Consider the following 60948-nt stretch of genomic DNA (forward strand, 5'->3'; position numbering starts at 1 on the left):
AATTGTAGAGCTTAAAACTAATATTGAAAAGTCCATAAACTTAAAAGGAACAGTCTTTAAGATCAATCCAAGTGCTGGATAACCACGTGCAGATGGAAACTATAATAAGCAGTCCTTCCTCCCTTCAAAGGCCACGTGACACAGACCACCACCAAGATAGGTATTATAAATACCCTTACCAGATATCACCATGTATTGAGCAATATAATGATATAGACCTCAAAGACATAGGATGTCCAGGGCACACTCAATCACAAACACCGGAGTCCTCTCGTACTCCGATGGCAAAGGAACTGGATCCTCCTTGCTCACTCCTGCAAGTCTGCTTCGCTTTCTGTCAGTCTCCCTCCTAGACTCGGCTTCCTCCTCCGACCGCTGTTCCAGCAGGAGCTCCGCCTCTTCATACACACTCAGGGAGGAGAGAAAGGGGAAGGATATACAGTATATACACACACAGCACAAGGCCGTGTTCACTGTGGGTGTAAACCTAAAAGAGAAGTTAAGTAGCTCCCTTGTGATTGGCTACAAAGACCTGAGGTGACTGGGTGGAGCCTGAACTCTAGGAAAAGGCTACGCTGGGTCACATCCAACTGCTCTGAGGAGATTCTTATCATTTACAATTGCACTTACAAACTATTTTCTTGGATAGTAGCATGAAATCTAGTGGTGGCACAGCCGTCTGCAGTGCAGTATGTGCGTACTGATGTCATGGCTGACTCCGCCCAATGCGTTTCCCCTCAGAAGGCGTCAACTGGGATTGGAGCTCAGCACACGGCCATAACTTTTATAGCCGAAAGGCCGGAACTCTTGATGGCTTGCAAAGGAGCCCCAGGGACCGGAAACAAAGGACTTTCTTTTTCCCCGCCAGTCACCAAGTTACATATACCTCTATGTGCAGGTAGCTCAGGGAAATTAAACAAACTCCTGAACTCTCCTCCTAGAAGAGAATTCTCCATTACTGGGAACAAACTGTTCAAGAAAAAATCCCAAATCCAAGGTATATATAATATAAACATTAATAAAATCTATTTGAAAGGTAAAAAATTATTAACATTGACCGTTTGTGTCAATTGCAAAAATTAAGATTTATTTATGCATGTTCCCAGGCAGGTAGTATAGGAAAATAACACAAAAAATGTTTCAGAACTATGTAAAAATTAAATAAAAAAATAAATAGAAAGAATTAATATGTATAATGCATGTATGGGTTGGAGAATAATATATAACACTAATTGGTACGGGCTAATACTCCACAAATATGGTTCTTTGCACAGCCACATAAAAGTTCTTACATACAGATATACACCATTCAAGACATTTACGTAACTAAAAAGCAAAATATATATACAGCCCCTGCTATCATCTATCATATATATTAAATAAATGAAGAAGAAGTTTACCCCCAAAACAGAATTTCCAATTTTTGCTTGAATGGTAATGTGGTATTAAGTGAGAACTTAGGAGGAAAGGAACAAGGGTAAAATACAGAAAAGTGTCGTCCAAAAAAACCCCAGAAATTCCCCACTCAGCTATTAATAATATAGGAGTTGATTTCCGACTGGACGTTAAGTCCACGTGGGTGGTAGCTCTGTAAATCTCTTCTCTATATACTTCTTTTCATATTGCTACCTCGGAAATGAGGGGTGTACTTTTCAATAGCAATTACTTCCAATGTGGAGGGGTCCTTATGGTGACAACTGGAAAAGAGCTTAGAAAAAGATAAAGGGGAAGGGAATTTTTAACCTCAGTGGTGTATTACTTACAGATTCAGAAAAAAGATTCAGCCATTGGTGATGTGCACTCCCGCCTAGTTTAAAGACACTATTTAGTGTATCAATGAGTTGTCACAGATAACAGAGGAGGGGTATATATTACCTGTGAGAGCAGATGTATCTTCCTTGTACACTCTTGTACACTGGTATTCCACATTTCAGAGGATATGAGGCCGTATAATTTTTTCCAGGCCTTAATGAAAAGGTTTCCCCCAAAACAGAAAAGGTTCATTCTAGAGCTTCTGCAGTTTGGAATGGAGCATAACTTTTTTTATTATGGTGGGGATTTCTACTTACAAAAGATTGGCTTTGCGATGGGGGCGAAATTTGCCCCCAACCCCGCCAATCTATTTATGGTAGTATGGGAGGTCATTACCATCTTTGCCCATATGGTTCCCAAACTCTATTTTTGGAGGCGATACATAGATGATGCCTTGTTTCTGTGGAGAGGTGATGAGTTCTCCCTACAGGAGTTTATGGATGGTCTCAACTTTAATTCTTGGGGCATTAAATTTACGTATAACTGGGGTTACAAATCTAATAATGATCTTGATTTGGTCATCTCAAGGGAGGGTAATGACTTTTCAACCAAAACATATTTTAAAACCACGGATAGGAATGGTTTTATCTGTTAAGATAGTTACCATCATCCTACCTGGTTAAGAGCCATCCCCAAGGGGCCATTTAGGAGAATATGCCAAAACTGTTCCCAACTAGAGGACTACAATGAACAATTAGTACACTGAGAGACAGATTTCTCTAGAAGGGATACGATCCAGCCGATTCGGAACGAGATTTGCAATCTGTTGCAAGGTTGGACCATTAAGATCCAATGATTACAGGGAAAAAACAAAAGAGAATAATTCTAAGTTTTGGACAGCGTTTATAACTATTTTTTCAAACCAATACAGATGGGTCAATAAAATCATTATTAAACATTGGAAGGTTTTGAAAACCTATTATCATTTTTATGAAGGCGCGTTCTTTAAGGGATTTGGTTGCTCCCAATTTAGTAGACAAGCCTGCACAACCTGTGATGTTTGGTAACCTTAGGGGATTTTATTCATGCCCAAAGTGCACAGTTTGTGTCAACTTCAGAACCTTACAAACCTCCACTTTTAAGTCTAGCGTCACATCTAAAGAGGACAAAATTAAAAATGTATTTACCTGTCATCCATGGGGAGTGGTTTATCTCCTTCGCTGTAGGTGTGGCCTACAGTATGTGGGGAGGACCCCAGGCAATTTAGCCATTATGGTTGGTGAACAACTGTCTAATTTCAGAAAAGGCTTTGTGGGTCATAGTTTATCTAAGCACTTTTCCAGATGTCACCATAAGGACCCCTCCACATTGGAAGTAGTTGCTATCGAAAAGTACACCCCTCACTAGCGAGGTAGCAATACGAAAAGAAGTATATCGAGAAGAGAAACACAGTGGATTTTTGATTTACAGAGCTACCTCCCATGTGGACCTAGCGTAGAGTAGGATATCAGTTCCTATATTAACCATAGCTGAGTGGGGATTATCTGGGGTTTTTGGATGACCCTACATTTTATTTTATCCTAGTTCCTTTCCTCCTATGTTCTCACTTAATACCAATTTAACATTCAAGCAAATTCCTGTTTTTGGGGGGGTATACTTCTTCTGATCATTTATTTAATGTATATGATACATGATAGCAGGAGCTGTACATATATTTTGTTTTTTGGTTATGTAAATGTCTTGAATGGTGTATATCTGTATGTAAGAACTTTTATGTGGCTGTGCAGGGAACCATATTTGTGGAGTATTAGCCTGCACCAATTGGTGTTATATATTATTCTCCAACCCGTACATACATTATACATAATACTTCTTTTTATTTTTTTATTTATATATTATATCGTTCTTAAACATTTTTTGTGCTATTTTCCTATACTACCTGCCCTGAGAAAATGCATAAATAAATCTTTTTCGCAAGTGACACGAACGATCAATGTTAATAATTTTTTACTTTTCAATTAGATTTTATTACTGTTTATACTATACAGTATATACCTTGGATATGGGATTTTTATCCTAAACGGGTTGTTCCCGTAATGGAGAATCCCCTTCTAGGAGGAGAGTTCAGGAGTTTGTTTAATTTCCCTGAACTACCAGCGCGGCCTGAAGAAGGAGCGCATGCTCCGATAACGCGTCGCTGTAGCATCCCGCATCACCGCCAGGAGTGACGTCAGGATCCCAGGACCCACAAGTGCCAGCGTTCCACCAGTTGACGGGGAGCCCGGGGACACCACCGAGGCCGTCCCTGTACACACGGAGGAACCCCCCCTGCCGCTCTCACTGGGATCCACTGCCTCCACCACCAGGACCCGCTCCAGTGATGCTCCTGATGATCAACATTACTTGACTAACTGCATCTTATTCACCGACTAAATGTGAGTGTAATACTGCTGCACATACTTCAATAAATGTATTGCTGCACTTAGAAGGCGCTACACTGTCTTCCCTCTTATGTAACTTGGTGACTGGTGGGGAAAAAGGAAGTATTTTGTTTCCTGGCCCTGGGGCTCTTCTGAAAGCCAAAGAAAGTTCCAGTCTTTCCACTATAAAAGTTATGGACATGACGCCGCGTACTGAGCTCCAATGCCATTGACGCTTTCTGAAGGGAAACGCATCGGGCAGAGGCAGCCATGATGTCAGCGCTCATGGACCACACTGCAGGCGGCCGTGCCACCATGAGATTCTGTGCTATTATCCAATCAAATTATTGTAAGTGCAATTTTTTTAAATACATATATGATTTTAAATGATAATGCACCATCAGATAGTCCTCCTTTTATTTCCACATCCACCTGTGAGCCTGGAGCCTTTGACCATTTGGAGTTCCATACAGGTGGCAACACAGATCGATGTCTCTCAGCTGAGAGCCGCATATATGCCTATTGACCCTTGGGGTCTGATAAGTGGCCATTTTATTACTTGAGCATGGTAGTGATGCATGCAGCACTTTAAATGTTATGGAATAGCAACATTTCAGCACAGATTCAACACTATTTGGGACTGTTTGATTGTTTCAATCAATTACCAACAGAGTTCTTTTTGGGACATTTCTACTCTGATTTTACTTTTCTAATTTCTAGATGTTTTTTATTTCTTATTTATATAAATGTGAATCATTTGCATATGTTACATATGCCTTTGTAACACCCTTTTGTTTATATTGTGATAGTTTTTGATTAGGGTACAAATGTACCACTTTTTGAAATGTATCATTGATAGTAGTTCACATTTTTTTCAAGTGCACAATATTTTGTAGTGTTAGCCTTGCTTGTCTCATCAATATTATTGGGACAGTGCACTTTATTTTTCTTTCAACAGAAAAGGAGTTGAAGAAACAGTCTGGAGGAGCCTGGCATTGCACCACTGATAGATCGTGCAATGCTTTGTGGGCTGATTTGCAAAAAGAAAAAAAAATGCCCCCTTTTTTTTATTTTTTGTTTGCTGTAAATTTATATGCATTTATGATTATTAATATTTTATGTAATAGGCAGGCCTAGCTTTTAAAATAAAAAATACTGCATTTGGCCACTAGATAGAAATATGTATGATAGGAATTGCCTTTATACTTAGTGCCATCTAGTGGCCAAATTAAGTATTTTCTGTTTTAAAGTCTATTTAACTGCTGGTGCTTGCTTACTAATGATTTATGGCTCGGTACCCACTGATTGGCTGAGCAAATGACAGAAGAGGGCCCTGTGTTAGTAAACAACACAGGACTCTCTACAGACAGCAGCGATGTGCCGTTTTTTTCCCCGTGAAAAGCAGGAAGTAAAAAACCAGCACATTGTTTAGTAAAAACAGAACACAGTACATGAACTAAACATTGTTAGGTACACGTTTAACCCCTTGATCACCCTAGATGTTAACCCCTTCCCAGCCAGTGTCATTGGAACAGTAACAGTGTATATTATTAGCACTGATCACTGTATTAGTGTCACTGGTGATGTTAGTGGCAGTTATTCAATTCCCCCCGCATCAGTTAATGTCAGATATATCGCAGTCCCACTATAAGTCACCGTTCACCATCATTAGTAGTATAAAAAAATATCCAAATTCCAGTATCTATACTATAGTTTGCAGATGCCGTATTTTTACACAAATCAATCAATATACACTTATTGGGATTTTTTTTCTTATCAAACCTATGTAGCAGAATACATTTTGGACACATTTTTCCATTGGATATGTTTTATAGCAGAAACAATTGTTTTTCTTTTCTTCAAAATATTGGGTATTTTTTTGTTTTTATTGCAAAAATGAAAAAACCCAGAGGTGATCACATACCACCAAAATAAATCTTTATTTGTGTGAAATAAAACTATGTACATTTTGTTTGAGTAAGGTGTTAAATGACCGTGCAATTGCCAGTTAAAGTAGTGCAGTGCCGAATAACAAAACATGACCTGGTCATGAAGGGGGTAAAATGTTCCATAGCACAAGTGGGTGAAGCCAGAGACAATTGCCTGAGCTCCAACAATCCAATGACCTTGAGATTCTCCCCAACTTCTTCTGGGTGCCAATTTTGGCCAGCGTGGAATGACATAACTCCGATGTGTGCAAAGAAGTTAATTCCTACTGGCACACAGGCACAGTGCCGTATTGTATAGTGAGCTGCGCATCCACAGCTCAGTGTACATTCTAACAAAGACCGCAAGCAGACATGTACATTTTTTATGTTGAAGGAGACAGGTTTAATGTCTCTTCTGCAACTAAACATAAGTGAAAAAAGTAAAAAAAAAGAAAAGACTTTAATTCTGCTTTAAAGCATCCAACCAGCACAGGGAATAGCCGAACAACTTTCTTTTTTTGTTTTTTGCCCCGTTCTCACAGAACAAATGTACATGAACTTTGATTGGATGAAAATCGATGCATTTATTTTTTATATACACACCCCCTAATGTGGAAAAGGTCAACCACCTAAGGACTGCCCCACGTACATATACTGCAGCAGGACAGGCCTTTAGTGCAGAATCATGTACCTGTACGTGATTTTTTTCTGCTGGGTCTGGGTCGCCAACGAGGGTCGCCGGCGACCCACTCCCGCTGTGATTGGACACATCGGGTGCCGATCAGCAGGTCCGGTGGACCCGATATCCACCGGGACCCACCGATCATTCCCAAGGCAGACAGAACACCGGTTTGCCTATGTGAACAAGGCAGATCGCCATTCCGTTACATTAGAAGACAGAGATCTTGTGTTTCTGCTAAGCAGGAACACAGATCTCTGACTTCTTACAGTACAAGCACCTCCCACACAATTAGAAAGCACCCCCTACGGACACATTTAACCCTTTGATTACCCCTGATGTTAACCCCTTCCCTGCCAGTGTCATTGGTACATTGACAGTGCATATTTTATATTTTTTGGTGTCACTAGTCCCCAAAAAAGTGTCAAAAGTGTCACTGAGTGTCCAGTTTGTCCACCACAATGTCGCAGTCCCTCTATAAATCACTGATCACCGCAATTACTAATACAAAAAAAAATCAATAAAAATTCCATAAAAATATCCCCTGTAGACGCTATAACCTTTGCGCAAACCAATCAATATACGCTTGGTGGTATTTTTTTTTTTTTTTACCAATATCATGTAGCAGAATACATATTGGCCTAAATTGATGAAGAAATTTATTTTTTTTTACATTTTTTTTATTGGATATGTTTTATAGCAGAAAGTAAAAAATATTTTTTTTTTTTTTCAAAATTGTCAGTCTTTTTTTGTTCATAGCACAAAAAATAAAAACCGCAGAGGTGACCAAATACCACCAAAAGAAAGCTCTATTTGTCGGAAAACAAAGACATACATTAAATTTGGGCACAGCGTCACACAACTGTGCAACTGTCAGTTAAAGCAATGCAGTGCCGTATCACAAAAAATGGCCTGGTCATAAGGGGGGGGTAAACCTCCCGGAGCTGACCTCTAGTCCAATACATGCTCTTGGCTTTTCAGCTATGTGCCACACTTGCTCCAGGCTACCATGAGATTTTCCCACCAGGTTTTCGAGGCAGAAAGTCCCTTATCCAAAAATATTAAAACAGAGAAGCCCATTTTTACATTTTGATTACAAAATACGTTTATACACATTCACAAATCAGTCTTTTTCAGCATCTGTATGACATGCAGTATTATGCGGGAAATGCTGACATATCTGAGAAATCAGCCTTCAGTGGACCATGCATTATTGAAATATGCCAAGCAGTAAGAACTATAAAGTGCTATTTTCAGATATTTGTGTTATAGCGATAGTAATGAATTTTACCGTACACTGCAAGGCTGAAATATCACGCTGTAAACACCTGCAAGCTGTTTTTTCTTTTTAATTTAAGAAAGGTTTATTGAGAAGGTACAAAAAGGCACAAAGTTTCGCCTATGATGGGAGTCGACTATGGCAGACTATGGAAGCACATGTGTTTTTAGTGCTGGGAACACAGTGCTGGTAGTCTTCAAATTGTACACCTTGCGTTGCGTTGCCATTCATTTATATATATATATATATATATATATATACACAGTATATATATATATATATATATTAATTTTATAGAGAGAGAGAGGGAGGAAGGCAGCTTTGATCCTTTTGATTGTTTTGAAGATCAAAAGCCAGTTAAAAGCAGTTGAAATTGCCATGACATTACATAAGGGTTATATAAAAATGTACTATTCATTTCTTCTGTGTGTCCCCAAAAACAAGGAAATTTGCTTTGCAAGGTAAAACAGCGTTTTCTAGTTGTTCCTGAATGTTCTGCGCATCATCACATAATGTTATCTTATTAAGGAAGCAATTATGCAAATTATTAGCGGAAAAAAAAAAAACAATATCAACAGCTCAATAATTTTTGCAAAATTTGTGCATTTAAGTCTCTAAACTGCCTGCATATAAATTTCTTCATTGAATGTATAAAGATAGATTCTAGACGCCACCTAGTGGTTAAAGTAGTGAAATACAATTTCTAATGCCAACTGCAATATTTTGTAAAAGAATAACTAAGCGGTATGACAGTCTAAACCACGGGTCGGAATCTTGTTGGCTGAGAGAGCCATGAACACCACATATTTTCAAGTGTAATTCCGTGAGAGCCATACACTATATTTCAGGGGCCGGAAACCTTTATTTAATATTCATATTCATGGGCCGTAGCTATACAGTGAGTAGATGGAGCCATGTGAAAGTGCCTGGAGTCCAGTCGGGAAGAGAGCAGAGCAGGCAGGTATGCAATGAGGCCGGAGTGGTGAAGTGCCTGCAGGCCTGCGAGTGATGGAGGTGAGTATAGGCCCTGAGAAAATGGCCGCCGGCCGCTGAAGGCCTCAGAAGTGGATGTGAGAGGCAGCTCCCACGGGTCCCTGGGTGTCAGAGGGGAAGGAGATTGTGTCTGTCAGGGCACAGGGAGCGCATGGCAGGTCTCTTTACCCGGCGGTGATTGCCAAGGCCCTCAGATGTACAGCACACGAGCCGGCGGCGGAACCGCGAGTAGACTGCGGGGTCCGTAGCGCGGCAATCCGGTCACCCAGAGACTAACTGAGGGTAGCGGTGGGTAGCCCACAAAGTGTACCATCGATGGGTGCAGAAATCTCTTTGGCACCGGGCACAGCTACGCGGATGGCACTGGATTGAGTGGTAGACGCGGCAGAGCTCTGAGACTACACATCCAGCGCGGCTCACGTCCGGACACACCCCCCTTTTATTAAAGATTTGTCTGCGAGCCAGATGCAGCTATCAAAAGAGCCACGTCTGGCTCGTGAGCCATAGGTTCCCTACCCCTGGTCTCCAGAAAAAAATGCATCTTACTCATCCCTCATTTCCTCTCTTCATTCCTATTTATCTCCTCATGCTGTGCAGACCACCTATTGCCGACATCCACCCCACCCACAGGTACACTTCCACCATCTCTCCCTCCCGCAGCGGCTTCACCCGGCGCACACAGGGGGGACGTGCCTCGCGTGCGTCCCCCTTCCTTCGGCCCCTCCCACTGGCGCCGCCCGGCTCTCCAGCCCCGCCTGCACGATGGGGCCACGTAGTGCGTCGGTGCCGTTGGAACGCATGCCGCACTTCCGGGGGCAGGGCGTGCGTTCCACTGGCAGGGGATCCCATTGGCAGCATCGCCCGCACCTCAGCGAGCCTCGGCCCGCAACTGGGCATGCGCCAACGTCCTCACTACCCCATTTAAACAGCAGCAGATCCAGATTGCAGATCTGCTGCTGCTCCTCCGGACTGGACCATTCAGAATAACCTCAAGGTGCGATAAGACCCATTTTAATCCTCTCATCTGGCTTTTCCTACCTGATATAAATTACTTGATTTCATGGGGGCTCTGCCTTTACAGGAACATATCCAGGAGCTGCATACTGTCTACAGCCTTGGCTATTTATGTTCAACCACTCCAGGTACTTTTTCCCTCTTCCACAAACTCCATGTATCCACCAACCTACCCCAGACTCTGATGTAACACAGCATACACACTATGCTTTTTTCTAGATGCCTGATCCAACAACCTGAATTAGTAATTAGACACGATTGAACCCTGCTACTCAGGTATGCTTGCATCCAAAATACCTTCATACAAAGACTATACATGATGACATACACTCTTGTGTAATATTATATGCTCCCATCTTTCAGTATCCATCTTGGGACGATCTCACTCCCACTTGTCCTGAGGTGACACCGGACCTTCTGGCCACCCTTTTCTGGAGGAAGTCTCATTATATATGTTACTTACCTACTGCTATACCAAGTTACTGTTTAACACAGATCCCTTAATATACAGCTGTTCCACCTACAAACCAGCACTTACTCAGGGTATATGCATTGCCGGAATTTAACCCCAAGCTGGAAACACACTTCCCTGTGCTTGGACTTTTTTCAATCAACAACCTTCTCCCTAGATGCATTGATATTCTGTACAAGGTACATTATCCCTTACTCTACTACCCACAAAAACTATTTTATCAACAGACTGCATTCCATTCCAAACAATACAACACACTCTGTATATTTCCCTACATGTGTCATCTCAGATGCCTCCACGACCTCTCACTTGGCATCCTCGTTGAAACCACATGCGGGAGGGACAATACCTGCAGTGACCCTTTGGTACACAGTCGGCATCCCACACAGCAGACTTCTCCCCTCTTTTGCTTTTACCAGCAGTGACTCTCTTGTCAAACCCTGACTACTCCATAGGTATGCATTTCTGAATATCCGTGATGATATCCACATATGTAATGACCAATCATCTTGTTATAACCCTGTAGGAATAATAATGTAACATACTATAACCTGTATAACCAATACAAACATTATCTACTATGTTATCTAGGAAATCATATCTCTCTACATCCAGACCCCTGAAGAAAGGCCTGTGCGCCTGAAACGCATCGGGTGGGAGGATTTCCTTCATATTTAACATATACTACCAAGTATATGTACCATTACCTTTTCTAATTTTTTGGTTTTACACCCATACACTACTCTTGTACATACAGTATTGTATTATCTATTATTGTTTGTATATCTCAGATCTTTTACAGATCTATTTTATATTTTCGCTTTAATAAAATGATTTAATTTTACTCTTCTGTGGAAGTGTATTTGCCGTTAAAATCCCACACCCAAGGGGGACCCCTTGTCCATTTTTGTTCCATTAACAGGGATGTTGGCAACTCACTTCCAGCTTTTCATCTTACTGGCGCATACAATTGTATCTTTAAAAACCTTTAGGTCATATTTGCAGCCACAAAAGACTTACTAGCTGTGCACAAATAGTCCCACCACATGGAAAATGTTCTAACAGAAGTATTGCAATTGGAAAAGTTGCCCTAAATTTTTTTTTTTTTTTTTTACAGCAAAAAAATTGTTTTTTTTTTCCTAAATCAGCCAGAACCGACATCAGCCAGTAAATACATATCAAACACATATAGGGTCCATTCACACATTTGTAAAATGGGTCCGCATCCATTCCACAATTTGGCGGAACATTTACAGACCCATTGATTTTCAATTCCAGTCTGAAAAATTAGGCATTCACAGGATAAAGAAGTAAGTGTCGGCCCCAAAAATTAGCCCACATGGGTTTAACTGACAGCTAAGAACATTGTATTCCGTGGCTAAAGGTACATTAGGCATTCACAGGATAAATAAGTAAGTGTCATCCATGAAAGGCCCCAAAAATTAGCCCACATGCGTTTACCTGACAGCTAAGATCGCTGTATTCTGTGGCTGAAGGTACATTAGCCATTCACAGGATAAATAAGTAAGTGTCGGCCATGAAAGGCCCCAAAAATAGCCCACATGGGTTTACCTGACAGCTAAGAACATTGTATTCTGTGGCTGAAGGTACATTAGGCATTCACAGGATACAGAAGTAAGAGTCGGCCAGTATAGGCCCCAAAAATAGCCCACATGGGTTTACCTGACAGCTAAGAACGTTGTATTCTGTGGCTGAAGGTACATTAGGCATTGACAGGATACAGAAGTAAGTGTCGGCCAGTATAGGCCCCAAAAATTAGCCCACATGGGTTTACCTGACAGCTAAGAACGTTGTATTCTGTGGCTGGAGGTACATTAGGCATTGACAGAAAAAATAATTGTTGGCCATGAAAGGCCCCAAAAATGTATATTATAAATGTGAGGTAGTCAACACTGTCACGAGCTAGGCGAGTGCGCTTATCGGTCAGGATCCCCCCTGCTGCGCTGAACGTCCTTTCAGACAGGACACTGGACGGGGGGGCAACTCAACAGTTCCATTGCAAATTGTGCAAGCTCTGTCCAGAGGTCAAGCCTGCCCACCCAGTAGTCCAGGGGTTCATCACTCCTCAGAGTGTCTACATCGGCCGTTAACCCGATGTAGTCGGACACCTGTCGGTCTAGGTGTTCCCTGATGTTGGATCCGGAGTACAGCTGTTGATGGGTCGGCTGAAAGAAGGATCTCATATCTGAAGTGACCAATTCATCTTCAAACCGCCCTCTTCTTGCAGGCGCTGTTGGATTGCTACCCGCAACTGTTTCTATGTGAGTGGAAATTCCTCTGCCAGCACACGCAAAAGCAGAATGCAGCATTTCTCGCAGCAAGGCCTGGAAGTGCTGCATTCTGACCGCCCTCTGTGATGGTGGTAACATTTCTGCCATTTATTGTTTGTACCGGGGGTCTAAGTACATTGCCACCCAGTACTGGTCCTTGCCCTTATGCTTTTTATACGGGGATTCCCCTTAAAACACTGGAGCATGAACGCCCCCATTCACACTAAACTGGACGTGGTGTAGTGGCCTTGCTCCAGCTCATCATCCAGGATAATCTCGTCCTCGTTCTCCTCCCCCCATCCACGGACAACACCAGGGATTCCAGACAGGTTTAAAGCATGCTCTTCTTGCTCCTCCTCATCCGCCCCGCCACCATCCTCCTCTGATTCCTCTTCAGACTCCTGTTGTTGACTTGTCTCAAATGGAGTAGCACCCCCTGGGAATTCATCCAACATTGCGACTTCCTCATCTTCCTGCTCTTCGACGGCTTGATCAATGACATGATGTAATGCACGCTCCAGAATGAAGGCGAAAGTTACAATGTCACTGATGGTGCCCTGGCCGTGACTGACCAGTTTTGTGATCTCATCAAATGGCCGCAGAAGTCTGCATGCATCGCGCATGAGCAGCCACTGGCGAGGTGAAAAAACCCAAGCTCCCCAGAACCTGTCCTGCCGCAGAGTTCGTACAGGTAGTCGTTAACCGCACGTTTCTGCTGGAGCAGCCTATCAAGCATATGCAACGTTGAGTTCCATTGCGTCGGCCAGTCACAAATAAGACGCCTGATGGGCAGGTTGTGTCACCATTAAATGTCAGCAAGGCAAGCCATGGCTGTGTAAGATCTTCTGAAATGGCGCGAAATGTTCCTGGCCTGCCGCAAGATGTCCTTGACCCCAGGGATTTGGCAACGAATCGCTGCACGACCAAGTTCAGGACGTGTGCCATGCATGGCACCTGTGTAATTTTGCCCTGTTTCAGCACACTCAGCAGATTGGCACCGTTGTCGCACACCACGTTACCAAATGTCAAATTGTGCGGTGTCAGCCACTGATCTGCCTGTGCTCGCAAAGCTGAAAGGAGTGCGGGACCAGTGTGACTCTTGGCTTTCAGGCACAACAGACGCAGCACAGCATGGCAACGTCTCACCTGGCATGTGGAATAGGTTCTGGGGATCTTGGGCGGCGCAGCGGAAGAGACGGTACCAGCGGAAAAGGAAGAGTCAGCCGAGGAGGAGAGGGAGGATGGAGTAGGAGTAGGAGAAGAAGAGGCAGGCCTGCATGCAATCTGTGGCAGTAAAATCAAATCTACGTGGGTGCCATGGTTTACATGCTTGACGGCCGTCAGAAGTTTCACCCAGTGGGCAGTAAAAGTGATCTACCTTCCCTGTTTGCTAGACCATGTGTCTGTGGTCAGATGTATCTTGGCGCGGACACGCTGTGCCAGAGATACATTCACTTGCCACTGAACATGGCCATACAGCTCTAGAATGCCCTTGTGTGAGAAATATTTCCTTCCTGGGACCTTCCATTGTGGTGTTCCAATGGCCACAAATTTTCCGAAAGGCCTCCGAGTCCACCAGTTGATATATTACATAGTTACATAGTTACATAGTAGGTGAGGTTGAATAAAGACAATAGTCCATCCAGTTCAACCTGTGTAGGTGTGTGTGGCTGTAATCATCTCACATACCCCTGAATGTTCTGATCCTTGAGATGTAAGTCTAAGAGTCTTTTGAAAGCCACCATACTACCCGCAGAAACCACCTCTTGTGGTAGAGAATTCCACAATCTTGTAGCCCTAACAGTAAAGAACCCCCCACGTTGCCTGAGGTTAAAACGCTTCTCCTCTAATCACATTGTATGCCCTCGAGTCCTCATGCAATCCCTTCGAATGAACAGCTTTTTTTCTAAGCTGGGATCCCCATTAAGATATTTATAAATTGCTATCATGTCCCCCCTCAGACGTCTCTTCTCCAGGGAGAATAAATCGAGCGATTGTAGACGCTCTTCATAGTCAAGGTCCTCCAATCCCCTAATTAGTTTAGTTGCCCTTCTCTGGACTCTCTCCAGCTCCAACACATCCCTCCTGAGGACTGGCGACCAGAACTGGACAGAATACTCCAGATGCGGTCGGACCAGAGTTTTATAAAGTGGAAGGATTATAGTCTTATCTCTGGAATACATCCCTTTCTTTATGCATGCCAATATTCTGCTGGCTTTGGCAGCTGCCGCTTGACATTGCATGCTGTTGCCTAATCTATCATCAACCAAGACTCCCAGATCCTTCTCCATTTTTGATTCCCCCAAGGGTTCCCCTCCTAACGTGTATTGTGCTTTTATGTTTTTAGTCCCCAAGTGCAAAACCTTACACTTCTCCACGTTAAACCTCATTTGCCATGTCCGTGCCCACTCTGTAATTTTGTCCAGGTCATTCTGTAGGATATCTGCTTCATGCTGTGCAGTTATTGCTCTGGCCAATTTTGTGTCATCTGCAAAAACTGATATCGAACTACTGATCCCGACCTCAATGTTGTTTATGAATAAATTGAACAAGGTTGGTCCCAGGACTGAGCCCTGGGGCACCCCGCTTACTACCTCAGACCAGTCTGAGTATGCGCTGTTTATTACCACTCTTTGGACACGCCCTTTAAGCCAATTCGGTATCCAAGAGCAAACCCTGCTGTCGATACCTGCAGATCTTATTTTATAAATTAAGCGCTTGTGGGGAACTGTATCAAACGCCTTAGCGAAATCCAAGTACACCACATCCACTGGTCTCCCCCTATCTAGCTCACAGCTCACCTCCTCGTAAAATGTTAATAGATTGGTTTGACAAGAACGCCCATTTGTAAACCCGTGCTGATTACTGCTGATGATGTTGTTGTCTTTAGCAAACTCTACGATATAGTCCCTTATCATCCCCTCCAGAAGTTTACATACTATTGATGTCAAACTGACAGGCCTATAATTTCCCGGGATATGCCTCTGGCCCTTTTTGAATATCGGAATCACGTTAGCTTTCTTCCAATCCCCTGGTACATCTCCTGTCCTAATACTGTCAGCAAAGATCAGGAACAGTGGTCTGGATATAACCTTACTGAGTTCCTTGAGTACTCTCGGATGTACGCCATCCGGGCCTGGTGATTTGTTTGTGTTGAGTTTATTCAGCCTTTCCCTGATTTCACCCTCTGTTAGCCATAGTGGCAAGTCCTGTGCATTACTACTAACCAAATAGTCATGGTCAGTGTACCCCTCCGTTTCCTGTGTAAAGACTGATATGGCAGTAGTTGGCGGGCTATCAGTTCCGACAAGCCAGCAGTCAAACGTTGGGCAAGAGGGTTATCCGGCGTCATCATTTTTTTACGCTCCAACATTTGGGACACGGAAGTCTGCCTTTTTCCAGAACAATGTGAGGACGGCATGATGGAAGGTGGAGTGGAGGACAGTTGTGAGGAGAGAGGAGAAGGAGAAGAGGCTTAACGGTGAGAGCCTGGAGTGTGGCTTTGTGGGTTCTGATGGTGTTGCTCCCACTGGGCTCGGTGATGGGAGTTCAGGTGCCTTCTTAAGGCGGTCATCCCTAGGTGAGTGTTGGGCTTACCGCGACTTATGCGTTGACTGCAAAGACTGCAGATGGCAACAGTGTTGTCAGCAGCGGACACATTAAAAAAAGCCCACACTGCGGAGCCATGTGCCAGCGTCCTGGGAGCGCCAGATGTGACTGTACATGGTTGATGGCTCGCTCCTGATACATTTGCAGTCTGCTTTGCCCCTCCTGTGCAATTCAAGTTCCGCCTGCTTCTCCTCCCTATCTGCTGGTCCGTCTCTCCCTCTGAACTCTCCTCCTCTTCCTCTCTTGTGGCCACCCATGTGACGTCCATAGACACGTCATCATCCACGTCACCTTCCCCACCACTAACATTCGAGATCTCCGAGTAGGCAGCAACAGCGGGGACCAACCTCCTTGGGCTGATCTGGGTACTGTCGTCAGACTGCTGAGTGGCGGCTGTTGCTACCTCCTCTTTCTGATCCGACATAGGCGGCTCTCTAATTAGGCAAATTAGGCGGTCGCCTAAGGCCTCGCACGTACAGGGGCCTCGCGGCCAGTGGCGGAGCGACAACATTTAGAAGAGCACAGTCAGGGAAATCTCCCAAGTAAAAGATTGTTTTAAATCCTCAGATATAAAAGCTGCAGCACTGTGCTGCAGTCCCTTCTGTCATGGTCTTACCTTCTTGCTGTTCTCCTTCGTTTGACATGTGCTGGCGGCCATCTTGGTTTCTGGGTTTCTTGTAGCCTCCCACCCTGTGGCTCCTCCTTCCCACTGGGAGGAGCTGGATGCCTAGCTCATATATATAGGAGGTCTATGGCTTCAGTTCCCTGCTTGGTCCTCCTGTGTTCACATGCTTCTAAGACTGCTGCTGCTTTTGGTTCCTGATCCTGGCTTCGTCTGACTACCCTGCTGGTTCCTGATCCTGGCTTCGTCTGACTACCCTGCTGGTTCCTGATCCCTGGCTTCGCAAAGACTCTGCATCGGTTTCGCCATCCGTTTGGACTTTTGCTTTATAGCTTGTTTTTCAATAAAGCTTTCTTATTTCACTTATCTGTTGTTGTACGTCTGGTTCATGGTTCCGTGACATTAGGACCAAGCCATGAATTCTGACGGTACAGGGCCATCCTCGCTACCCACGCTGGTTGCCAGACTTGATCAGCAGGATCACCTGTTGGGTCGGTTCGCCGTGGCGTTGCAAACCCTGCTTGAACGCACGGCACCACAGGCCATGAATTCTGATGGTACAGGGCCATCCTCACTACCCACGCTGGTTGCCAGACTTGATCAGCAGGATCACCTGTTGGGTCAGTTCGCCGTGGCGTTGCAAACCCTGCTTGAACGCACGGCTCATTTCGCTCCCGTTGCCGATGGGTCGGTTGTCGCTCCTGGGCCCGCTCCTACTGCCGCTCCGGTTGTTGCGCCAGAGTCTACCCCGACACCTGTTGTTGCGCCTGCGGTGTTTCGGGGTATGTCCGGTTCTGCCCCCCTTCCACAGCGCTTTGGGGGAGAGCCAACTCAGTGCCGAGGTTTCTTTAACCAGGTGGGCATTTATTTCGAGTTGCTGCCACATGCCTTTCCTACTGAGAGATCAAAGGTGGGCTTCTTAATCTCGCTGCTCTCGGACAAGGCTTGGCCTGGGCCAGCCCTTTATGGGAGAACAACAATCCGGTGGTTCCCGAGTTTTCCGGTTTTGTTGCTTCTCTTCGGAAGGTATTCGATGTGCCGGCTCGTGCTGCCTCTGCTGCGAAGCTCCTTATGTCCATCAGACAGGGTTCACGATCCGTAGCTGAATACGCCATTGAGTTTCGTACCCTGGCAGCAGAGGTGGGCTGGAATAATGAGGCTCTGGTCGCTGCTTTCTCTCATGGTCTCTCGGATGCCTTGAAGGATGAGGTTGCAGCTAAGGACCTACCAGTGGAGCTCGAGTCTCTTATTTCTTTCCTGATTTTGATTGACACCAGACTCAGGGAGAGACCTTCCTTTAAGGAGAGTCTGCGGAGGCCTCCTAACAGATTGGCGCCTACCTTTGCTGTCCCACCCGTGCCTCCCTCTCCTCCCACGCCTCCTGGGGATGACTTGTCTGGGGGTGAACCCATGCAGCTGGGGTTTGCTCGCCTGTCCGAGGGGGAGAGGGTACTCCGGAGACGCGAGGGCCGATGCATGTACTGTGGTCTCGGTGGGCATTTTCGGTTGGCATGTCCGAACCGTCCGGGAAACGCTCGCACCTGAGATCCTGTCGGGGGCAGATCTTGGGTGGAGTCTCCTCGTCCCCGGTTTCCCGTGTTGACAAACCACTGATCACTGTTGTCCTCTCCTGGGTCGGGGGCTCGGTGACGACCCAGGCGTTGGTGGACTCTGGTGCTGGTGGTTTGTTCATTGATAGTGTGTTCGCTGCCGCCAATTCCATTCCTCTGCAGGCTCGAGGTTCTCCTCTGGCTCTTGAGGCGATAGACGGCAGACCCCTTCTGCCGCCACACGTGACTCATGAGACCCTTCCAGTGGGGATAGCCATTGGTGCCGTTCACAGAGAGTCGGTCTGCTTCCAGGTTATTTCGTCTCCACACTACTCGGTGGTCTTGGGGTACCCCTGGCTCCAGAAGCATAATCCGATTTTCGATTGGAGATCAGCCGAGATCCTCTCGTGGTCACCGCAGTGTGGGGCTAGTTGCATCCATGGGCCTGTCAAGTTGCTGTGTACTTCCTCAGACTCTCTGTTGCCCCCTGAATACGAGGAGTACCGGGATGTATTCGATAAGGTGCGCGCGGTTGCCCTACCTCCGCACCGCCCATACGATTGTGCCATCGAGTTACAATCTGGTGCCGTTCCTCCTCGTGGCAAAGTCTATCCACTGTCGGTAGCGGAGAATGAGGCCATGGAGGAGTACGTGAGGGAGGCGCTTTCACGCGGACACATTCGCAAATCCTCGTCCCCGGCAGGGGCTGGATTTTTCTTTGTGAAAAAGAAGGGCGGTGAGTTGAGGCCTTGCATCGATTACAGGGGTCTCAATCGCATCACGATCAAGAACGCTTACCCGATACCCTTGATTTCCGAGCTGTTCGATCGCCTTAAAGGGGCCACGGTCTTTACCAAACTCGACCTGAGGGCGGCATATAACCTCATAAGGATCAAGGCGGGCGATGAGTGGAAGACCGCGTTTAACACCAGGACCGGTCATTATGAATCCTTGGTTATGCCCTTTGGGCTGTGCAATGCGCCCGCAGTCTTTCAGGAATTCATCAACTATGTTTTCCGTGACCTGTTGCAGCAGTGTGTGGTGGTCTATTTGGATGACATCTTGGTATATTCTGAGTCCATGGAGACCCACATTCTGGATGTCAAACGAGTGTTGCAACGGTTACGAGAGAACAAGCTGTTCGGTAAGCTTGAGAAATGCGAATTTCACCGATCCCAGGTAACCTTCTTAGGTTACATCATTTCCGCTGAGGGGTTCTCCATGGATCCTGAGAAGGTTTCGGCTGTCTTACAGTGGCCCCAGCCCAGTGGTCTTCGCTCCCTGCAGCGCTTTTTGGGCTTCGCCAATTATTATCGGAAGTTCATCAGGGACTTTTCCATGCTAGCCAAGCCTCTCACGGATCTGACCAGGAAGGGCAGTAATTCCCAGGTCTGGCCGCCCGAGGCCATCCGAGCTTTTGAGGCTCTAAAGTCCGCCTTTGTGTCGGCTCCGATTCTGTCGCATCCCAACCCTGGGTTGCCCTTTGTCCTCGAGGTGGACGCGTCTGAGACGGGATTAGGCGCCCTTCTGTCTCAGCGTAGAACACCAGAGGGTCCTCTGCTTCATTGTGGGTTTTACTCCCGGAAACTGTCTTCCGCGGAGTGCAACTACCAGATTGGTGACAGGGAGTTATTGGCCATCGTGCAGGCTCTTAAAGAATGGAGGCACTTGCTCGAGGGTTCGGTGGTTCCGGTCCTCATCCTGACGGACCGCAAGAATCTGACCTACCTCTCTGAGGCCAAGAGATTGACACCACGTCAGGCCAGATGGGCTCTGTTCTTGTCAGGTTTTAATTACGTGGTCTCCTACCTACCCGGTTCCAAGAACATCAGGGCGGATGCCTTATCACGGCAGTACTCCGACCTGTCCAGGGAGGAGTCGATTCCGACTTCGGTCATACCTCCGAATCAGATCCTGGCCGCCATTCGCACCAGCCTGACCTCTCCCCTGGGTGAGCAGATTTTGGCGGCTCAATCTGGTGCTCCCTCTGGGAGACCCAACGGCAGATGTTTTGTGCCTGAGGAGTTGCGCACTCGGTTGTTGCGAACCTACCATAACTCCAAGACCGCGGGGCATCCTGGAAAGAATCAGCTGTCCTGGGCTGTTTCACGTCTGTTCTGGTGGCCTTCCCTACGTTCCGACATCGCCGCATATGTAGCGGCATGCTCCGTTTGTGCCCAGAGTAAGTCCCCTCGGCACCTTCCGTTGGGCCTTCTGCAACCCTTAGCCACCGGGGAGCGCCCATGGTCACACCTGGGGATGGATTTCATTGTGGACCTCCCTGCATCCCGAGGCCATACGGTCATTCTCATGATTGTGGATCGGTTTTCCAAAATGTGCCACTGTGTTCCTCTCAAGAAGTTACCCTCTGCACAGGAGTTGGCCACGATTTTTGCCAGGGAGGTCTTCCGGTTGCACGGTTTGCCCAAGGAGATTGTGTCGGATCGGGGGAGTCAGTTTGTGTCCAGGTTCTGGCGTGCCTTTTGCTCCCAGTTGGGGATTCATCTCTCCTTCTCCTCGGCCTACCACCCTCAGTCCAATGGGGCCGCAGAACGATCCAATCAGGCCTTGGAGCAATTCCTTCGTTGCCATGTCTCCGATCACCAAGACAATTGGGTTGACCTCCTGCCTTGGGCTGAGTTTGCCAGGAACACGGCGGTGAACTCTTCCTCTGGGACGTCTCCCTTCATGGCCAACTATGGGTTCCAACCTGCCGTGTTACCGGAGGTATTCTCTCCCCAGGATATTCCGGCTGTGGAGGATCACCTTTCCGTCCTACGTGCTTCTTGGGTACAGATCCAGAAGTCCCTTGAGGTCTCTGCGCAGCGCCAGAGACTCCAGGCTGATCGCAGACGAGCGCCTGCTCCTTCCTACCAGGCCGGAGACCGTGTATGGTTGTCCACCCGCAACCTCAACCTTCGAGTGCCCACTCCCAAGCTGGCGCCTCGCTTTGTTGGTCCCTTCCGAGTGCTTCGCAGGGTAAACCCGGTAGCCTATGCCCTTGTGCTTCCTCCTGGCATGCGGATCTCCAACGTGTTTCATGTCTCCCTGTTGAAGCCACTGGTGTGTAATCGTTTCACTTCCTCGGTTCCTCGGCCTCGTCCGGTCCGAGTGGGCAATCGTGAGGAGTATGAGGTGAGCAATATCCTGGACTCACGCCTGGTCCGCGGTCGGGTGCAGTTTTTGGTTCATTGGCGTGGTTATAGTCCAGAGGAGCGTTCCTGGGTTCCCTCCGCAGATGTCCATGCTCCTGCCTTGCTCCGAGCCTTCCACGCACGCTTCCCTCAGAAACCGTTCTTTACTCCGCGGAGGAGGGGCCCTTGAGGGGGAGGTACTGTCATGGTCTTACCTTCTTGCTGTTCTCCTTCGCTTGACATGTGCTGGCGGCCATCTTGGTTTCTGGGTTTCTTGTAGCCTCCCACCCTGCGGCTCCTCCTTCCCACTGGGAGGAGCTGGATGCCTAGCTCATATATATAGGAGGTCTATGGCTTCAGTTCCCTGCTTGGTCCTCCTGTGTTCACATGCTTCTAAGACTGCTGCTGCTTTTGGTTCCTGATCCTGGCTTCGTCTGACTACCCTGCTGGTTCCTGATCCTGGCTTCGTCTGACTACCCTGCTGGTTCCTGATCCCTGGCTTCGCAAAGACTCTGCATCGGTTTCGCCATCCATTTGGACTTTTGCTTTATAGCTTGTTTTTCAATAAAGCTTTCTTATTTCACTTATCTGTTGTTGTACGTCTGGTTCATGGTTCCGTGACACCTTCACTGCGGCTGACAGGTGTCTGTTGTCCGCTGACACTTACCCCGCCTTCTCTGCCTGGAGATTGGCCGTCTGATCATGTAATCCTAAGATGTGGAGGAATCGGTGGGTGTGTACCTGCATCAGTAGGAAATGACTGCCCGGTCAGCTCACTCTGCTATCATCGGTTGTTGCTCTGGGAGGAGAGCTCTGCCCTAGCCCAGGAACATACAGGTAACCAGGCCCCAACTTGTCACTCTGCAGGCTGGTCATAGATTTGTGGTGTTTACTACACAAAGGGGGTGAGTAGCCCCAGGGAAGTTGGAAGAGTCTTTAAAATGGTTGGTGGAGGAGGAGGAGAAGAAGAAGGCCCTGGGTGGCTGGGGGAGGAGAGGTTGGCTGGAAGAGAAGGAGAGGGTCCGTGGGTGGCTAGGGGAAAAGGAGAGGGTCCGTGGGTGGCTAGGGGAAAAGGAGAGGGTCCCTGGGTGGCTAGGGGCAAAGGAGAGGGTCCCTGGGTGGCTAGGGGAAAAGGAGAGGGTCCCTGGGTGGCTAGGGGAAAATAAGAGGGCCCCTGGGTGGCTAGGGGAAAAGGAGAGGGCCCCTGGGTGGCTAGGGCAAAAGGAGAGGGCCCCTGGGTGGCTGAAGGAGAGGGCATATGAGTGGCTAAGGAGGAGAGGGCCCCTGGGTGGCTGAGGGAGGAGGAGAGGACCCCTGGGTGGCTGGGGGAGAAGGAGATGGCCCCTGGGTGGCTGGGGGAGAAGAAGAGGGCCCCTGGGAGGCTGGGGAAGAAGGAGAGGGCCCCTGGGTGGCTGGGGTAGAAAGAGAGGGCCCTGGGTGGCTGGAGGAGAAGAAGAGGGCCCCTGGGTGGCTGGAGGAGAGGGACCCTGGGTGGCTAGCGGAAAAGGATAGGGCCCCTGGGTGGCTAGGGGAAAAGGAGAGGGTATCTGGGTGGCTGAGGGAGAAAGAGAGGGCCCCTGGGTGGCTGGGGGAGAAGGAGAGGGCCCCTTGGTGGCTAGGGGAAAATGAGAGGGGCCCTAGGTAGCTGGGGGAGAAGGAGAGGGCCCCTGGGTGGCTGGGGGAGAAGGAGAGGACCCCTTGGTGGCTAGGGGAAAATGAGAGGGCCCCTAGGTGGCTGGGGGAGAAGGAGAGGGCCCCTGGGTGGCTGAGGGAGAAGGAGAGGGCTCCTGAGTGGCTGGGGGAGAAGGAGAGGGCTCCTGAGTGGCTGGGGGAGAAGGAGAGGGCCCCTGGGTAGCTAGGGGAAAAGGAGAGGGCCCCTGGGTGGCTGGGGGAGGAGAGGGCCCCTGGGTGGCTGGGGTAGAAGGAGAGGGCCCCTGGGTGGCTGGGGTAGAACGAGAGGGCCCCTGGGTGGCTGGGGTAGAACGAGAGGGCCCCTGGGTGGCTGGGGTAGAACGAGAGGGCCCCTGTTTGGCTGGAGGAGATGAAGGAAAGGGCCCCTGGGTGGCTGTAGAAGGAGAGAGCCCCTGGGTGGCTGGGGGAGAGGGCCCCTGGGTGGCTGGGGGAGAAGGATAGGGCCCCTGGGTGGCTGGGGGAGAAGGAGAGGGCCTCTGGGTGGCTGGGGGAGAAGGAGAGAGCCCCTGGGTGGCTGGGGGAAAAGTAGAGGGCCCCTGGGTGGCTGGGGGAGGAGGAGAGGTCCCCCGTGACGCCAGAGTCAGTTGCCAGGGAAGAGAGTGGAGCTGAGCCAGTCCTGCATATCTGACATCAAAGCCAAACATGGTGGAGCTGGGGCCTTTGCCCTACACAATGACAGCACCCGAGGTGGGAGGTGAGGGGTAGTGGGGCTTTGACATTATATAGCATATGGACTCTGTACATTATTGGTAGTTTTGGTTGGAGTTGTCCTTTAGATGTTTAACTATGTTGTTTTTCCCCCCAGCTGTGAGGGACTGAGGAATGACAGCCCACTATGCTGGGACTTATAGTACCCTAGAATGTGGAGGACTGAGGAATCCTCAGTCCCTCACAGAGGGCACTACAAGTTCCAGAATAGCAGGCTGCCATGCCTTAGTCCCCACAGAGGGCACTACAAGTCTTAGCATAGCAGGCAGTAGTTCCTCAGTCCCCAACAGAGAGCAGTACAAGTCCAAGCATAGCAGGCTTCCATTCCTCAGGGAGGAATGGCAGTGCACTATACTGGAATTTACAGTGCCCTCTGTGGGGACTCAGGTATGGCAGCCTTCTGCACTGGGACTTGTCGTGCCCTAGACTGTGGCGGACTGAGGAAGGGAGGTGTAAGGGGGTCTCTGGAAACTCTGATGCAAGGGGGAGCTTTGATGACCACAGAGTTCCCTTTTACACCAGAGTCCCCAGCTTTCCCCCTCAAATCAGGGCTCCCAGAACTCTCCTTACATCAGAGTCTCCAGCATTCACCCTTAAATCTGGGTTCCCAGAACTCCCCTTACTTCTGAGTCCCCAAAATTCGCCCTAAATCAGGGTTCCCAGAACTCCTCTTACATCAGAGTCTTCAGAGTTCCCTCTTACAGTGTAAGGGGGAAACTCTGGAGATTCTGATGTAAAGGGGGCTCTGTGAAATTTGATAATGTAAAGAGGAATTCTGTGGACTCTGATGTAAGGAGGGACTCAGGGAATCATGACCTATAGGGAAATGCTGGGGACTGTGATGTAAGAGCAGACATATATATATATATATATACATACATACATACCCGATGTTTAATGATCTTTGATTAAAGAAGAATTAGAGAAAATTCTAGAAACTGTGAATTCATAGTACAAAGGTTAAGGTTCTTAATATATCCAATTTATACAGTTAATTTTTATCGCCTTATGGGCGTGAGTGGGGCCTCATGTCCAAGTTTTGCCTTAGGCCTCACAAAGCCTAGAGCCGCCTCTGTGATCCGATACCAAGAATGGCTGTGCATCGCAAATGTCTTGTGATGGATTGGAAAATAATTCCAGTGACTCAAGCGGTGGGTATATGGTGGTGTCAGGGAAGAAGAAGTAAGCCCAGGCACATAGTTATGTGCAGACGGAGAGTGTTTGTTAACCAACGGAGAAAGCCTATTTAGCCAAACCTATGGACTTTGGATTCCTGTTCACTTTCCACACCTGCCACTAAGTGGCGCCAAATGGCCTATATAAACACCTCTGCTGCACTAGGACCTTGCCTTATGGTCTACAGCTTCCTGCTTCCTGTTTCCTGTTCCTGGTGTTTACTCTGTTGCTGTCCTGATCCGTCTGACCACGATTGAACTCTGCCTGAACCGACCCCTGGCTTGCTCTTCGACAACATCTCCGCTTTATCCTGCTGTCTGCCTGTCTGCCTGTCTGCCGTTGCCAACTCCTGCCTGAACCTGACTACTCTGCTGCCTGTGATCTGCCAGTCTGCTAAGCATCTGCTGCCTGTGACCAGTCAGTCTGCCAAGTACCTGCTGTCTGCATCACGATCCAGTCTGCATCCAAGTACGCACGGACCTCATCTGCAGCCTTCACCATCTGAACTTCTAGGCACTTGTGCCACTCCAGGCTTCTGTGTCTCCTGTTTGCATTATCAGGGGTACTAGGCCGGAGGTGTAAGAGATCGCCTTCCTCTCCACGTCAGGCTCCATCTCCAGGTACGTGACAGGTGGTGGTGGTGTTGTCTTTGGGGGTGCACACAGCAGAGAGTGAAGAGGGTGCAGATAGAGAGGACGAGGAGGGTGCAGAAGAGGAAGGCTGAGTGAGCCACTCAACCAAGTCTGGTGCGTCCTTTGACGTAATCGAACGCACTTTCTGAAACTTCACACTTTGGCTCTGGCCTACTGCTCCTGCCCTACCCCTACCACCCCTGCGTAAGGGCCTGCCTCTTCCTCTGCCTGTCATTTTTTAAATTACCCTGTGATAAAAGTCTCTAGAGAAGCGCAGTATATGTGGAACAAGGTATATAACACCCTGCTTCAATCTGTGGTATTGGGGGGGCCACTGGTTTATCACACCAGTTCTACAAAAAAATTGGCCAGTGAGTTTGGCACTGTGTGTAGCAGAGTTAATGCAGCAAAAGAGGCAATAATGTTGCAGGACACAAATACACTTAGACAAGTATACTCAGATAACACCGGACTTCAATATGTGGTATTGGGGGGCCACTGGTTTATCACACCAGTTGTACTAAAAATTGGCCAGTCAGTTTGGCACTGTGTGTAGCAGAGTTAATGCAGCAAAAGAGGTAATATTGTTGCAGGACACAAATACACTTATAAAAGTATACTCAGATAACACCCCACTTCAATATGTGGTATTGGGGGAGCACTGGTTTATCACACCAGTTGTACAAAAAATTGGCCAGTGAGTTTGGCACTGTGTGTAGCAGAGTTAATGCAGCAAAAGAGGCAATAATGTTGCAGGACACAAATACACTTAGACAAGTATACTCAGATAACACCCGACTTCAATATGTGGTATTGGGGGGGCCACTGGTTTATCACACCAGTTGTACTAAAAATTGGCCAGTCAGTTTGGCACTGTGTGTAGCAGAGTTAACGCAGCAAAAGAGGCAATAATGTTGCAGGACACAAATACACTTAGACAAGTATACTCAGATAACACCCACTTCAATATGTTGTATTGGGGGGCAACTGGTCTATCACACCAGTTGTACAAAAAATTGGCCAGTAAGTTTGGCACTGTGTGTAGCAGAGTTAATGCAGCAAAAGAAGCAATATTGTTGCAGGACACAAATACACTTATAAAAGTATACTCAGATAACACCCCACTTCAATATGTGGTATTGGGGGGGGGGCACTGGTTTATCACACCAGTTGTACAAACAATTGGCCAGAGAGTTTGGCACTGTGTGTAGCAGAGTTAATGCAGCAAAAGAAGCAATATTGTTGCAGGACACAAATACACTTATAAAAGTATAGTCAGATAACACCCCACTTCAATATGTGGTATTGGGGGGCCACTGGTCTATCACACAAGTTATAATACTTTTTAAAAGTGCTTTTTGTCACTGTTTGTAGTATTGCTGCAGAAACGCTCACCACACCAGTCACAATGCTGCACAGTGCACAATACAAATCCACTATAATATGCTTTCTATATTAGAAAGTATATTATAAGTGTATTACACCCCTATATAGTGCACTGCACACCAAAGAATAGTACACCTATACCAAATACCAGTCCCTAAAAGGACTTTTGTGGACCTTAACAGAGCGATTTGTGTCTCTGTCGATCTGTCCCTGGTGCACACAGCAAACCTCTCCCTACACTGACAAAAAAGACAGTACACCTATACCAAATACCAGCCCTTAAAAGGACTTTTGTGGACCTTAACAGAGCGATCTCACTGACAGTCTATACCTGCTGCACACAGCCAACCTCTCCCTACACTGACAAAAAGCAGAATGTGAAATGGCCGCCAGGTCAGGTCTATTTATAAGGTAGGGGATATGTCCATGTGCTGAAATGTTTCAATTGGTTGTCCCGTTCCACCTGATGGCTGTGTCATGGGTCAAAGTTCTCCCTAATGTAAACTAATATGGCTGCCGCGAACAACGCCATATGTTCACAAAATTGGCGGGCTGCGAACAAGCAAAGTTCGCCGCTAACCAACCGCCGGGCGAACCGCAAGGCCATCCCTAATCCTCACTCTTCCATCTTTCATTTGTCCCTTTCTATCCAGGGGAAACCTATTCTTATAACAATCTGTCTATTGCTATCAGATCTGGTTTCCCCACCCAATAGAGCTTCCATGGCACTTGATGGGTTAAAAGCACTTATATATGGTTTCCCTGACTGCTCCATACTCCGTATAGACTATCCTCACTCTTCCTTCTTTCATTTGTCCCTTTCTATCCAGGGGAAACCGATTCTGATAACAAGCTGTCTATTGCTATCAGATCTGGTTTCCCCACCCAATAGAGCAGGGATATGCAAACTGCGGCCCTCCAGATGTTGCAGAACTACAAGTCCCATGAGGCATAGCAACACTGATACCCAGAAACATGACAAAGGCATGATGGGACTTGTAGTTTTGCAACAGCTGGAGGGCAACAGCTTGCATATCCCTGCAATAGAGCTTCCATGGCACTTGATGGGTGAAAAATACTTGTATATAGTTTCCTTGACTGCTCCATGCTTCGTATAGACCATCCTCACTCTTCCTACTTTCATTTGTCCCTTTCTATCCAGGGGAAACCAATTCTGATAACAAGCTGTCTATTGTTATCAGATCTGGTTTACCCACCCAATAGAGCTTCCATGACACTTGATGGGTTAAAAGCACTTGTATATGTTTACCCTGACTGCTCTATACTCTGTGTAGATGATCCTCACTCTTCCTTCTTTCATTTGTCCCTTTCTTTTCAGGGGAAACTGATTCTGATAACAAACTGTCTATTGCTATCAGATCTGGTTTCCCCACCCAATAGAGCTTCCATGGCACTTGATGGGTGAAAAACACTTGGTGTTTTGAATACTTTTAAGTGCAGAGGAGGGGTTTGGGGTCTTTTAGGCCTCCATAAAGAGTACCTGTCACTGTCTATTACTGGCCCAAGGGATGTTTACATTCCTTCTGACAGCAATAAAAGCGAGCAAAATCTTTATTCATTTTTTTAAAGGGACCGTGTAAAAAAAAAAAAAAATTATAAAGTGCCTCGTTCCTCCATGTTTGTGCACAGAAGCGAATGCATGTATAACCACTTCTGGACCAGAAGGATTTACCCCCTAATGATCAGGCCACTTTTTGTGATTCCGCACTGCGTTACTTTACTGACAACTGCGCGGTCGTGGGATGCTGTACCCAAATACAATGTATGTCCCTTTTGTCCCACAAACAGAGCTTTCTTTTGGTGGTATTTGATTACCTGTGTGATTTTTTGATCATGTGCTATAAACACAAAAAGAGCAACAATTTCGAAAAAAAAAAACTGTATTCTCCACTTTCTGCTATATAACATTCCCAATAGAAAAAAATTAAAAATCTAATTTTTTCATCATTTTTGGCCAATTGGTATTCTGCCACATATTTTTGGTGAGAAAAATCCCAATAAGTATATATTGATTAGTTTGAGCAAAAGTTATCGCGTCTACAAACTAGGGGAAAGATTTGTAATTTTTATGTATTTATTTTTTTTACTAGTAACGGCGGCGATCTGCGATTTTTAGCTTGACTGTGACATTGCGGCGTACAGATCGGACACCTAACTGACATTTTTTACACTTTTGGGGGGTGCACTGTTACAGTAATAATAGCACTAGCAGTAAAGGGGTTAACACCAGGGGTGATCAAAGGGTTAAATGTGTACCTAGGGGTGATTTTAACTGTGTGGGGGGGGGGGGCAGATAGTGAACATAGAAGCGGGGGTTCCTGTGATCCGAAATCACAGGATGACAGGAGCCCTGCTTCTGTCAGTGACAGAGGAGCGGTGTGCCGTGTTTACAACAACAAACCACCTTCTGTCACTCCTCGCAGCAATCGTCGGGTTCCCGGTGGCCATCGCGGCCACGGGACCCGTAACCGAGCTGCCAGGGAGGAGAATGAGTGCGGGATCGCGCCGCCAGTGGCACCCAGTTTGTCACCATTCCACTAATTTTTGCAGGTTTAAAGCATGACATTTTAGGTATCTAGTTACTTGGTGTAAAATCATCTTTCATATAACACAAAAAATTGGACTAACTTTACAGTTTTGTTTTTTTCTAATTCATGACAGTGTATTTATTCAAAAAAAATTGCGTTTGAAAAACCGTTATGCAAATACTGTGCGACATATAATATTGCAACGACCGCCATTTTATTGAAAAAAAAATTCCCGCGAGCAACCTACCTAAATAAATAGTATGCTGCAAGCACTTCACTTCTCATATAAGTGTGAAGAATCTAAATAAATAAATAGTGCTGCGCAAATATAAAAATATACACTACCGATCGAACAGTGAATAAATAAAATTAAAATAATATATACATATGTGAATAAAATAAAATAAACCAGCATTAATTCCAAATAAATAATGCAATGTGCAAATATAAAAGTCCAATATTGATAATTATAAATATATAACGGAAATAGTCAACACTCAAATGATAATCCAAATAAGTAAAAAAGTGCAAAGTGATGCAATGTGCAAAATATATGAAAGTCCAATATAAAATAGTCCCAGTGATTCTTAGTGATAAACAACACTACTATAAGTCTCGGTTCACACTAGGTCACTCCGACTTCGGGGGCGACCTGTGAAGTCGCGTGCACCGGGACTTCGGCGCGACTTGCACGGACTTCATATAATGGAAGTCTATGCAAGTCGCTACGAGGTCGCCCCAAGTAGTACAGGACCCTTTTTCTAAGTCGGAGCGACTTGTGTCGCTCCTATTAGAACGGGTCCTGTAGCACTGCATGGACCGCGACTTGTCAGGCTGACAAGTCGCCTGACAAGTCGCGGTAGTGTGAATGGACACTATAAGTGATCAGACCACCTAAAAGTGGCTGGTGCTTCCCCAAAACGTGAGTGACCAGAGTGTCACAGCTCAGCAGCAACCGTGCACCCCCTTGTGAGTGGGTGCTCACCTTAATAATGATTCAGTGGAGCATAAATGTAGGGGATCTCATAAATGCCCGTCTGGATAAGTATGGCTCCACCCCAACAACACCGATCCGGTCGATACACCTTAACCCGTAATCCAGCGTCATATGCAGATATAAAAAACTTGCAATAGTGCTGAAATCCTGTGGCAGATGTCGGTCACTACCGAAGTTACAGATGTCAGTCACTTCTCCGTTCTCTCTAGCTGTTTTTCCTCTTCTTAGCTCTACAGACAGTGAAGTGTTCACTTCTAGAAGAGCTAAGAAGTGAAAAACTGACATCTGCCACAGGATTTCAGCACTATTGCAAGTTTTTTATATCTGCATATGACGCTGGATTACGGGTTAAGGTGTATCGACCGGATCGGTGTTGTTGGGGTGGAGCCATACTTATCCAGACAGGCTTTTATGAGATCCCCCTACATTTATGCTCCATTGAATCTTTATTGAGGTGAGCACCCACTCACAAGGGGGTGCACGGTTGCTGCTGAGCTGTGACACTCTGGTCACTTACGTTTTGGGGAAGCACCAGCCACTTTTAGGTGGCCTGATCACTTATATAGTAGTGTTGTTTATCACTAAGAATCACTGGGACTATTTTACATTGGACTTTCATATATTTTGCACGTTGCATCACTTTGCACTTTTTTACTTATTTGGATTATCATTTGAGTGTTGACTATTTCCGTTATATATTTATAATGATCAATATTGGACTTTTATTTTATTTGGAATTAATGCTGATTTATTTTATTTTATTCACATATGTATATATTATTTTATTTTTATTTATTCACTGTTCGATAGGTAGTGTATATTTTTATATTTGCGCAGCACTATTTATTTATTTAGACCGCCATTTTATTCTCTAGGCTAAAATATATATATATAATGTTTGGGGTTCTAAGTAATTTTCTAGCTAAAAATACTGATGTTTTCTTGCAAGCAGCAAATGTCAGAGAAGGACATGAAGGGGTTAACCCTTGAAAAGCTGGAGAAACCAAATCTGACAGCAGCAGCAGGGAGGGTGACAACACTTTTTATTCCCTTCATGTATGTCTGATCATTTTCTGCCTTCTAGTGATGGGATTTGCATTGTGGCTTCTCTGAATAGAGCCTCTCATCTTCACATACATGTAACATGTGTGCCATTCATCTCATATACGTGTGTTTAATGTTTCACTATTATCCAGAAACTGAATGGCTGCATCGGGGGCGCGCACGGGGGCGGGATCAGGGTGAATAAAGTGCTGTAGAGTTTTGTAAATACGGAGAGACAATGGGCGGAGCTTGGGCGGAGTCTTGATCGGCTGGAGAGGCAGAGCTGGGAGGAGCTGGATTGCATCAGGCTGAAGGGGCGGAGTTCCGATTACAGCCGAAAGAGAGGGGAAACCGATTTCGGCACAACGGCTAGAACGTTGCGATAACAACAATTGACGTACGGAAGCCCCGCCTCCTACGCCGGGGCACGCATGGTACACCCGGAAGTGGGACAGGAAGCCAGGGGGCGGTTGTTGTGATTGTTGTGGGTATGTCGGGGTGAGGCTGTGTGCAGTCCCGGGGTATGAGGCAGAGGGGAACGGCACCGCTGACATGCCTTTTACCACAGCAAACCAGCCTGAACTGATCCGGAGCTGCCAGAAAGATGAGCAGTTCCAGAGCTGTCTGAGGGGCCAGGCGCATGAGGCCTGCCAGGCTTTTACTGGTGAGTGTGCCTGGACACAGGTAGGGACACACGTGCTTGTCATCTATGTGTGTTGTCATTGGGTCCATGCAAGGTGGGAGAGGAAGTCAGGAAAGAGCTCAGGGGTTCATAGGGAGGGAGAGGAGCTCTATACACATTATTGTAAACAACAGCCCTGCACTATGTCTATGTACTATAAATATACACATTATTGTAAACAACAGCCCTGCACTATGTCTATGTACTATAAATATACACATTATTGTAAACAACAGCCCTGCACTATGTCTATGTACTATAAATATACACATTATTGTAAATAACAGCCCTGCACTATGTCTATGTACTATAAATATACACATTATTGTAAATAACAGCCCTGCACTATGTCTATGTACTATAAATATACACATTATTGTAAATAACAGCCCTGCACTATGTCTATGTACTATAAATATACACATTATTGTAAACAACAGCCCTGCACTATGTCTATGTACTATAAATATACACATTATTGTAAATAACAGCCCTGCACTATGTCTATGTACTATAAATATACACATTATTGTAAACAACAACCCTGCACTATGTCTATATACTATAAATATAATAAGGAACTGTTGCTGTTAATCACACAGTGAAATCAAACAATCCTTATACCACAGCACAAAAACAGTGTTGGTAACAATAAATTTACAACATATGTGCCATATATATCAGTGATAGGGCAGCCAATCGGTTCGCCTAGTGTGGAACTCAGCACGCTTCAGTGTGCGTTCCGCTCCTCACCGGACGTCCCTGAGCAGCCTCTATCTGCATTGACGCGTTTCACCCCTCCCCTCTTTGATAACGCCCTGTAAGAGGGGCGAAACCCGTCGACACTGGTTCCAGCTCCTCAGTGACGTCACATCCAGCGAGCAGTGGAACGCACACTGAAGTGCACGTGCTGTGGTTTCTACACTAGGCAAACCGATTGGCTGCCCTTCTCTGCATTGTACAGGCTATGGAATGCAGGGTTTTTTTTTTTTATCTGGAACACTTTAAAGCAGAGTTCTGGCCTCGGAAACTATTTTTCAATAAAAATACCCCCCAGGGCTAGTACTATTCATAATTGATAGCCTCTGAACTGTCTCGGGTTGCACTTACCTTTGATGCCCCATACACACGTGCAGATTATCTGCAGACTTACCTTTTCTATGTAGTGCAAGGGCCTGCCGGATTGCATACAAATTGAAAGTGTTTAGGTTTGACCTCATATTATATGCTGAACGTCATCGCTCCCAGGAATCAATGCAAGGAGGAAGAGACAGCGTGGGCCGCAGGCGCAGAGGGAGGAAGTGGAAGAAAGGTAAGTATATTTTCTTCAATATCAAGGTAAGTAATTGAAAAAAAAAATCGGGACTATCCATTTCTTTTTTAGGTGACACTGAGCAAGCGGATGGCCCAAAGTGGATTTTGAGGCCAGAGCTCCATTAAGTTTACATCTGTTTATATGTCAATGAATAAAGGGAACATATTACACTATTTGGATTCCTTCTCTTTTATGTGAGTGGTGATCACACAAGAAACCCACAGGAAGTGATATCTCTCCACTTACCAGGCTGTCAGACCCACATGCAGTACTGCTAAGGGGTCCACGTTCTCTGGTAATTGCAAGCACAATGGGGTGTGGAGCAAAGTTTGCTGCATGAGAGTCACAGAACAGCACAGCACTTGAATTGTTCAGGCACAGAAGCCCTTTATTTTGGTTCATCTTCACGGACTTTCACTGGATACCTGATTGTTAGATAAATGGACAATTGATTTTATTATAACATATTTTTTGTTACTTTGTTATTGCTCATGAATATTTGCACTGATTGCTTATCAACACTGCTGGTGTCTTTTTCAAGGGGGTTTTATGTTAATAGATTTGTTTAGAGATTGTCCCTTTTCAGTTTATTAGCGATATACCTGGCACTGATATTGGTATATGCACATTATTGTATGGTAATGAAGGTATATTTATCTCTGATATAGCTTTTGGGCACATATATGTTGTACATTTTTTGTTACCAACACTGTTTTTGTGCGGTGGTATAAGGTTTGTTTGATTACACAATACACACAGATACTAATTGTAAGGTCCTACACAAAATACGGTGTACTGTACCTGACCTGTCTGTTTTTATTATAGGTGCCAAAAAGTGGCTGCAGTGGAGGAAAGAGATTGAGCTGCTGTGTGATCTCACCTACTACACTCTCACCACATTTTCAGGTAGGATATATGGAACGTTGGTGCATGCATAGAGCCTCAAGTGTCATGGGGGAGATTTACTAAAACTGGAGCACTCAGAATCTGGAGCAGCTGTGCATGGCAGCCAATCGGCTTCTAACTTCAGTTTGTTCAATTAACTCCCTCACATCCACGCTACAGCCTATATACGGCTGCAGCGCGGACTTGAATTTTCGGGAGGCCGTTTAAGACTCTCCCCGCACGCTCCCGCGAGCGCGCATCGGGGAGAATCTGTGTCGGCCGTGTCCCTTGGACACGGCCGATCACAGATCGTGGTGAATGGCCAATCACAGCGGCCATTCACCACGTGATCAAGCCGTCCAATGAGAGATGATCTCATATGTAAACATATGAGATCATCTCTCATCGCCGGCGCTCCTTCCTCACACAGACACTGCAGTGTGAGGAAGGAGGGGGAGCTGACAGCCGCTGGGGACACACAGCAATGTAATCAAGGCACTGATCACCAGTGCCCTGATTACTAAAGGTAAAAAAACCACACACATTGCCCCCCCATCAGTGCCCACAGTTCCCGCCATCAGTGCCCCCATCAATGCCCACAATCAGTGCCCATAGTGCTGCCAGTCAGTGCCCATCAGTGCCTGCTCATCTAGGCACTGATGAGCACTGACTGGCAGCACTATGGGCACTGATGGTGCTGCCCATCAGTGCTCATCAGTGCCACCCCTCAGTGCCCATCAGTGCCATCCGCCAGTGCCCGTCAGTGCCGCCCGTCAGTGCCGCCTCTCAGTGCCCAGCAGTGCCACCTCTCAGTGCCGCCTCTCAGTGCCAAGCAGTGCCGCCTATCAGTGCTCATCAGTGCCGCCTATCAATGCCGCCTATCAGTGCTCATCAGTGTGGCATATTAGTACCTCCTCATCAGTGCCCATAAGTGCCACCTCATCAGTGCCCATCAGTGCAGCCTATCAGTGCCGCCTCATCAGCGCACATCAGTGAGGGAGAAAAATTTATTTTCAAAATTTACTCGCAGAAAATAAGAAACTTTTTTTTTTTTTTTTTTCAAAATTTTCTGTCTTTTTTCTTTTTTTTTGTAAGAAATAAAAAACCCAGAGATGATTAAATACCACCAAAAGAAAGCTCTATTTGTATGAAAAAAATGATAAAAATTTCATATGGGTACAGTGTAGCATGACCGGGCAATTGTCAGTCAACGTGTGCGAGCGCTGAAAGCTGAAAATTGGCCTGGATGGGAAGGGTGTTTAAGTGCACAGTAGGCAAGTGGTTAAAGGGGTTGTAAAGTCAGAAGGGTTTTTTTTTTTTTATCTGTAAGATTAATATAATGGCAGTAGAGTTAAAAAAAAAAAATAATAAATGCACATTTTTTTTTTTTTTTACCTGCAAAAAGATGTGCATTTACTGTATTTACTTTTTGTAAAAGGTGGACTTGGCCTTCAAATATTCATTGGGATTGCTTGCTGTAGATTACTAAACTTTCACCTATGGATCTTGCACTGATTGAGCCCATTTCACACATCAGATCCTGCAGTGCACATATATAATGTGATATGGTCTTGCTGCCACCATACTGCTGCTTTAAGATTTTGCAAAGGGAGATTGTGATAGGTTTTAAAGCCCAGCTCTGGGCTGGCCACAAAATGTAAATCCCCCTCTAACTCGTTTTTCCAAAGGATGATTTAATAGAGGGAAATACATCCCTAATCTACTGTCTTGCAGTCTCTCCACTGGTTCCAGCAGTGGCGACTGGATCTCTGAAGCCATTCTTCTCCATTTGTGTTGCTGGACCTCTCCCTGAGGTCATCACATACATAACAGGACCAGCGTCCACCTTGGGTCCTGCATTGTACATGATGACATTGAGGGTCTGTCCACATCCAGGGGCAGGAGAGAAGTGGATGGGAGCACCAGATACAATGAGTAAAGGTTACTATTACTCCATATTAGATCCTCCTGGACAAAGTGTACATTATAAGGTACATATGTGGGGGGGGGGGGGGCAGTATTGAATTGGCCGGCCCTGGGTGAAGCTTCAATCTTTTATTACAATTGATATGACTTTCACATTTTACTGATCTTTATTTTTGTGAGGGTATTTCAATAGACGGGTTTGTAGGCCTTGCATCTAGTACTTGTGTATTTTATGTTGTATATTATGTCAGACTGTGCTGAGGTGCTGAGCAGGGATATAACCTGATAAACCACTCAAACTGTATTGTTGAAGTCAGTCAGGCTGATTTACTAATTCTTCACTGTAGGGATGGTATTGGTCAGGTGATGAGTGGTGCCCGGTTTCCTCCAGACATGATGCTTGCCTTTCAGGCCAAAGATTTCAGTCTTTGTTTCATCAGACCAGAGAATTTTGTTTCTCATGGTCTGAGAGTCCTTCAGGTGTCTTTTGGCAAACTCCAGGCAGGCTGTCATACGCCTTTTACTGAGGAGTGGCTTCCAACTTGCCTGATTGGTGGAGTGCTGCAGAGATGGTTATTCTGGAAGGTTCTCCTCTCTCCACTGAGAAACGCTGGAGCTCTGTCAGAGTGACCATCAGGTTCATGGTCACCTCCCTAACTAAGGCCCTTCTCCCCTGATTGCTCAGTTTGGCTGGACGGCCCATTCTAGGAAGAGTCCTGGTGGTTCCACACGTCTTCTATTCAGGCATGATGGAGGCCACTGTGCTCATTGGGACCTTCAATACTGCAGAAAGTACTCTGTACCCTTCCCCAGATCTGTGCCTCGATACAATCCTGTCTCAAAGGTCTACATGCAATGCCTTGGCCTTCATGGCTTGGTTTGTGCTCTGACATGCACTGTTAACTGTGGGACCTTTATATAGACAGGTGTGTGCCTTTCCAAATCACGTCCAATCAACTGAATTTACCACAGGTGTACTCCAATCAAGTTGTAGAAACATCTCAAGGATGATCAGTAGAAAACGGATGCACCTGAGCTCAATTTTGAGTGTCATAGCAAAGGCTATATGTGATTTTTTTTTTTTTTTTTTTTAATACATTTGCAAAGATTTCAAACAAATTTATTTTCTGTTGTCATTATGGGTTATTGTTTGTAGAATTTTGAGAAAAATAATGAAATTTAATCCATTTTGGAATTAGGCTGTAACCTAAAATGTGGAAAAAGTGATGCGCTGTGAATACGTTCCGGAACCATATTATTCTGAAAAGAAAAGTTCACTTTTGGAAATGTGTAATGACATTATCAATAATTTAATTTATATTAAAAAAAAATGTTTTTTTTGTTTTGGGTAGGTTACCAAACTTTGGGAGAAGAATATGTTAATATTGTCCAGGTGGATTCTTCAAAAAGGAAAGTGCCATCCATTGTGCAGCGCTCTCTACTCATCTGCTGCCACACCTTGTTACCTTATTTCCTGGATAAAGAACTCGCTCGCCTAGAACAAGAGCTCCAGATAGAGATTGATGGAGTCCGGATTCCACACAGCTTGTCTTCTGGTAGTCACCACCGCTCATGGATGTGGAAGTGGATGCACAGAAAGATCGCTTCTCTCTCAGAGCAACAGAAAAAGACTCTGGCCAAAAGTGTTTATGCCATCAGGCAGAGTATCACCTTTCTTAGAAGGTTGCATCTTGCCATGTTCTATATGAAGGGAGCCTTCTACCATATTGCCAAACGCATCACTGGCATCACTTATGTAAGTGGCCTGTTAATTGTTATACACCCGTTTGTACTTTACTATATCTACAGTGCTTTCCCAAGGGGGGTTTTGCTGAGCAAGAAAAAAACTCCAGTGAGCAGGATTAGGAAGAGGTACTGCTTTATTACAAACCATGCATATCCACACTCCCAAAACTCCATGTGACAGCTTGGCAGTGGAAGGGTATAGCAGCAACTTGAACAGGAACCACCACTAGTCCCTGAGTCAAAATTGTGTGGCCGGCCCACTAAAATGGATGAGAAACAGCGGCGTCTGTCAGCTTCCCACATGCAGCAGAACTAATGAAGATAAGGGGCGGGCACTATATGTTTAAAGGGGTACCGTCCCCATTTTTTCAAGTGATTCACTTAAAAAAGGGGGTAGGGCCCCTGAAATGAAAGACCACTTTTTGTAATCAAGAACTCAGAAGAGGATATCATGGATGTGTTCAAAAGAAGGCTTTTGTAAAGCCGACAAAATCAAGTCCCAGGGCGATAGAGGTGGTCTTAACTCCTAAGTGTTAGGCAAAAAAACTGCTGTGATCAAAATTCAGCTGGTCCCCACTGAGCCAGTGAAATTTCCATCCATCTGTGGCTAGTACTAACATCCCCCCCCCCCCCCCACATACTTACCTGAGTGCTTTATTGATCCGGCACTGTGCCCATCTGCAGCTGCTCTCTCTTCTCTCCTAGGCTTGGCTGAGAGCAGCGGGAGCCATTGGCTTCCGCCACTACTGGTCAAATCCAGTGATGGGGGGGGGGGGTGTTTAAGAGCAGAGTCTTGCTGTGTGTGTGCCACCATAGGAGGTGGCACACGGAAAACAGGAGGAGCCGAGAGTTCCACCGGGGACCCTATAAGAGGAGGTTCAGGACTGCTCTGTGCAAAACTGTTGTACAGAGCTGGTAGGTTTATTGTGTGTTTTATTTTAAGGAGAAAATGTAACAACTGCCTTTTAGGATTGTTTAATAGGCCAGGAAAATCTGAGTCTCTGGATGTATCCAAAAGGCTTTGACAGGCAGACTATTGTTCCACAACCTTCCCACAGTACCACCCATTGTTACTTCAATTCCGTGGCATGATGGAAGTTGTATTTTTGCTAAAGAGACCATGCACACTCTCATTGGCACTTACCTACTACAGCTTCCAGTCACCTGGGCGTAGCTGCAATTTCTGATGGTAGTGATGATTTTACAAACATTAACAAGGTAGTTTTCTCATTAAGTAGACTGCTTGGCAAATCAAGTGCCTTGAAAATGTATTTATATCCCTTGAAATTTTACAATTTTTTTCATGTTACAACCAAGAAAGTAAATGTACAGTGCCTTGCGAAGTATTCGGCCCCCTTGAACTTTGCGACCTTTTGCCACATTTCAGGCTTCAAACATAAAGATATAAAACTGTAATTTTTTGTGAAGAATCAAAAACAAGTGGGACACAATCATGAAGTGGAATGAAATTTATTGGATATTTCAAACTTTTTTAACAAATAAAAAACTGAAAAATTGGGCGTGCAAAATTATTCAGTCCCCTTAAGTTAATACTTTGTAGCGCCACCTTTTGCTGCGATTACAGCTGTAAGTCGCTTGGGGTATGTCTCTATAAGTTTTGCACATCGAGAGACTGAAATTTTTGCCCATTCCTCCTTGCAAAACAGATCGAGCTCAGTGAGGTTGGATGGAGAGCGTTTGTGAACAGCAGTTTTCAGTTCTTTCCACAGATTCTCGATTGGATTCAGGTCTGGACTTTGACTTGGCCATTCTAACACCTGGATATGTTTATTTGTGAACCATTCCATTGTAGATTTTGCTTTATGTTTTGGATCATTGTCTTGTTGGAAGACAAATCTCCGTCCCAGTCTCAGGTCTTTTGCAGACTCCATCAGGTTTTCTTCCAGAATGGTCCTGTATTTGGCTCCATCCATCTTCCCATCAATTTTAACCATCTTCCCTGTCCCTGCTGAAGAAAAGCAGGCCCAAACCATGATGCTGCCACCACCATGTTTGACAGTGGGGATGGTGTGTTTAGGGTGATGAGCTGTGTTGCTTTTAAGCCAAACATAACGTTTTGCATTGTTGCCAAAAAGTTCGATTTTGGTTTCATCTGACCAGAGCACCTTCTTCCACATGTTTGGTGTGTCTCCCAGGTGGCTTGTGGCAAACTTTAAACAACACTTTTTATGGATATCTTTAAGAAATGGCTTTCTTCTTGCCACTCTTCCATAAAGGCCAGATTTGTGCAGTATACGACTGATTGTTGTCCTATGGACAGAGTCTCCCACCTCAGCTGTAGATCTCTGCAGTTCATCCAGAGTGATCATGGGCCTCTTGGCTGCATCTCTGATCAGTCTTCTCCTTGTATGAGCTGGAAGTTTAGAGGGACGGCCAGGTCTTCGTAGATTTGCAGTGGTCTGATACTCCTTCCATTTCAATATTATCGCTTGCACAGTGCTCCTTGGGATGTTTAAAGCTTGGGAAATCTTTTTGTATCCAAATCCGGCTTTAAACTTCTCCACAACAGTATCTCGGACCTGCCTGGTGTGTTCCTTGTTCTTCGTGATGCTCTCTGCGCTTTAAATGGACCTCTGAGACTATCGCAGTGCAGGTGCATTTATACAGAGACTTAATTACACACAGGTGGATTCTATTTATCATTAGTCATTTAGGTCAACATTGGATCATTCAGAGATCCCTACTGAACTTCTGGAGAGAGTTTGCTGCACTGAAAGTAAAGGGGCTGAATAATTTTGCACGCCCAATTTTTCAGTTTTTTATTTGTTAACAAAGTTTGAAATATCCAATAAATTTCGTTCCACTTCATGATTGTGTCCCACTTGTTGTTGATTCTTCACAAAAAATTACAGTTTTATATCTTTGTTTGAAGCCTGAAATGTGGCAAATGTTCGAAAAGTTCAAGGGGGCCGAATACTTTCGCAAGGCACTGTATTTCTTTGAACATCTCACAGAGCACTGTTCAATCCATCATCGGAAAATGGAAAGAGTATGGCACAACTGCAAACCTACCAAGACATGGCCATCCACCTAAACTGACAGGCCAGGCAAGGAGAGCAATAATCAGGGAAGCAGCGAGAAGGCCCATGGTAATTCTGGAGGAGCTGCAATGATCCACAGCTCAGGTGGGAGAATCTGCCCACAGGACAATTATTAGCTGTGCTCTCCACAAATCTGGCCTTTATGGAGGAGTGGCAAGAAGAAAGCCATTGTTGAAAGAAAGCCATAAGAAGTCCTGTTTACAGTGTGTGAGAAGCCATGTGGGGGACACAGCAAACGTGGAAGAAGGTGCTCTGGTCAGATGAGACCAAAATTGAACTTGTTGGTCTAAAAGCAAAACGATATGTGTGTCGGGAAACTAACAATGTACATTACCCTGAACACACCATCCCCACTGTGAAACATGATGGTGGCAGCATCATGTCGTGGGGATACATTTCTTCATGCAGGTACAGGGAATCTGGTCAGAGTTATTGGGAAGATGTTTGGAGCCAAATACAGGGAAAACCTGTTAGAGTTTGCAAAAGACATGAGACTGGAGTGGAGGTTCACCTTCCAGTAGGACGATAACCCTAAACATATAGCCAGAGCTACAATGGAATGGCCCAGTCAAAGTCCAGACCAAAATCCAGTTGAGAATCTGTGGCAAGAATTGAAAATTGCTGTTCAGACACTCTCCGTCCAATCTGACAGAACTTGAACTATTTTGCAATGAACAATGGGCACATATGTTACTCTCTAAATGTGCAAGGCTGGTAGAGACATACCCAAAAAGACTTACAGCTGTAATTGCAGTGAAAGGTGGTTCTACAAAGTATTAACTCAGGGGGGCTGAATACAAATGCATACACTTTTCACATGTTTGTAAATAATTTTGAAAAACATTTATTTCCCTTTCACTTCACAATTATGTGCCACTTTGTGTCGGTCTATCACATAAAATCCCAATAAAATACATTTACGTTTTTGGTTGTAACATGACAAAATGTGGAAAATTTCAAGGGGTATGAATACTTTTTCAAGGCACTGTGCATGTGTTTAAGGTAGGTGACAAATAGTAACTAGCCCAGATTTCAGCCTTAAGTTTTTGTGTTACTTCTACAGTATTCTAAGTGGTCCAGTCGCCAGTCTTACAGAGTTAAATCCAGTGTTTAAATTGTATTTTATTTGCATAAAGCCCTGTTACCCTAGGGCAGTGATGGCGAACCTTGACACTCGAGATGTTTTGGAACTACACTTCCCATGATTCTCATGCACTCTGCGGTGTAGCTGAGCATCATGGGAAATGTAGTTCCAAAACATCTCGAGTGCCAATGTTCGCCATCACTGCCCTAGGCAATGAACTGATTATCTCACATGAAGGTGAGTGCTGCCATTACATAAAAGGGTATTGTCTTCTAATGTTTTTGATCTCCTGAATCTCCCCTAGCTGCGTGTCCGTGAATCGCTTGGAAATGATAATATTGTGCGTCGGAGTTACAGTTTCCTTGGTGCAGTGTCACTGCTTCATCTTATGTTGCTGCTGTATGTCCAGCTGAATCATTTTCAGCAGAAGCAGGAAGCCCAGCAGAAATTCAAGCTACACCGCAGAATGTCCTACCAGAGGTAATCATCTGATTAAAGAGTCTCCTTTATTTTTTAGTATAGGGTTCTGTCCTCTAAGGAACCAAGAACATGTAGCACTCTGTCCCTTCTTCCTGCGTGCCTGCTATGAAAGGCTAGCTATGTGGTGGGAGACAAGTGCCAGCAAGAGGGGAGGGGGTGGAGGCATCCTGTTGGACCTCATAGCTAGTCTTTCATAGCAGGCACGCCCTGTAGTGCTCTGGCCAGGAGCCTGTGGGTGATGCTGTACATAAAAGAAGGTATTTACTAAACATGAAGGGGGGGGGGGGGAGGAAATGAGTCAATGTCAAAATATTAGTTAAAGGTCTGCTTTAAAGTGGAACCTCACCCAAACTGCAAAGTTATGCTTTAACCACTTTAGCCCCGGAGGATTTTCCTGCTTAACGTCCAGGCCACTTTTTTCAACTTGGCACTGCACGACTTTAACTGACAATTGCGCGGTCATGCAACGCTGTACCCAAACGAAATTTACGTCCTTTTTTTCCCACAAACAGAGCTTTCTTTTGGTGGTATTTGATCACCTCTGCGCTTTTTATTTTATGCGATATTAATAAAAAAAAGAGCGAAAATTTTCTACTTTGACAGGTAAAAAATAGCCAATATATTCAATTTTTGTCATATATTTAGGCCAAAATGTATTTAGCTACATGTCTTTGACAAAAAAATTCTCAATGAGCGTATTTTTAACCACTTTAAGACCGGAAGATTTTACCCCCTTCCTGACCAGGCCATATTTTGCGATTCGGCACTGCGTTACTTTAACGGACAATTGTGCGGTCGTGCGACACCGTACCCAAATTAAATTTATGTCCTTTTTTTCCCCACAAATAGAGCTTTCTTTTGGTGGTATTTGATCACCTCTGCGATTTTTAATTTTTGAAAAAAAGAGCGACAATTTTGAAAAAAAAAAAAAAAACAATATTTTTCACATTCTGATAGGACATTCCCCAAAAAAAATTTACAAATCAAAATTTTTTAATATTTTAGGCCAATTTGTTTTCTGCTACATATTTTTGGTAAAAACAATCACAATAAGAGTATTTTTGATTGGTTTGCGCAAAAGTTATCATGTTTACTAACTACGGGAAAGATTTGTCATGTTTATTTTTTTTTTTTTTACTAGTAATGGCGGCGATCTGCGTTTTTTTTTTTTTGCAGGACTGCGACATTGCGGTGGACAGATCGGACCCCTAACTGACATTTTTGACACTTTTGGGGGGGACCAGTGACATTACTACAGTAATCAGTGCTATAAATATGCACTGTTACTGTAATAATGACACTGGCATGGAAGGGGTTAACACTGTTGGTGATCAAGGGGTTAAATGTGTGCCTCATGCTTACTGACGTGTGTGGGGGAGGGGGTTGTGTGACACAGACACAGATCGCAGGTTCAGCTATGCTGAATCCTGTGATCTGTCCCTGCCTGTCCGAGGAGATCCGCCCGCTTTGTTTACACAAGCAGGCGGATTTCCTCACTCTTTCCCCGACGATCGGGGAGGAGAGACATTGATCACCGCATCTCCTCCCCTGGCCGACTCCCGCTGTGTCTGAATACAGCAGGAGCGAGCCTCCGGCGACGGGAGCAAGCCGAGGCGCTCTGCTAGTGGTTAAATCCTCCTCCTCTCCCGTATTTGGAATATTATTTTGGGAGGGGGGGTACCTTCTCCCACTTCTGCTCACCTAAATGATTGGAGCAGAATCCCTGGACAGGTAAATGTCCTTTTATTGAAAGTCAGCATCTATAGTTTTCTATTGTTAAAAAGTAATATTTGTAGCTGCCGACTTCTAATCTAAGGCTTCTTGAACACTGTCCTACATTTGCCGCAGGGAAAATGCAAAACACATCATTTTCCTGCGGCCAGTGGTTAGAATGTACTATTCTGAACACTAATCTTCCGCGTTCAGGGGAGGGAAGTTGAAGCTCGCCTAAATGTGGCAGCTCCTAAATTCTGTTAAAAGCCTGTGTGTACATGGACACATAAGCTTTTATGGAGTTGGGTTTAGGAGCTGCGAGTGTAGGCTACTGTGCATGAAGCCCAAGTCTGGTAAACAAGAACATTTCTTAGCTGAAGGGTGTTGCTTTGGCACCAAAGGCTGTGTCCTGTTTTTTGTATAACATTCCAATATTTTTTTTTCATTACTACCTCGTACAGTAATATATTCTACAGCCTAAGGTAGACTAGAATGGTTTTTGGTTAGTTTATTAAAAAATGAAGTATCATAATATTGTTTATAAACAAATCTTTTAGGCCTCTACTTTCACCTTGTATCATTATAACTGACTTGCCCTGACCCTTGGTTCAGCTACGTTATAATGCCTGTTTTCTTTTCTTTTTTTTTTTTTTTTTTTTTTTTCATTAAAAATAATAAACATGTTATACTTACCTGCTCTGTGTAATGGTTTTGCACAGAGCAGCCCAGATTCTCCTCTTTTTAGGTCCCTCGACGGCACTTCTGGCCTCTCATTCCTGCCAAGTGCCTCCCCGGCAAGTAGCTTGTTATGGGGGCACCCGAGCCACTGCTCGGTGTTTCCATTCAGAGACAGAGCTGTGGCTCAGCCCTGCTCCCTCTCTCTCTTTCCTAATTAGCTCACTGACTTCGAACGCAGAAGGAGCCAATGGCGCCCCACTGCTGTCTCAGCCAGTGAGGAGAGAGAGTCCCGGGCAGCCAAGACTCTCGTGCAACATCGCAGAAAGGAGATGGGATTCAGGTAAGTATTAGAAGGACTGCTGCACACAGAAGGTTTTTCTCTGTCGCTCATTGACAGACGTAGTCCTCTTTGATTCTCATCAATAGGGTTATGCTGCCTCCGCAGGAGTAGGACTAGGCAGAAAGAAAAACGTTCTGGCTCCACCCCAGGGGAAGTCCCAGAGGGTATATCCTCCCTCTCTCTGCTACAGGATGTCAGTTTTTTTCTGTCTAGTCAGGAGTAAGGACCCAAGTTCCTTGCTGGGATCTTTTTGGTCCTGGCAAGATTTTTTTAGAAAAAATATTTTTTTAGGTAGTTTCTCCAGTTTTTTTCCTGTGAGATCTTCAAGCAAATTACGCCGGATCTGGGCGACGGGCTGGATGTTGAGATCCGGTGGTCACCCCAGCCGGCCTACGAGCGCGCGCAGACCAGAGCATCACGCTTGGTCGGCCGCGACACATTCAAGTAAGTATGCGGGACCGGGCGACGGGCTGGATGTTGAGATCCAGTGGTCACCCCGGTTCAGCCTACGAGCGCGTGCAGACCATAGCTCCGCGCTGGGTCGGCCGCGACAGAGTCCCATTGGAGGGACTGACCTTGCGAGTTAAACGTCTCGCTTGGACGCCAGGAACCAGAGGGTCAAGGCGTCCGGATTGGTCGACAGCCCCCCACTTCGGTGGAGAGGGTACTGTGAAGAGAGGGTGCCTGTCAGTTCGGTATGGTGAGTAAATGTTTCCCTTTCCTCTCTGTGAGACGTTTTGGGATACGGGCCCCTCTATATATGGTCGGATTCTTTCTGACACTAAAGTCCCCCTTGTAACCTATGTTAAGTTCACATATCCTCAGTGATAATGTGCTCGGTGGGCAGCGGACTTGGTTTGGGAGCTAACATTCTAAACCAGCAGGCTTGGTTTGTAACTGACTGCAGTATTATAGCATACATAGGAGGTATAGCCTACCTTGACTGTAGTGGACCGTCAGACTCCCGCAGGCCGACAAGCCGCCATTAGCTTGGCATGCAGGCTGCTGTGCTGAGAACGCTACTTCGGCAGTCCGCCGCCATTTTGCTGTAGACCAGGTACACAAGCGTCCGCAGGTCACGCCGGCCGCCATTTTTTTGGAGTCTATTGTCTCCTGCATGGGGGCGGCCATGTTTGAGGTGCCCAGCTAACCTCGAGGAGCAGATGGGAACGCCGGAAGGCATACACAGGGGGCGGAGCCACTTCCTTCTACCCGGGAAACCTAGCACAGTACTTCCCAGTCTGCACAAGACAAACGCTGACTGCAGTTGATAGGAAACTTCTCTGCATCGGGTGGTGAGCCTTTGGGGTCCCTCTCTCTCTCTGTGGGGGTCAATAAGCAGGTACACTGGGGGGCGCTATTGCGCTAGTGGGATACAGATAAAAAAAAAAAAAAAGTTTTTTCTGGCAAGTGTCCTGGATTAACATGGACCCTGCCACACATGTATCTCCACCTGATCCCCTCGAGGTGTCTGCAGGATCCTCCAGCACCCCGCTTACTATTGAGTCATTGTCAGCAGTTATGGAGACCTTCGTATCCCGGGTGGAAGTGGCTTGTCAGGGACAGGGCGCAAGAAAGCGACCCCCGCCTACCCCCATTTTATCTGAAACTTCGGATTCAGAATCTGAGCCTATTCCTGCAGTTGCAGGTACCTCATCTGGGATTTGTGTCTCGGGTACTGTCTCTTCAGACAGTGAGGAGGATGTTTCGGCATCAGCCATAGCCCGAGAGGAAGCGTTGGTAAACGCACTAATTGTATCTGTCCGAGAAACCTTAAGATTACAGGTTACACCGTCGGAAGTAGCTGAGACTGAAATTCCCTTTGGTACTAAAAAACGCATCAAAGTGGCGAAAGTATTTCCATTGCCCAAATGTTTTGGTAATCCGATCAAGGAAGAATGGAGTCAGCCAAAACGCACTTCTGCTATTTCCAAACGCATTAGTAGGCGTTATCCGTTTGAGGAAGCCCTCATTAAGAAATGGACAGAACCACCGGTGGTGGATTCACCAATTTCTAGATTAAATAAAGCCACAGTCATTCCATTGGAAGACGCTCCGTCTTTTAAGGATCCGGTGGATCGCAAGATAGAAGCTATGTCCCGCGCCATGTTTTCCTTGATTGGATCAGCTTTCAGACCAATAATTGCTATTGGGCTGGTTTCGCAGACTGTAACTGAATGGACCAAGTGGTTACGCCGGGACTTAGAAGATGTCCCTCAGGCGGTATCAGATTTGTTGGAACAGATGATACAAGGGTTACAGTTTGTTTGTGACGCGGCGTTAGACGCCACTCCATTATTGGCGCGAGCATCAGTTTCAGCAGTGGTTCTCAGGCGTACACTGTGGCTAAAATGTCGGTCAGCTGACCAAGGTTCCAAAAAAGCATTAGCTAATCTCCCTTTTTTAGGAGAGCGTTTATTCGGAGCCAACTTAGATGAGATTATCAAGGATCTCACGGGAGGAAAGAGCTCTTTTTTACCACAAAGTGCTAAGGGTAAAGGACCTCGTCAAAGACGGGGGCCTTCTTTCTCCGCTCATAAGAAATTTTTTCGTCCCACGGGTGAGAAAACAAAGTCCTCCAAAGCTCCTTCGGGAGGTTTCAGGGGACGCTGGTCGGGCAAGCAAAAGTCCAATTCTTCCAGACCTGAAGATAAGACTACTAAAGCCTGAAGGTGCGCCCCCACCCATAACTGGGGTGGGGGGACGTCTTCGCCGGTTCTCGGATCCATGGCTTTCCAGAATCCCGGACAAATGGGTTTGCGAAGTCATAAGGTCAGGGTACAAGATCGAGCTTCGATCTCTTCCACCGGCACGATTCTTCCCTTCCAATATCCGACTATCCCCGGATCGTTTAGAAGATCTGCGGGGAGCAGTCACGGATTTACTACAACAAGGAGTGGTGGTCCACGTTCCTTGGGCAGAACGTTTTCAAGGGTTTTATTCAAACCTATTTACAATACCCAGGAAAGAGGGCAAGGTGCGTCCAATTCTGGACTTAAGGGCACTCAATTCCTTTGTCAACATAAGAAAATTCAGGATGGAGTCCATTCGCACAGTAGCGGCCTCCCTGCATCAGGGGGATTTCCTAGCTTCCATAGACATCAAGGATGCCTATCTTCACATTCCCATTTACGCAGGACATCAGCGGTTTCTACGTTTCTCCGTAGAAGAGAACCATTATCAGTTTGCGGCGTTACCTTTCGGTCTCTCCACGGCTCCTCGGGTCTTCACGAAGGTGTTGGCACTACTGCGTCAACGAGGCATATCGATTCTAGGTTACCTAGACGATCTTCTGCTTCATGCAGAGTCTCCGCAGACCCTGTTACAAAACCTAGAGATTACTATGATCTCTTTACAGGAATTCGCGTGGCTGGTGAACCGGCAAAAGTCATTTCTGGTCCCCACCAGGAGGCTCGAATATCTGGGTCTAATTCTAGACACATCCAGGGCAAGAGTATTTCTTCCGGCAGGGAAACTCCGGAAGATTCAATCAGCAATTCAGTTGTTACTATCCAACAGCTGGCCTTCTCTTCGGACTTGCATGAGGGTTCTGGGGTTGATGGTGGCTTCCTTCGAAGCAGTACCATTTGCCAAGTCCCATACCCGAATCCTTCAGGAAGAGATTCTTCTCAAATGGAATCGGAATCCGGAATCCCTGGACAATCGGATCCGATTGAGCGAACAGACCAGGGAGTCTCTGGTCTGGTGGCTTCGATCTCCGATGCTCAGCCAGGGGAAGTCATTTCTGCCAATATATTGGACGATTGTGACCACGGATGCCAGTCTATCCGGATGGGGAGAAATTCTCGGTAGATTATCCGCCCAGGGACTTTGGTCCCCGGAAGAATCCAGGTTACCGATAAATGTATTGGAACTGAGAGCGATCAGACTTTGTCTGATTCACTGGACCGAGCAGCTCCAGGGCAGCCCGGTTCGGATCCAGTCGGACAACGCCACGGCCGTGGCTTATGTCAATCACCAAGGGGGCACCAAGAGTGTCCGGGCGGCCAGGGAAGTGGCTTGCATTCTTCGCTGGGCGGAACGGTTTGTTCCAGCTATCTCTGCGGTGTTCATTCCGGGGGTGGAGAATTGGCAGGCAGATTATCTCAGCCGTCAGACTCTGGATCAGGGGGAATGGTCCCTCCATCCAGAAGTTTTCCACCAGTTGTGCCTACGTTGGGGCACCCCGGATGTGGATCTGTTGGCATCTCGATTCAACAGGAAAGTGCGGAGATTTGTGGCTCGCTCCCGCGATCCTCTAGCAGAGACCGCAGACGCACTGGTCGCCCCGTGGGGACAATACCAGCTAATGTATGCCTTCCCTCCTCTCAGGTTACTGCCAAGACTTCTTCGCAGAATAGAGGGGGAAGGAATTCCAGTAATCCTGGTAGCTCCGGACTGGCCTCGTCGAGCCTGGTACGCCGACTTGGTCAGACTGGTGGCGGACGTCCCGTGGCGACTTCCTCTCAGGGAAGACCTACTGTCTCAGGGACCGATCTTCCATCCTGCTTTACGATCGCTGGCTTTAACGGCCTGGCTATTGAGACCCAGGTGCTGAAGGACAAGGGATTGTCAGCTTCAGTTATTCCTACTCTAGTTAAAGCAAGGAAAGCGACTTCCAGAAAGATTTATCATCGCACATGGAAGTCCTACATTGCATGGTGTGAACCCCTGGGGTTCCACCCACGTTCCTATTCGGTTAATCGAATATTAGCTTTTCTGCAACAAGGGGTTGAGCAGAAACTGGCCTTGAGCACTATCAAGGGTCAGGTTTCAGCATTAGCTATCTTCTTTCAGAAACCTTTAGCTACTCATTCCTTGGTGCGGAATTTCATCCAGGGGGTGCGACATCTGGCTCCGCCAGTACGCGTGCCGTTACCACCCTGGGATCTTAATCTAGTATTGTCGGTTCTTCAGAAGCCTCCCTTTGAAGATATTAGGGAGATTCCTTTACCTACGTTGTCCCAGAAGGTGGCCTTCTTGGTGGCTATCACTTCTGCACGCAGGGTGTCAGAACTGGCTGCATTATCTTGTCGTTCCCCATATCTGGTGGTTCATAGAGATAAGGTGGTTCTACGCCCGAATCCATCTTTCCTACCTAAAGTGATTTCAGAATTTCATCTGAATGAGGAAATTGTATTACCTTCTCTGTGTCCTAAGCCCAGCCATCATCGGGAGTTTGCTTTACACTCCTTGGATGTGGTTCGGGCGATCAGGGTATACTTGAAAACGACAGACTCGTTTCGCAAGACGGATTCACTTTTTGTGGTCCCGGATGGGCCCAAAAAGGGGTTGCCTGCATCTGCCGCGACTATTTCCAAATGGATCAGACAGACGGTGGTACAGGCTTATTCTATTAAGGGTCGGGAGCCCCCGTTCCCTGTTAAGGCGCATTCCACTCTGGCGCTTAGTGCGTCATGGGCTTTTCGCCATCAGGCGTCAGTGGTCCAGGTGTGCAAGGCGGCTACCTGGTCGTCGGTGCATACCTTTACAAAACATTATAAAGTTGATGTAATGGCATCGTCTGATGCCTCGTTTGGCCGCAGGTTTTGCAGGCCGCGATTTGAGGAGACCAGTGGTCTACCTCGAGGGTTTTTTTCCGTTGGAATTTTATTTGAGTCTCATTCTTTGTTTTATGATGAGCCTTTAAACTTCTAGTTGGCACCGGTTGGGCCTTCTAGATTGGATTTTGATTTCTGTCAATCCCACCCCTCATTTGTGGCACTGCTTTGGGACGTCCCTATTGATGAGAATCAAAGAGGACTACGTCTGTCAATGAGCGACAGAGAAAATTGGATTTTTGTAAGATCTTACCGTAAAATCCTTTTCTCTTAGCTCATTGACAGACGTAGTACCCGCCCCTCTATCATTGAGTTGGGTTGGGTTAAATTCTCTGACACTGCTTTGTGACATAACTGACATCCTGTAGCAGAGAGAGGGAGGATATACCCTCTGGGACTGCCCCTGGGGTGGAGCCAGAACGTTTTTCTTTCTGCCTAGTCCTACTCCTGCGGAGGCAGCATAACCCTATTGATGAGAATCAAAGAGGACTACGTCTGTCAATGAGCTAAGAGAAAAGGATTTTACGGTAAGATCTTACAAAAATCCAATTTTTATCTTCATGCATAAAATGCATTAAAGTGGATGTAAACCCCATTCATGAAATTTTGGCCTGGGCACATCTATCTGTAGTGTTTACTTATCTCTCTTCAAAGCCCTAAGTCCCGTGGTTTTCTCCTGCTCTGTTCTTCTGTTATCAGCATGATAACTTCTAACAAGTTCTCTATTAACTGAGACAAAATCAGGCTGAATTTTGAGTCTTGGTGAGTGCTATAAATAGATTAGCAGAGAACTGGTCTATTCACAGCACAGCTCTTCATGTTTCTGCTTATGTGGAGAGGGGGGTGTGTGCCTTTCCTCCAATCAGCTGTCTGTGTATGGCGACACTTCTCTCCCACAGGTGAATTAAGAAGAGAAAATTCTAACAGGATTTACACTTTCTAAACAGTGTAGAAAGCTAAAGACAGCAGATATACATGCAAAACGTATGTAGGGAGATTTGTTTCATCTCTGTGTATCATCAGAGGCTGTTAACTTCACTGGGTATACGTGAGGGTTTACATTCACTTTACCACTTCAGCCCCCATTTTTTGCGATTCGGCACTGCGTTAATTTGTATTCTGCTACATATTTTTGTTTAAAAAAAAAAAAAAACACAATAAGCGTATTATTAATGAATTTGCACGAAAATTATCGCATCTACAAACTAGGGGAAAGATTTTATGTAATTTTTTTCATTCTTTTTACTAGTAATGGTGGCGATCTGTGATTTTTAGCTGGACTGCAACATTGTGGTGGACAGATCCGACACCTAACTGACATTTTTGACACTTTTGGGGGGGGACCAGTGACATTACTACAGTAATCAGTGCTAAAAATATGCTAATGACACTGGCAGGGAAGGGGTTAACCCAGGGACTATTAAAGGGTTAAATGTATGCCTAGGGGGTGTTTTCTAACGGGGAGGGGGGGGCCTTATGGAATCAACACAGGGACCTGTGTTCATAAATGGGAGCAACAGGGAGAGCCCTGTGATGATTGCTGAGAGAACCATGGTCTGCTGTGTTTACAACAGCAGACATCTGTTCTCTCTCCACGGGGAGCGTTTGAGGGTGGCCAGCAGCAGTCGTGGCCGCCGGCCCTGCAGATCAGCTTCCCCAATGGCGAATGGGAGCACGCCCGCCCCCACGATTGCGAGAACCTGCTGCCGTATATCTGTGGTGACTGGTCAGCAAGTGGTTAAGATAAGAAAAAAACCTTCTGACTTAAGAACCACCCAAACACAGCCATTTCATAATCCAACTATGTTGTACTGTAAATATCTTCTGTTTTTGTGTTTGTAGGGCTCCTCCACATGAGAAATCCTACCAGCGACCCTCTAAGTGCACATTGTGTTTAGAACACCGTAAACATACTACAGCCACACCATGTGGCCACCTCTTCTGCTGGGAGTGCATCACTGAATGGTGTAACACCAAGGTGAGGGCCCGTTCCTTTTTTCTATTAATTTTTTTTTAGCCTATACTAGAAAGAATGATGTAGAAATGTTTGGTTGCTGTGGACTACACCTTCACTCGTGTTTACATTAGCCTCTATATGCTAGCCTCAGGCATATATGTGGCAGCACAGCAGTGGGCCTCAACATCAACCTGCCGCATGTATGCATACAGCTGGCATTGTTATTCTGTTCTGGGAGCTCACTCAATTGGCACTTGGTCATTGTTTACTAGCAGGAGACAGTGGGGCAGACTTCCAATCATGTGATCACTCTGATAGCCATTTATAGTGATCACATGACTGGGAAGCTTATGTAATGCCTCCAGTTTTACAGACTTTTAAAGAGCCAGCTCAAAAACGTCTGGAAAGTGTAATAAATCATGTTGTGTATATAACAAAATGTATCTAAACTAAAATGCTAAAAAGTTGTAGTAAACTCTTAAAATAAAAAAGGTACCCCCTGCAATATCATAATGCAATAGTGTGCATCGCATACTAGTACATTATGGAAGACTTACTTTAAAACTAAGCCCTCAAGCGGCATGCTGTCACTGCTGCAGAGCCTTCCATTTTCACCCAGTCTTCACTCTGGGTTCACAGGCTGTGGCCGATTGATTGACGTCACTCCTGCCCATGCACAGGGGGACCACAGCACAGAGATCTGAAGGAATGGCGCAGAAATGTCGTTCCTTCAGTGCACATGCGCTGGTGACGTCACCGGCTGCTCACTACAATATCTCTTAAATGGTGCACATTTAGGAGATATTCATTTTACCTACAGCCAGGTAAGCTGTATTATAAGCTTACCTGTAAGTAAAAATAAAAAAACTAGTTTAAAGCGTATTTAAACTTACCTTTAAATGTAATATATTGTAATTTGCCAAACCTTAGAGGTGGTGGCTGCATTAGTCTTCTTTTTCAGACTAATTAAGAGAAGTTCACTTTAAGCCAAACAAGATATGTGCTGTTGGTTATTATGGAATTCACACATCAATGTTTTTTAATGTTTAAAATTTCAATTTCAGGCTGAATGCCCACTGTGCCGAGAAAAATTCAATCCACAGAGGCTGGTGTACTTGCGGCACTACCGATGATTTTGTGACCGTCTTCCTCAGACCAAGGGCTCCACAAGGTGTCTTCACAAGCAGCTGCTGCACCTCTCACATACAGCTAAAGTGTTCTAACCTGTTTCACTGGAGAAGTGAGACTCCAGGCCAAACTAACTTTGATGTTTACACAATGTATGCAGCCAAACCTTTGTATTTACAGGCTTTACCATGGGCCGTGTATTCTGACTGACTGACGCCTCCTCCAGTGCACACTACTATAGTCCAAAAAGTATAGTATTTTCACACTACGAGCTATGAATAGATGTGATCACTCTGGGGTGATACGTATATTTAGGATGAGTAATCAAACACCACATGCACTTTACTATAATTCATTGTACAGGCAGTCCCTGAGTTACAAACATCCGACTTACATTCGACTCCTACTTACAAACGGGGGGGGGGGGGGGGAGACAACAGGAAGTGAGAGGAAATCTACCCTTTGGAAATGAAATTCACTCCTCTAAGAGTTATCATGGGAAATAGGTGTCTCCACTGAAGGTTTATCACCAATCCTTGTTTCCACAACAACCCAAAATTTTCAAAATTCAATTGTCACAAGGACAGAAAGTGAGGTGAAATCTTCTGAACAGGGGTACAGTCAGCAAAACAAACTTTACAAGGGTGTTGACCCTTACCCACGCTATCCAAAAAAACATAAAAAATATATTTTTTTGGGCTGGAATTGAACTTAAAATATGTACCTGTTGCAACTTATATACAAATTCATCTTAAGAACAAACCTACAGGACCTATCTTGTTTGTAACCCGGGGACTGCCTGTACAGGGGTTGGAAAAAATATGGAAACATATATGGTAAAAGAAGGAAATCGTTACCTAATATTGTGTTGGACCACCTTTGACATCCAAGACTGCCTAAATTCTTCTGGGAATTGACAAATATAAGTCTTGGATGGTGGATAATGGAATCTGATATCACTCTTCAAAAATCCAGGGGTCACAATCCTGCGCAATATCCTTTTGTCTCTTTCGGTCAGCTGACCATTTCAGCCATTTTATGTTTATCAGAGGACGTTTTCCTGGAAACTGTATATGCCGTCATATCCTTTGATACTGAAGCTCAGAACACCGCAAATTGTCAATTTCAGTCACAGAGATGCCAGCTGAGTGGGCACCAACAATTTGCCCTCTTTGAAACTCCGTAAGCATTGACATGACTTTGTATTACTAGCAGCGTACTGGGTGAATGATGAAAGTGAGGCTTCCCACCTGTGAGCTAGGTGTCTCCTCACACAGCGGAAGCAAAAGAATGCCACTTTCACCGCAAAACTTCACTTTCACACCTGCAAATCATGTAGTGTTTCCATATTTTTGTCCAACCCTTGTCTATCTCGGTCTTTAGCAGAGAATAATAATTGGCTCCCTGGTGCGCCCTGCTGCTAACCACAGCTTGTAGCTTTGGACTTGGCCAGAAGTGTGACAAAATCAGTTTTGGTCGGATTCTTTTGAATTAGCAGCTTCTTACACTACCTAGGAGCAATAACCAGATAGAGCAAATTGCAGAATTTCCTCAGGGCCACAAGTCTGATTCTTTAGGTCTTTGGAGGGAAGGTACATCTGTGCATCTTTTAATTAAAGCTAAATTCTAGGGTTAACTAGGAATTTCCATTAAAAAAAAATATTTTTTCCAAATGATTAACCACTTACTGACCGCCCCACCAGATTTACTGCGGCAGGGCGGCTCGGTTGCGCATAATCACATACGTGATTTTGTGCTCACAGTCTCGGTGGCACGGCTCTCCTAAGCTGAAACACAGATCTCTGCGTGCCTGTCACATATCCAACCCCCCCCCCCACCCACAGTTAGCAAGCACAATTAGGCTTACACTTAATCCCTTGATCACCCTTCCAGTGTCATTTATACAGTAACAGTGCATACTTTTTAGCCCTGATTACTGTATTAATGTCACTGGTCCCCAAAAAGTGTCACTTAATGTCAGATTTGTCCGCCGCAATGTCACAGTCCAGCTAAAAATCGCTGATCGCCTCCATTACTAATAAAAAAATAAATAAGTAAAAAATCTATCCCAGAGTTTGTAAACGCTATAACTTTTGACCGATACACCATTAAAGTGGAGCTCTGGACAATTGGTAATATGCAGTTCATATGTAAATCTACTTTTTTACTTGCCACACGTTATTGGAATTCTGTTTAGCTGGTCTAGTGATTACCAAGCATCTGTCATTCTGCAGAGTCATGTTTCTCAATTAATCTGCATCATTACCTCTGTCCAGTTAGCAGAAAGGTGATCAAAAGAAGCAATAAAAATGAACAAGGAATTGGAAGTAGAATGATCTTCCTGACTGCATTGCAGCAGAGGTGTATTTTCCACAAATTGGCTGTACAGAATCGCAAACTCCTGACAAGTAAACGTGAATTTGAACTGTGCGTTTAGCTGTTTGCCTGAAGCTCAACAAATTATGAGGCTCATCAAAGAGAACAATGAAAGTTCTTAATGTGCTGGGAGTTTCCCCTCAATACTTATAGATTCATCTTTTCAGCCTTAGGCATGACATAGTGTACACAGATCATCTCAGAAATGTTCATTTTTCAACATAGCTGATTAAAATACAGAGATGCAACATAGGTGAGTATTAACCACTTTAAGACCGGAAGGACCAGGCCCTATTTTGCATGGTCGTGCAACGCTTTACCCAAACAAAATTTACATCCTTTTTTCCCCAAAAATAGAGCTTTCTTTTGGTGGTATATAATCACCTCCGCGATTTTTATTTTTTGCGCTATAAACAAATATTTTTCACATTCTGCTATATGACATTCCCAAAAAAAAAAAAAAATTAAAAATCAAACTTTTTTAACATTTTAGGCCAATTTGTTTTCTGCTACATAGTTTTGGTAAAAAAAATCGCAATAAGTGTATTTTGATTGGTTTGCGCAAAAATTATCGCATCTACTAACTACAGGAAAGATTTATGTAATTTTTGTTTTTTTTTTTCTTTTTTTTTTTACTAGTAATGACTGCGATCTGGGATTTATTTATTTATTTTGTGGGACTGCGACATTGCGGCGGACAGATCGGACCCCTAACTGACATTTTTGACACCTTTGGGGCTACGAGTGACATTACTACAGTAATTAGTGCTAAAAATATGCACTGTTACTGTAATAATGCCATTGTCAGCAAAGGGGTTAACCCTGTGGGTGATCAAGGGGTTAAATGTGAGCCTAGGGGAGTGATTCCAACTGTGGGGGGCGTGGCTTCTGAGATGACCACAGAGACGTGTGATCCTATATAGCAGGATCACATGAACTCTGTGATCATCCCAGATGTTGTAAACACGGCCGACCGTCCTTCTCTCTCAGCGGGGAAAGATCATGGGTGTCAGGCGGCAATAGGAGCCGCCTGCCGCACGCATCGGCTTCTCCACTGACGAACAGGGGCGGGAGCGTGCCGCCGGTGGTGCGTACTCGCCCCCCCAGCCTCCTGAGAGCACGCGAAGTATACCTACGTCGCTTTGCCAGGGAGCGGCTGCCTGCCGCAGTAAATCTGCGGTAGGCGGTCGATAACTGGTTAACATCGCAGCACCCTTTCATTTGTATTGCTCTGCTGAGTTTGTCATTATTATTCTACATCCAGTGTCTGTGTTGTACAATGCCAAATGATGACTGTATTGGCATACAGTTATGGCAAAAAGGTTTGTGGACACATGATCATCACATCTATATGGGATTATTGGAAATCTCTTTGCATCTGCAGCTGCTCTAATTTTCCTTAGAATACAGCAACCTGGCAGCGCCCATCAATTGTCTGTATACAGAATTGCCCCGGGAATCCTATTTCCAGCTTATGTGATTGGCTCACTGCTTTTTCTCAGACGAGCTTGAAGTTATAAATATTACATGCATTAGGAGTTTAATGTTTGGTGAGTTACTTACTAAGAGACACTTAGTAACAGAGATGGAAATGTTGAAGCCATAAGAGTTTTTTTTCCCCCCTGTTTTTTTTTTTTTTTTTTTTTTAGGAAAAAATGTATACTTTTAGAAAAAAAAATAACAGCGTGGAAAAGTTTTACAAATTGAAAGTCATTTTGTCTTTAGGGAACCTCTGGGATGAAAGAATGTGTTTTGTCATCCTTGTAGCATTTGGAAAATAATATTTCTTATAATATTTACAAATTGCAGCTTTGCTCTTAGCAGAAATTGCACCGTGGAAATGTTTCCAAACTCTAGCTGTTGGTCTCACCATTTTACTGAGAGGAGGAAATGAAAAGCCAATTTACAGACCAAATGATGGAGAACATTAATAGGAATCATAAAAAAGGTTATAGATAAAATTATTTGTCAGACAAATGAACCCTCTTACCTGTTAGTTTCTGTCCTCTCAGGACCTCTCCTTTACTGTATCCCAACAATCACCCAACTGTAGGAAGTATAAGATGGAGCCCACAAGCCTTTCCCCTGCAGTGCCCCCTAGTGGCAGAAATGCATTTCTCTTGTTTGAAAACTGCATTGAGAAGCAAAGTGTTACTTCCAGGATTTGCTCCTCTTCAACTTCTCAGAAATATTTCATTAAGGTCATCATGTTTATATAATTTGAATAGCATGTCATAGATATATTGTAAAAGAACATATTCCACACACTTTTTTTTTTTTTTTTTTTTTTAATTTTTTTCAGAAACAAAAAAAAAACAACTTTGGGGGGAAAAAAAAACAAACCGTTTTTTTCCATTTTTTTCTTTCCAGACCTTCCCATGCCTACTTTGTAAGAGATGCAAGGGTTCTTCCTATTCAACTTAGAACACTGAGATTGTTTAGGTGTTTATAATAAATGCAGGCTTTCCCAATTAATATTTGGTTTGAGAAAGGACACCGGCCTACATATGTTGTACATTTCTTCAGGGCAGGAGTAAATATTTTCATCAGAACAAGAAATTGCAACAAGATTTTCAAAATCTTTGAATTGTGTTTTTTAGTTCAGTTTGAAGAGGAATGCTGGTTATTAAATTATTCTCGGGAAGGGGGTTCTGGTAAGTGATTCACAACCCCCAGTTAATTAGAGAGGAGCTTCAGTTTCTTTTTTAAAAACAAATCAGCAGATACAAATACTGTAGCTGCTGACTTTGAAAAATCAGGTACTTACCAGTGCCTGGGGGTCTAGCACTGTCTTCCCACAGCTGGTGGTTCTTACTGCTGTGGGTCCCTGGTGAACTCAACTTGGATATGCTGTGGCTTCCAGAGGAACCACAGCTGGTGTGTCCCAGAAAGCTGCAGGAGGGGAAGGGATTGAGCAAGGGACATCATCCTAGCCTAGGCAAGGATTGTGGAAGTGGGAGCGGGTACCAATAACAATTGAAATCCCTCCTCCCCCAAGGAACCTGTAACTCGGCTACAGGCTGGAGGAAGGAAGCAAACCAGCGGGACTTCACTTTTTGAGTATGGTTCCATTGTAACTTTCTGAGGAAAGCTTAGAGCGGTGTTGAAGTTTGAGCCCCTAATTCAGTGGTCCTCAACTCCGGTCCTCAGGGCCCACTAACAGGCCACATTTTAAGTATTACCTTGGGGAGATGCAGACTAGAGTACTGCAATCACTGAGCAGCAAATTATATCACCTGGGATGTATTTCAGTTATCTTGCAAATCTGGCCTGTTAGTGGGCCCTGTAGGCCAGGGTTGAGGACCACTGCCCTAATTGAAATCAACCAAGGTGAGAGACTGGTTAGCCACACTTTAGCAGCACCTCCTCTAACCACCCGTACAGTCACATTGGGCTCAAATTTACACAAACCTATGCTCTGTGTTGGTTGTCTAAGATTAAAGAGCAGTAGAAGTAAGGCACTGGATACAAGTTTTCAGACCAGGAAAAGTAATTTCTAGAGTCTGATCACTTGGGTTTGGCAGCTCTCCACCAAACGGGGACCCCTGGAAAACCGGGGATTATCCGGGCTGAGAAATCCCATGCATAATCAAGTCAAAAACCACATCATAAAAATACCTTGGGAGTCCAGAGTCTCTTATTGATTCTGATCACTCAGGTTTGGAAGCTCTCCACATGCTTGAGGTGATTAAAGCCCCATTAGTGCGCTTGAGACTGGGGCCCCTGATGGACTGGGGACACCAAGATTGAGAAATCCACATGTACTCAAGTGCCAAATTGCCAAACAAATATCTCGGGAGTCCTGTAATAGTTTTGTGTTTCTGAAGTTAATGTAAGAAATTAAAAAGAAAATAAATAAATCTACAAGGATATGAACCTACAGCAGAACGTAGAGCTATTTTAGGCCCTGACCTTCTTCTGAGTTGTGGGTTACATAGTAGACATTAGGCACAGTGCACTTTAATTCAACATTGATTTTAATTTCATGTTCTTCCTTTGATTGCACTTATCTGCTGTGAAGGGATTTGCAGTGTTCAGTTATTGCCACGGCTTAGGATCAGAAAAACTGCTAGTTTACTGGTGATTTT

At 45.4% G+C, this 60948-nt stretch overlaps 1 protein-coding gene across 1 annotated transcript; it reads left to right on the forward strand.

The window, feature by feature from the left end:
- Positions 1–32401: 32401 nt before the first annotated feature.
- PEX10 (peroxisomal biogenesis factor 10) lies at positions 32402–54727 on the forward strand. Its single transcript, XM_082274233.1, has 6 exons — positions 32402–32591; positions 34750–34830; positions 38088–38491; positions 42932–43107; positions 53242–53377; positions 54421–54727. Exons 1-6 carry the CDS (start codon positions 32480–32482, stop codon positions 54487–54489), a joined length of 978 nt encoding a protein of 325 aa, XP_082130359.1. The 5' UTR covers positions 32402–32479; the 3' UTR covers positions 54490–54727.
- The last annotated feature ends 6221 nt before the right edge of the window (positions 54728–60948 follow it).

This window comes from Pelophylax lessonae, assembly GCF_965119305.1.
Source record: "Pelophylax lessonae genome assembly, chromosome: 12".
Taxonomy (NCBI): Eukaryota; Metazoa; Chordata; class Amphibia; order Anura; family Ranidae; genus Pelophylax; species Pelophylax lessonae.

What these genes read in the sequence shown, in the direction of transcription:
- PEX10 (XM_082274233.1), top strand. Translation starts at nt 32,480, where the DNA reads ATGCCTTTTACCACAGCAAACCAGCCTGAACTGATCCGGAGCTGCCAG. An exon ending in CGCAGAATGTCCTACCAGAG is followed by an intron (nt 43,108 to 53,241) that starts GTAATCATCTGA and finishes TTGTGTTTGTAG; the next exon opens with GGCTCCTCCACATGAGAAAT. An exon ending in CTGAATGGTGTAACACCAAG is followed by an intron (nt 53,378 to 54,420) that starts GTGAGGGCCCGT and finishes TTTCAATTTCAG; the next exon opens with GCTGAATGCCCACTGTGCCG.